At 40.1% G+C, this 72,089-nt stretch overlaps 2 protein-coding genes and 1 pseudogene across 2 annotated transcripts; 2 read left to right on the top strand and 1 right to left on the bottom strand.

Moving 5' to 3' along the window:
- Nucleotides 1-12,459: 12,459 nt before the first annotated feature.
- On the top strand, nt 12,460-16,957 carry LOC122645039 (annotated as a pseudogene).
- Nucleotides 16,958-18,721: 1,764 nt separating this feature from the next.
- LOC122644678 (probable calcium-binding protein CML18) lies at nt 18,722-20,270 on the bottom strand. The gene is made up of 2 exons (XM_043838070.1): nt 19,710-20,270; nt 18,722-19,675 (listed from the first exon to the last, which is right to left on the bottom strand). Exon 2 carries the CDS (start codon nt 19,571-19,573, stop codon nt 19,082-19,084), a length of 492 nt encoding a protein of 163 aa, XP_043694005.1. The 5' UTR covers nt 19,574-19,675; nt 19,710-20,270; the 3' UTR covers nt 18,722-19,081.
- A 12,975-nt stretch (nt 20,271-33,245) lies between these two features.
- On the top strand, nt 33,246-71,404 carry LOC122646674. Its single transcript, XM_043840265.1, has 7 exons — nt 33,246-33,398; nt 33,913-34,022; nt 40,122-40,271; nt 40,381-40,619; nt 57,830-57,940; nt 58,021-58,065; nt 71,241-71,404. Exons 1-7 carry the CDS (start codon nt 33,296-33,298, stop codon nt 71,398-71,400), a joined length of 918 nt encoding a protein of 305 aa, XP_043696200.1. The 5' UTR covers nt 33,246-33,295; the 3' UTR covers nt 71,401-71,404.
- The last annotated feature ends 685 nt before the right edge of the window (nt 71,405-72,089 follow it).

Genomic DNA, 72,089 nt, shown 5'->3' with positions numbered 1-72,089 from the left:
GGATCCGCAGGCAAGGCGGCAGCTGGTGGCGAAGGAAGAGCAGCATCAATAGGTGGAGGTGGCAGTGGCAGCGGCTACGGTTGAGCACGACGCGTGTAGACCTTTATTGTGGTGGAACCAGGATGTGCAACTAACGGGACAAGAGGAGGGACAGGTTCAGCAATAATACCATCAACACCAACATTATCAATACTCAGATCAACATCAATGGAAGAACCAGCAAAATAAGGAGAGTTTTCAAAGAATATAACATCAGCGAAAACAAATTGCTGACGAGAGACGGGGTCAAAACACCTATAACCCTTCTGGGTATGAGAATAGCCAAGAAATAAACACTTGACAGCCCTAGGAGAGAGTTTATCAAGGCCAGGGCGAAGCACATGAACAAAACATTAACAACCAAAGACACGAGGAGGACGAGAGAAAACAGGCCGATCAGGAAAAACAATACTAAAGGGGATTTGATTATTAAGAACAATGGAAGGCATACGGTTAATTAAGCAACAAGCGGTTAATACAGCATCAGCCCAATAAACCTTAGGGACATTCATATAAAATATCAATGACCTAGTAATATCTAACAAATGGCGATTTTTGCGGTCTACCACACCATTTTGCTGTGGTGTGTAAGAGCAACTAGTTTGGTGAAGGATGCCATTGTCAGAACAAAAAGAAGAAACCTCACGTTGTATCATCTCTAGGGCATTGTCAGTACGCATAATTTTTAAAGGAATACCAAATTGAACACGAATTTCATTATAAAATTACTTGAAAATATAAACAAATTCAGATCGATCTTTCAAGAGGTACAACTATGCCATACGAGAATGATCATCAATAAAACTAACAAAATAAGCAAAACCTAACCGACTCTTGACCCGACAAGGGCCCCAAATATCAGAATGAACTAACTGAAACAAAGAAGTACTCCTAGACTTTGGACTCAAAGAAAAAATAGTACAATGATGTTTGCCAAGCTCACAAGCTTCACACTTAATGCGGGAGACAGATTTGCAGCTAGGAACAAGATGGCGCAGCTTGGATAAGGAAGGATGTCCAAAACGATAGTGCCAATGTAATGGGGACATGCCAGTAGAGGTAGCAACTGCTGTCATAGTAGTAGATGCCAAATCAAAATAGTAGAGGCCACCCTTCTCATGCCCGCCACCAACTGTTGTCTTTATTGCAAGATCCTGTATGACACAATGAGAAGGATGAAAGGTTATAGAATAATTCAAACTCTTAGTTAATTGACTAACAGAAAGAAGATTTAAAGGAAGCTTAGGTACATGCATGAAGGACATTAGCCAAAGAAAAATCAGAAGTTAAGGGGATGTCCCCATGACCAATAATGGGTATAGAAGAGCCATCGGCAATAGAAATCCGAGATGGAACAGCGGACTGCGTAAAGGATGTAAATAAATTGGGCTTACCAGTCATGTGAGAAGAGGCACCGGAGTCAATGACCCACGAAGAAGATGAGGAGGTGAAACATGCAGTAGATGTACCTAAGTGGGCAAGGACAGCTATAGACGAAGAGGATGATGCCTCAAGTTGCTGAACTCGTTATAATAACTGAGAAACCAGGTCATTAGAGGAACTACCACCATCAGTACAAGAACTATGAGTAGTGTCAGGAGGATGTACAGGATCAGCCACCCCATAAAAAATTGCAGCGTTTGCAAATTACTCTAGTGCCCATTGTGGTTTGCCATGTTTCAGCCAACATTTGTCAATAGTATGGTTAGGACGACCACAATGAGAACAGCACCGAGAGGCACCATCACCAAAAGATGAACCAACAGGGTTGGAAACAGCCCCACGACTACGGCTAGATCTAGAACCACGACCTCGAGAAGAGGTACCACCACGACGACCACATCCTCCAGTAGAAACAAAGAGAGCACAATTATCCTTGGAGACAGGCGTTGGATCAGATTTCACCACTGAAGGAGAAACAACTCTCTGGATTCAACAATATGCTTCATTCATAGATGGGATCTTCTCACCAGCCAATAATTGGCCTTTGATGGATTGAAGATCAGGATCCAATCCAGAGAGGAACTTCACAACCAAAAATTCTGAACGTTGGGATTTGATCACAGAGGCATCAGTAGATATAGGCTGGTATACATTGAGTTCTTCCCACATCCCCTTTAGAGCACTGTAATATTCGCCAAGAGACTTTCCGTCTTGCTTGAATGAGAAAAACCTCTCATACAGATCATAAATTCAAGATAAATTGGTGTTTTGAGAATAGCTCTCCTTGAGTTCTTCCCAAACTCCCTTGGCAGTTTTATGACATATAACATTAGAGGTTATGGAAGGTTCCATGCTATTCCAAAGCCAACAAAGAAGAGTTGCATTTTCTGCTTTCCAATCATCATATTTGTCATCTGTAGAGTCTGGTGGTGTCATGGTGAGATAAGTCATCTTCCGGCGAGCAGTAACGTAAACTTCAAAAGCTTGAGACCAAAGGAGGTAGTTGGAGGCACCATTCAGTTTGATGGTGGTAATCTATATATTGAAGTTATCCGTAGAGGGCTTAAAATCAGCCATAAGATCAAATAAAAAAAATTGCCAAAGAACCCCTTGGATATAGATAGAGTAGAGGCAGCCAAAACCAGCAGAGCAGGCAGAGATCGATTTCAGCCCAAAACCCTGACAAGGGCAAAATCGATGAACTTAAGATGAAGGAGGCTGGGTAGTCCAATCAATAAAAATTGAGGAATAAAAAAAACCCCAAACTAGCAGTCAATGTTGAGAAGAAATCCCCAGAGAAAAGGGAAAAATCGATTTCACAGGGTATTGGAAAATCGATTTTTTAGATGCAAGCAAGCCTCACTTCGATTAGCAAAAAGCTTTGGAGCAGCATCAGGTATAGGCACACATAAAAAATATCTTCAGCATATCAGGGAATCTTAGTCTTTCATTAGGATATGACTAAGATTTAGAACAAGAAGTACTGCATCTAGTTACTGTGAACCACGATAAAGGAGCAAGGGGAAGGAGAGACTTTCAAAACAGCAATCAAGGGACAAACAATCGATCAGAATTAATGCTCTGATACCATGTCACAAATTGGAGCCCTAAGTCTGATCAGCAGCAAAAGAATAACAGAGAGAGAAGAAGAAGAAGAAGAAGTAAAGAAGAGAGGAGAAGAGAAGAAAAAGAGAGATCAATTGAGAGAGTCAAATCTCTCACGATTTGGTTGAGAGAAAATCGTGAGAGAGCAATCTTATTTATAAACACAACACTTAAGTGATTTACAAGTGAACTCCCCAAAATACCCTCACAATAGAATAAACCCAGAAAGAATAAATCAGAAATATAAATAAGACAAAAATACCCACAGCAACTAGTAAATATAAAAAGACTATTCTTAACAACAACCATATAGGATAGGATATCCAATCTTGTCCCTAGTGGTGAATAATTTTATACAATCAAACCTCTGAAAAAACTGAGCTCAATAATGCCCATCTCCCATAAACAATCAAGTTTGTACATTAAAACCAATCTCCCATAAACCTAATACCCATGTTCTTCAAATGTTTCTCAAAAACAATAGGTGACAAACCCTTTGTCAAGAGATCTGAAATATAATCTACAAAGTCAACCTTACCTATAGCTACATCACCATGCTTTATGATTATTGGAGATCATGCAAATCACATTTCTCACATGTGATAATACAGCTACACAGATTGATTGCCTAGATGGATTACCTCCTGATTTCATTCTTTCATTCTTTACTCTTTCCTTATTTCATTTTATACTCTTTCCTTATATATTCAATTGATTTACCATTCTTTTTCCTTGTATAAATGCAACCTCATATCAATGAAATATTCAAGCAATTCTCACAATTTGATTGCAATCTTAACATGGTATCAGCCTAAATCGATCCTATCAAGTTTTTCTTCCCTCCATCTTCTTCTCCTACTCCCAATCGTTCTCATGGATCCCACTGAAGCTGCTGCCCAGGCTGCCGCCCAAGCCGCTGCCGCCAATACTGTTCATCCGACTGCTGCCCCTTTGACAGTTTCTAATTTGGAAGGGTCTTCCCCATTCTTCATTCACCACTCTGACAACCTCGGTGCTGTGCTGGTCACCCAGCCCCTCAAGGGCGATAATTACCCCCACTTGGAGCCGCGCCATGCGCATGGCTCTCGAAGCCAAGCATAAACTGGGTTTCATTGATGGCTCCATTCCATAACCCGAGGCCACCTCTCCTAAGTTTCTCAACTGGAAGCGTTGCAACAGCATGGTCCTTTCCTGGATCACCAACTCTCTTGACACCGACATTGCCTACAGTGTGCTCTATGCTTCCTCCGCTCATGAGGTTTGGGTTGATCTTCACGATCGCTTCTCCCAAAAGAATGCTCCGCACATCTTTGAGATACATCGTGCGATTTCCAACCATCGCCAGGGCACGTCTTCCTTGGCTACTTACTACACCCTTCTCAAGGGTTTTTGGGATGAACTTATGTCCTACGATTCCTACCCGGCATGCACTTGCGGTGTTCTTCAACACCATTCTGAACTACTTCAACGAGATAGTCTACTTGAATTTTTGATGGGCCTTAACGACTCATACTCTTCCATCCGCAGCCAACTACTATTGATGGACCATTTGCCTTCCATCAAACGTGCCTATTCAGTGCTTCTACAGGAAGAACGTCAGCGCTCCATCCTTTTGGCACCTGAGCCCTCTCTCACCCAATCGGCCCTTGCTGCATATGGCCGCCCAAACTCCAAATCTAGAGGCCCTAAACCGCATTACCATTGTGACTTTTGTGGCCTTGATGGTCACTCTGAATCCCGCTGCTTCAAGAAACACGGGTATCCTCCAAAGACCCCTTCCAAGGCTACCGTTCCTACTGCATCATCAACACCAGTTCGATCTTTGGCCACCTCAGTGGTGGACGCCCCTGCTGCTCCTATGCATACCTTTACCACCGAGCAATACAATCAGCTCCTTTCTCTTCTCCATTCGGGTAATATGACTCCCTTGGTCAATGCCGCAAGTAACATACCCAACCCCACTGTTTGGATCATTGATTCTAGCGCCACCCATAATATGGCATCTGACATCTCTCTTTTTCAGTCTCACACCCTTAAACCATATTCCTCTCCCATTATTTTACCTACTGGGCATCGTGCTTCGGTAACCCATATTGGGACCTGCGTCCCGGTCCCCACCTTGCCATTACATGATGTTTTTTTTGTTCCCTCTTTCAATTTCAATCTTATTTCTGTTAAACAACTTGTTCATTCACTTAATTGTTCTGCCATATTTACTCCTACCCATTGTTTTTTTCAGGACCTACAAACGAAGGAGACGATTGGACTGGGTAAGGCTCATGGAGGTCTATACATATTGGATGACGGAAAATCCCCACCCCCTGTGGCTTTTACCACTTCCCCAACCCCTAGCCTATGGCACTACCGCCTTGGGCACCCCTCCCATAATGTTTTTTTACCTTTAAATAAAATTGAGCCTACTATTTCTTTATCCAATAAACATAATCGTCCCATTTGCCCTTTAGCTAAACAAACCCGTTTACCTTTTCCATCTAGTGTGATCTCAACGACTCATTGTTTTGCCTTAATACACTACAACATTTGGGGACCTTACTTTGTCCCTGCCCATTATGGTGCGCATTTTTTCTTCACTATTGTTGATGATTTCTCTAGGTGCACTTGGGTTTATTTACTAAATCACAAGTCCGATGCTTGGTCCCAATTGCAGAATTTTTTTTCTATGATACAAACCCAATTTGGATGCCAAATCAAGCAAATCCGTTCCGACAATGGGCGTGATCATGCCTCCAAAGACTTTTTTAACACCCATAGAGTTATCCATCAACATAGTTGCGCTGACACCCCTCAACAAAATGGGGTTGTCGAAAGAAAACACCGCCATCTGCCAAATTTCGCTAGAGCCCTCTCTTTTCAAGCTCACCTCCCACCAAAATTTTGGGGTGACTGCATTCTTATAGCCACCCATCTCATTAACCGGTTACCCACTAAAGTCTTGCACAACCGCTCACCCATTCAGGTTCTCACCAACAAACCCCCCCTTTACCATCACCTCCGCACCTTTGGTTGCCTTTGTTATCGCCATAATCACAATTCCATCCAACATAAATTTGATCCCCGTGCCTCCCCAGGCATTTTTGTTGGTTATCCCTATGCTCAGAAGGGCTACAAGGTCTATGACCTAGCCACCCGCAAAATTTTTGTCAGTCGTGAGGTCACATTTCATGAAACCATTTTCCCATTCCACAAATTACCCTCTCTTTCTGACCCTCGAAGCCTTCCCCTCCCTGTTATGGATTTCACCACTGATGACCCACCACCCTCACCACCACCGGCCCAACCTGACCCCAATGCACCCGATCCCCAACCCAACCAACCGAACCCACTCGACCCCTATGAACCTGAACCACATGAACCCGCCCCTAATGCAACCGTACCCACCCTACCCCCCATTGTGCCCCTCAGACTTTCCCTAAGAACCCCCCAACAGCCCTTGCGTCTCAAGGACTCGGTCACTACCCACCCTTCGCTTCCTTCCGCTACAGGTACTCTCTCTCCAAAGGTCTCTCCTATTTCTTATCATATGCTCTCACCATCTCATTTTCAGTTTATCAGGTCCCTCTCTGCCATCAAGGAGCCCACTAGTTTTTCAAAGGCTTCTCTATATCCAAATTGGAAGGAGGCTATGCAGGCTGAGATCTAGGCTCTTGAACTTAATAATACATGGACTCTGGTCCCCTTACCCCCCCATGCCAAACCTATCGGTTGCAAATGGGTCTACAAAATCAAGAGAAAGGTTGACGGTACCATCAAGCGTTACAAAGCCGGCTTGGTCGCCAAGGGTTACACACAAACTGAGGGCATCAATTACCATGAAACTTTCACCCCAGTTACGAAATTAGTCACTGTTCGCACATTACTAGCTATTGTAGCTGTCCAACAATGGCCCCTCTCCCATCTCGATGTGCAAAATGCCTTTTTACATGGCTACCTTGACGAGGAGGTTTATATGCATCTTCCACCGGGTTACCAAGGACAGGGGGAGAATATTGTTTGCCGTCTAAATCGCTCCTTATATGGCCTCAAACAGGCTTCCCGCCAGTGGTTCGCCAAACTCTCCATAGCCCTTCGCCTTCTTGGTTTCACCCAATCCAAGGTTGATTATTCATTACTTTTCAAGGGTCATGATGCATCTGCTATTTATATTTTGATGTATGTCGATGACATCCTTATTACAGGTCCGAACCCCACTGCTATTGCTGCTCTAAAAATGACCCTGCATCAACAATTCTGCCTCAAGGATCTCGGCCTGGTTAAGTACTTTCTTGGTCTTGAAGTGGCCCAGTCCCGTCACGGAATCTTTCTAAATCAGCGGCAATATACTGTGGATATTCTTTCGGATATGAATTTTTCAGGGGCACACAATATAGTTTTTCCTATGGAACAACACCTTAAATTATCCCCCTCCGAGGGTGAGTTACTGGATGACGCTGGTCCCTATTGACGCCTGATTGGTAGGCTCATATATCTCCCCATTACTCGGCCCAACATTGTACATATTGTTACCCTCCTCAACCAATTCATGCACCAGCCACGACAGCCTCACATGGATGCAACAACGTGCCTTCCTCGGTATTTACACAGCACCACCGAACAGGGCATCTTGCTCTCCTCTTCAAGTGCTCCCACCTTACGCGCTTATTGTGATTTAGACTGGGCCAGCTGTCCTGTTACCAGGCACTCCACTAGTGGCTATTTCATTTTTCTTGGTTCCAGTCCAATCTCTTGGAAATCCAAGAAACAACATACTGTATCCCGCTCCTCGGCCGAAGCCTAGTATCGTTTCATGGTTGTCACTACTTGCAAGCTTATTTGGTTGACTACACTCCTCCAGGACTTGGGAATCACAAGGACCCAACCCATTCCTCTATACTGTGATAACCAGGCCGCACTTCACACTACAGCCAATCCTATGTTTCATGAGAGCACCAAACACATTGAGATTGACTGCCACATTGTTCGTGACTACATCACCAACGGCCTTCTTCGTCCAACATATGTGGCTAGTTCTAATCAAATTGTCGATATATTCACTAAAGCCCTGGGTGCTACATTATTTACCAGTTTGAAGGCCAAGATGGGTGTTCTCAACAGTCACAGCCCAACTTGAGGGGGAGTACTGGAGATCATGCAAATCACATTTCTCACATGTGATAATACAGCTACACAGATTGATTGCCTAGATGGATTACCTCCTGATTTCATTCTTTCATTTTTTATTCTTTCCTTATTTCATTTTATACTCTTTGCTTGTATATTCAATTGAGTTACCATTCTTTTTCCTTGTATAAATGTAACCTCATATCAATGAAATATTCAAGCAATTCTCACAATTTGATTGCAATCTTAACAATGATCTCACAAATCAAGTGATATATTCGCACCACATGCTTATTCCTCTGATGAGCTCTAGGTTCATTTTCTTGTGTTATAGCTCCCCTGTTGTCAAAATACAATGTAATGGAATGCTCGACCAGCTCAAGGACCACCCCTAGGTCGGTCAAGAATTTCTTGAGCTAGAACCCCTTCTTTGGTTGTCTCACTAGTTCTCAGGTTTTCAACTTCAATTGTGGAGTCGGTTGTTGACTTCTGTTTGGCCCTCTTCCAAATTATGCCTCTGCCAGTCATTATAAAAATCATTCAAGATGTGGATTTTCTATCATTTTTGTCAGTCTAGAAATATGAATTTGTATAACCCATAATTACCAGCTCTGATCACAACCATAAACTAGGAAGTAATCCTTGCAGCATATTTGTGAGGATGAAACAATTTTTTTATCATCTGTGTTAACGATTTATTTGATTGGGTATGTGGTTTTCCATTCCACTTGAACTTTTTGCATCGAAGAGGTGAATGCTATATTTTATTCTTTTTGGGGATTTGAGCTTGTGCAACCCAAACCGGCCTATGTATTAAGGCAACAACATTCCCAAGCCCAACCCAGTTATAATTACTGGGATATGCATAAAAATTAACATGGCCGGACATTGTAGGAACCCATTGGCACATGCATGTTCATAATAGCTAGTTTAACCACATATACAAGATAATTTGGTTCTAGCCGTTGGATAGATGGGGAAACTCTTTATATGGGTCATACATCAAAGTTAATGGCTCATCCTAACCAAATGAATCACCATGTATAGGACTTTCTTTTCGATTTTCAACAATCTTTGTTAAAATGTTCAAAAAATAATTAACCTTTTTTATTCTAGCTTTAAACAAACCAATCTTTTGAAAGCATTAGAGTGACACATGTATGAGTCATAATAACCTTGAATTTAAAATATGTTTGCATAATAATATGACAAACATGTCCATAAAATTTGAAAGCCCACATAATTGTCATATGACAATTATAAGATCTATAAAAACCATATCCACTTAAAATCTAAAATAGATAATAGATTAGTGGAAAGTGGTTCTTTGTCCAGGAGCATGGCCTATGTCAGTGCAAGGATCAAGAACTCGAGTTTCGACCAAGTTTCAACCTGACTAAAATCGAAATTTGGTCGAAACCAACCGAAACCAAGTCGAAACCTGGTACTTTTTGCCAGCCAACTCAAAACCTTGGTTTCGATGCCCAAAAATTGTTTTTCAACTCTGATTTTTTTGCATATAGCCTATTTTTTACATTTTAAACATAATGCATTAATTATTTTTACAAAAAAACCATCAAATTGGTACTTCTGGTTATTGACCCAAGTTTACTAATGTACGCTGATTTAGACACTAAACTGGTATTATAAATACTTAATTCACATAAATTTAAAGTACAAGAACCCTGAATTTAAAGTACAAGAACCCAAAAATTGTTTTTCAACTTTGCTTTTTTGCATGTAATCTTTTTGACATTTTAAACACAATGCATAAATTATTTTCACAAAAAAACCACTCAAATTGGTACTTGTGGATATTGACCCAAGTTTACTAATGTACGTTGATTCAGATACTAAACTGGTATTATAAATACTTAGTTCATATAAATTTAAAGTACAAGAACCCTGAATAATACATATTATCCAAATAAGGTTGCTCCTTCTTTCTCAATTCTATGAGGAGTTTCTTGGTGGGTCTAATCCACGAGCTACATACCATTGAAGATTGCGAAGCCGTTCCTCTGAATGCACCACATATGTATCCCATGCCTCGTTGTGGGACCAATTATTCTCATAGTCCATAACTGCCTATGCATAAGCTTCATCATCAACTTGGTTGAGATATCCCAATCTAAGGAAGGGCTCACCAAGAGTGTAAGAAGGTGGAGCTGGCACACATGGCTGCAAAGAATCAAGCTCCACATGCCAAAAATGTCAAAATCTCCCAAGTTTTTCACCTATTCTATCGAAACTTGCGAAATATCACAAGCTTTGACCAAGATAAGAGATTTTATGTATTGGTTTAGGTCGGTTCAACTGATTTCGACCAGTTTCGACCGAAACCAATCGAAACGATTCGAAACCTAGTACTTTTTTAATTACACCTTGGTTTCATCTCGATTTTCCACAAAATCAAGATATCTTGGATATCTCGGTTGGTTTCGATCGAGGTGTTTTTCCATGTGTCAGTGATCCGTCTTTCTCCCTCCTCCTTCAAACAAGGGACAAAGATGTCTTTTTACATGGGATTACATGGGAGTAGAGATATTGACACATGGGATTACTTGCATAGGCCATGCTCCCGGATAAGGTTCTTTTTCCCTAGATTTAATTTATGGACTTTGATTTCCTACATAGCCCCGACAAAAAGAGCAATTTATATAGCCTAGATACCTCCCATTCGGTAAATAAAAAGAGGAGCCCAATTTTTTTAGTTGAAATACGACTTTTGGTCACTTACTTTTTAGTTTTAGGACTAAAGGAATCTACCACATGGGGTAATAAAAATTTTGACAATATTAAATTCAAATTTCAATTTGGACTCAAACTCATTGGACATGATATTCATGTTAATTGTAGACATTGTCATGGCTAAATTTTTAGACAAATTTAATTTATCCATGTGTTGATATAAAATTTTGAAATTATTTAAAAATAAATGAAAAAATTACTAATAAATCTATACACAATCACAAAAGGATCTCTCCCTCATCTCAAAATTGTCTAGACAAAAATATCCAAAAATCGAATAGACTATATCACACAAAAAAAGGCATCCAGTTTTTTTTAAAAAAAAGTTGATCGTACACACTACTTTTATGAATTTTATTTTTTAGGGTTAAATGTAAAATTCATTGAGAAGGAAAAAAAAGAAATACAAGCCCTCGTAAGGGCAACATAATAAAACACAAACACCCAACCCAAAATGAGCACAATATAACCAAATAGACGAGCAAAAGACTAAATAAACTAAGGATGGGGCCAAACAAGATAGGATGATCCCAAGAAGAAGCAATATGCTTGTTCCAAGTAGTATCAGGGCACAATTGCATAAAGTGAAGGATCTTGTGCTTGACCTCAAACTTAAATAGACCTCCAAATTCGTTGAATGATATGAGAAGATTCTAACCATTTCTGTCCTACCATATGTGATAAATTAAATCACTAAATGAAGCTTACCAACTACAACATTTTTTTATTTAAGACCTTTCTTTAGGAAATGGCTGAATACTCCTATTATGACTAGGCCAACACTTAAGGAGAATACCCTTCTGCAAACCAGCTAAGAGAAGAAGGAAAAGATTAAATGCCCAATGTCTTCAAAGAAGTTCTAACAAAAGCAACAATTTGGAAACCTAATATTCCTTTGAAGGAGAAAGCTTTGAGTAGGCAAAGCATAAGCTCTCCAAGAAATGAAACTATAAAAAGAGAGATAATTTTTTAACCAAGCAACCTACTACCAAGAAACCTTGGGTCTCTTTGATCTAATCAAGTTTCAAGTCGACACAGAGAAGAATCTCTTAGATGGAAAAGCCTATTGTTGCACCAGGTCACCACTACTTGAAGTCTCCTAGGGATAGAATCCAACTCGTTCCAAACATCAATGAAATCATAAGAAGAACCTGGGCCAAGATGCCATACCCCTTCCCTCCAAATGCAAGAGAACTTAGCCGACTTGATGGAACCCGCACCATAATGAATTCTATCACCAAAGGAGGGTAGCATATTTGCATGCCCACGTATTCATGTCCTGTACATTCCATTCTTGTATTATTCTCCATCCTTCTCCATATTCTCTATGTATTCTCTTTTCTTCTTTGTATTATTCCACATCTTGTATATTCCATAATAGCTCTAGGATTGTATTTATATTGATATCCAATAATGCAATCAAGGTAAGCTGATGCAATTAGCATTTTACCGATATCAGTGTTAACATGGTATCAGAGCCATGTTCGATCCTTGGCATCCATAATGGTGAACTCTTCTTCATCGTCTTCTGTTTTCTCCATGGAGGCCCTTTCTTCCACGATGATTTCTGTATCTTCTCCTTACTACCTTCATTCAAGTGATCAACCTAGAACTTCTCTTGTGACGCCTCTCCTTGATGGAGACAAATACTTGTCATGGCATCGCGCCATCCTCATGGCTCTTGAGGTGAAAAACAAACTTGTCTTTGTCGACGGTACCTTGCCCAAACCAGACCTGTCTTCGATGAATTTTTCTTCAAGGGTGTGTTGCAACAGTATGGTGCAATCATGACTGGTGCACTCTACTATTGCCTCCATCTCTCATAGTATCCTTTGGCTGGATTCTGCTCGTAACATATGGGAAGACTTGCGTGATCAATTTTCTCCCAAAAACGCACCACATATTTTTTAGATCCGTCGTGCCCTCTCCACTCATCGATGCAAGTCTGAATGACCCCACTAGCCAAGGGTCTGAGCTTGAGGATCTTTCACCAAGACCAAGAAGCATTTGTTGGAAAGGAGACAATCCAAATGGAATCCTTCTGAAGGTATCTAAAGTAAATCCAATCCACTCAAAGACTCCTTTTTTTTTCACCCACTTTCTAGGTAAGTTGGATTATGCTCTCCTGGTTGATTTCCTTGACTCAATGAGTACTCAAGCCCCCTTTCTCCTTAGTAGATGTATAAATACCCTTGGGGTCCTCCTCTTTGCTGTAAAGATTGGTGAGGGATCATTTGGGAGTTGCCATCTAGATGAGGGTCTAGAAAGAACTCCAATGAAAAGGGTTTGGTCTATGTAGACGCTGGGTAACCGTCATGTTACAAACACGAGAAGGGTTTAAACACCCAGTTAATCCAGCCGAAACAGATCTTCCTAGACCACATGCTTCTAAAAAAATTTGATGGGGATATGTATAACTTACTAGAGGTCCAAAAATATTGAGACTACCTCAAGTTGTGGTCTATTGTGAAAGATTCCATTTGGATGGCCCTTGTTGGCCGAAGAGAAACCATTGGGGAAATAGAGGAATAGGGATCAAAACTACATATTTGCAACAAATGGAGTCCAATGCCACTGATTAGATGTCAATTGGACTCTTATATGAAAAGATTCTATTTCGAGGACTAAGATTGGCAAACGAAGTACACTAGGGATAGGGGCGCCAAAAATCAAAAACACTTATTCATAGTGAGTGGAATCCAATGACACTAATTGGGTGTCAATCGAACACCCGCATGAAAAGATTCTGTTTCAAGGGCCGAGATTGGCCAACGGAATCTGTTGAGAAAAATGAGGGAGTAGGGGTCATAAATACATATTCCTAGTAAATGGAGTCCAATGGCACTAAGTGAGTGTCAATCGGACTCCCATGGGAAAAGATTCTGTTTCAAGGACCGGGGTTGGCCGACAGAAGTTGCACTCATTTTATGTCATTTAAATAGGTGATGAAACCGATTTTATTTCATATCAAAAAATTTATTGGGAGTATCGAAAACATGTGAGGTGGATTTGATAGTGAAGTATGGGTTTAATGTTCTTTGCCCGGAATCGCACAAGGGTGCAGGCTGCGCCTAGACACATGGGGCAGGACACGGTAGTCATTGCAGCCATTCAAGGGCGGGGTGGTCATTTTATAAAAATGCAACATCCGTTGAGTCTTCCCCCTTTCATGTCGTATCTTTTTGCACATGGAGTGAGAACCATGGAGATCCTTGGAAGAGCAAGGACATGCTTACCCTCCCTCCATTAAGGTAGGCAACATATTAGATAGGATTACATTCTCATCTTAACAATTTCTATTATGGAATGGATATAATTTGAATCCAGACAATATTATAAAATCAAATCAAATCCATGAGAAAATGGAAGGTCTTGGCCATGTGGGACACCCAAACAGATGGAAATCCCTACAATAGACTCTCACATAAGTACCATCTTGTTTCATTCAAATACTACTAAATAATCTCTTACATTGTACCTGAAGGATCTATAACAAGCTCCCCTCTCCCATATACACCAGAGGAAGCAAGAGAAACTTATAAGCTGTTTGAAGTCAGGACAAAAATCTAAAGCTGTGTTTGGTACGCATTACTAGAATGCATTCTAGGTCAATTTTGCATTCTTGGATGATAAAAATAGTTGTTTTTATCATCCGAGAACACGACTCGACCTGGAATGCGTTCCAAGAATGCATACCAAACACAGCATAAAGTAAAACACATCTGCTATCAATGTACAATTGTAAGTGCTACTTCAAGGCGCCTCCCTATACCTATGCAAAACTCCTCTTGAACCTCCAACAAAGGGCCCGGACAATAAGAGGAGTTAAACATGACATCAAGAAAATTTTATTCTGTCTCTGTATCACAGGTCCTCGAGGATCCAATATCTTATTCTTTACCCTCTCATAGTCCTCAGAGAAGACTCTGGACAATACTTTACATCTCAAGGACCTTCCAGTCATCTTGATTGCATCACTATCTACCTTCTTAGAGCTTGGTTCCAATATTTGTTTCCCATTAATCTTTTTCATGCACTTAATCACATTATCATCATTGGTTGTGAATTTTGCAATCTATCTGAATGATCGGTCTCAACTCGGGAGGAAGAACTGGTAATAGGCACAAAACCATCCATTCTGGTTCTACATTTGTTCGAATAAAATGCTTAGCTAATTCCATGCGTCTAACCAAAACTTCAAGATCATCTTGAATTCTGAAAATTTATTTGTGGAAGATAATTTATAAACTGGTCAGGTTAGAAAGTAAGGCTTATCAATTTAATCAAGTAATATTTGATCTAAACAAATGCAAAGAACTATCCCACTCATACTAACTCTCATAAACATAGCAGAGATTCTAATGCTAAAAAGAACAAAGTAACCTAGGAATCAGCTAGAGAGATTGCATTGATATCAAACGCAGCAAAGCAGCAGTAAAGGACAGACCTTATTGTTCTAGAATTAACCATAAACCATGGCACATCATTTTCTTCTGGTATAAAAGAAAGGTAGAGCTTCCATAAATTTATTGAATAAATTCCTGCATGTATCATTTTGGTTTATCTTCTACTGTGATGGTTTTTGCTGTACCTGATCACTTTATTGATGTTATGGATAAAAAGGGAGGAAAACTTCTTGAAAAATGATTTTTCTGGGGCTCATGCAATGTCAGTTTAGACTTCTCAAGTTCTACAGAGTAAGTTTTTTTTTTAGGGTAGAAGGGAGGTGTAGGCCGGTGTTGCCTCAAACCACAATGGGGTATCATGTTTGAACTTTGAAGAATGTAATTCCATTATAGGATGCTTAACCGGAGTTGTCTTGAGAGTGGAGACTTACAGCTTACTTTGTGATTGTTGAAACCTAAGGTCACTCAAGTTTCAGTTGCAGGTCCTTTGTTCTAATGCATTTTGGTTTTGGTTGATTTTGCAGAGTCAGCTTTCGGATTAAATGATGAGTTTAATTTCTCAAAATGTGCTCCCAAAAATCAAGTTGATAAGGTTAAAAGGAAGGAGGCCAAGGAGCCTTAATTTTTGGAAGGAAATGATAAAACTGGAGTTACAAAAGATCCCAAATCTGCTAGTTTTTCAAGAGTAAAAAGAGAAAGAAAGAGAACAATGAAGAGGGGATGCAGTTAGAGATTGAGTAGGAAAAAGAAATGGGTAGATGAACAAGAGGAAAAAACAACCTTCGATATCAGGAAAGTCAACAGATTGAGGAAAGTGAGGAAGAAAGATGACGAGTGTTTGATTCCTGGTTCAGATTATGTGTCAAGATTGAGGACTCAGCATGCCAAGCTGAACCCAGGGACAGAATAGGCTCAACTTGGTCCACGATCACATAATTATGGTCCTTTTGATGATGAATCAGATGAAGAAAGTGGCGTTATGATAGCCCGGGGTTACAAGGATATTGAAACTGATGATGATATCCTTCAGTCAAACGAAAACCTTGTTGTAAGGCGTGGTGCAAAGTTGTTACCTGGACTACTGGAGTGGACGAGACTGGTAGATGAAAATGCCGTGGAACCCCCGCCCCGCCAATGGCCCCATAAATTCAGTTCAATTCCACAGAAATGCTCAGTTGCTACTTGGGGGAAGGCATAAGTTCTTTTACAGTGTTGATTTGGTGAAAGCGAGTGTTGATAAGATAGTGCCTTAATAGGCAGGGAGTAGAAAACCTTGGAAGTTTTTGAGGTATCCCCTTATTCTAGTACTATTGCTTTTGTGGGTAATGAGGGTTAATATTCTCTTGGTTTTGACAGATACAAAAGAGCTGATTGGCACAGTGAAGATGAATGGGACTGCTCAGACATTGACTTTGGCTGATCATGGAAGGCAACTGTTGAGTTTTGGAGGGGATGGGCATGTCTACCACTAGGACTTGAGAGCAAGGTCATGCTTTCATAAAGGTGTCGACGAAGGTTGTGTTTATGGTTCAGCTCTTTGTACCTCTCCAAATGGAAATCTGTTTGCCGCAGGTTCAGAAAGTGGGATTGTCTAGTCTTTGAGCTAATGAAATCTGTAATGCTACTCAGACTTGAAAGAAAAGATAGTTTACAGGCACTTTCAATTAACTGTAGTTTCAACCGATTTTGCATAAAAAACCCTTATTCTAATTCCTGTAGATGCCGTTGGTGTAACTTTAGATGTTTGAAAAATGTACAGATGACATAGCTATGTGGTTCTGTATCTTTGTCTTGGTTCTGTAGGTTGATTTGTTTAAGCTCTGAGAAGTTTGATCTGTGAAGCCTTTTCAGCCCCTAATCAAAGAACATAATAATGTAACATAGCACTTTCTCAATCTTTTATGTGAAAATGTAGGTGACCCTAAAGGTTATTGACTTCTTGACTAGCAACCATTGGACCAACTTTATGTCAACACATTCTATAAGTTTTAGCTTGTCAAGCTGAATAAATATAGTTGGTTGTCAAATCTGTTAACCGCAGTGGTTTTGCTCTTACTGCCTAGAAGGGTACTCCATATTCCTCAGCTCTTGTTCCTAATAGGTAATGCACATGTTTAAAATAATTCTCTCTGAGTGCCCTTGCTGAGCTGATAATGGATTTCCATGATGATTTATTTATTTCGACTCTAGTGGATAGTATCCTGTACAAGTTTTAGTTTCACCCATGGACTTGGCAGAACCTTTAATTGTACAGGCACAGATTGCTTATGCATCAATTCCTCATTTGAGGATTTTAATAGATCTCTATGAAGGGGATCTCAAAAAGATGGAGCTTATAAAATTCCTGGTACATGATGAACACAAATCAACCTCTGAAACCCCCAAAAAAGGTTTCTAACAGTGAAAAAGACTCGAATCTGTGCAAGCCTGGTAAAAATTTTACTGCTGAACAGTAGCTGTGCTGCATCTAGCATTTTTTAAGAACAAAAGGCTTTGCCCAAGTTTTACACCCATAATAAGCTGTTCAAATACAGAATGCATCCTACTTCAGCTTGCAATGTTTTCGAACGGAAGTTTTTCAGTCTTGATTACTATGGTTATTTCTCATGGAAGTGGCATGTTGAACACAAAAAAAAAATGTGCCTCAGCTGAAACTGTGGATGTATTTCAGTTAATTGTTTCATTTATCGTTTTCCAAATCCGGTGAAGCAAAATTTTCTCCTGAATTCTATTAAACTCTTCTATAACTTGTGCTTATCTGAGCAGCTCTTGCTTCTTTTGGTGAGTTGCTGGTTAATTTTGTTAAAAACAAATATTGAGAAATTCTCCTGCAAGTAGTAGTATCTAAGTTGCAAAAAAAAAATACCTGGAAAAAAAGGAGTCAAAGGAATGAGAGTCCCTTAATTTTCTGTCCCTCCAAAGTGTGTTTGTGTGAAAGAAAGAGGTCGAATGCTACAGCAGTCCTACAGTAATACGCAACACACTTGGCACCTGCAGAAATGAGACCTTCAGAACCCAAGATCCTATCGACAGTCCTTTTTAGTTCTCATTTCATCCTGACATGGAATTGCCATCAATGGTGATAAAGGAGCAAACATAGGATCGTTTCATAATACTCATCTTATTGGAGTATTTTTTCATCAGAAAACTTTGCACTTCTAGACAACCAAACTACATTATGGGAAATTGATCGTGGGAATTGGGAACACACAAGTCCGATCTGGTATTCTATGATTAAATTTTACTTTTTTCTGGATAAGCAAACACAGCCCAAAACAAGAAATCAAGTTAATCAACTTCTCTGTAAGTTTCAGTTTCGGAGGAGAATAAAAATGCGCAAATGCAACAAGGCATCAACTTTCCCATCAAAAACATATGGATCAGCTTGAATTTGTAAATTTTGAACGTTCAGATTCATATTCAAGCCAAGATCTTCCTCTACATATATACAGGAAACCTCAAAAATTGACATTAACAAGCTCAAACATCCACACCCATCATTGAGCACATACATTCAACCCCTTGCAATCTCTTCTCAACAAACAACCGATCGACCATTGGCCGATTCCAGGCAATTTTGAAGAGTACCCAAATATATTTGTAAACTACAATGAATCAATTATAGAGAAAGGGAGAAATTTTGGTGTGACAAAGAAAAACCGAACAATAGAGAAGAAGACCCACCAGTGTGACCGTACAAACCGAAGATCATTCATCAATCAAGCCCATGAGTTATCAAATGCAGCTGAGGTGATAGCTTGTGCGAACTCCTCAAAACTGATACGACCATCCCCATCTGTGTCTGCCTCTTTGATCATCCCTGTGAGCTCCTTTGCAGTAAGAGCATGCCCAAGCTTAGCCATGGAGTGAGCCAATTCTGCTGCTGTGATGTAACCGTTGCCATCACGATCGAATATCCCGAATAGCCTTCGGAGTTGATCCTCTGTGTAGGGTGATTTCGCCGGGAGGAGATCGGGTGCTACGAGGGCTACGAATTCGGAGAATTCGACGAGGCCATTGCTGTTCTTATCGGCCTTCTGGATTAGAGCTTCAAGCTGCTCTTGACTCGGTTTGAGACCAAGCGATCTCAGGAGTGATCCAAGTTCCAACTGCGTTAAGCTGCCGTCATTGTTCCGATCAAAAGAGCGGAATATCTCCCGTAACTCCGCAATCTGCTCATCATCGAGCTTCACCGGCGCATGCCCGCTCATTTCCGCAAGTAATTGTTCCTTCTCTAGATCTATCTCTGATAACTTCAATCAACCTGTATCCTTTTATGAAAACTCGAAGATTCAGATACTAGCCATTCGAATCTCCAATCCTCTTCCAAATTCTTTCACAAATCACTTCTCAATGCACCTCTTGTTTGCCAATCGAGCTAAATTCACCGATTCTTTTTTCTTTTTGAGCTTCTCGTTCTCCGCCAACTCGATCTAGATCTCTTTCCTCTTCTATCTCTCTCGTTTGACAAAAGACGAAACTGATGAGCAAATCATGTAACTGTATTTTTCGAATTCTGTCTTCCTTCTCTGTATATCAGATCAGACCCAGATCTGGTCTCTTGTTTCTTCGTATCCTTCTTTCGAGATCCAAATCAATCTCCTTAGATATCGTTCTACGCGGACCTAACTTCCAATTTCGCTGAATCTCCCGAATTCCAAGCGATCCACGACGAAATCGCGGACAATCCAAGACGAAAACACAGAAGTGAAAAGAGGGTTTATGCATAAAGAAGAAGAAGAACGATTCCTCTTCGATATCCGCCTTAGAAGAAGAATAATGGTTGGAAATAATTGTTTTTTAATAACCTCGATTTCACCATCGAAGCAGATGATCGGTTTCTGGCTTCCTCGTGAAACGAAACAAGATAGATTCAACGATTGTGATGATTTTGAAAACCCTAAATTCCTACCTACCCCTAACCCTCCGTGGTAACAGTTGCGCCGAAAGAGCCGAGAAATCCGTGATCAGAGAGAGAGAAAGGGAGAGCAGAGCACGTCTATCTTGCTGGAGACAGTGGAGACTCCGTCAACTGCTTTTTGAAAAATTTCAGTGCTAATGTACGCCAATCTCCCGCTTCAGTAACTGTATCATGTCAACTGTAACTTTCATGGTTTTTTTATACGCTTCATCTTTTGCCCGATTGGAATCTTTCATCTAGGTTTTAAGATAGAAATTATGTAACGTTAGTATTAATCGTTTGATTGGAATCGTATTTATTAGTTGAAAATTTGCAAAGTAAACTTGAGTCGAGGTTCAGCGGGAAACACATGTGCCGCTAAATATGAGCGCTTGTAGAAGCATTTATAGAAATAAAAGTAGCTCATTTACGTTAGGTGATGGTGTCTATCATTTTTTCACTTTTATGAATGGAAAATCTTTTTGTAATTATAGACACTGAAAAAACGATTTTAATCCTCTTTAATTCCCTACACTATGCAGTGCAGATGTGTGCATCGAGATGTGTGCGGCATAGTTCAGCTGTTGGATGTCCCCTGGCAACACCCTGGGCACTAGGTTCCCTGGAGACGATCCTGATCCGGAGGAGGGTAGGTACCAGTCAGGAGACTCGAACTCGAGACCTCCTGACGACCATGGGCATACTACAGCCCACCAATTGCACTAGGTAGTTGTTGATTTGCATATAATACATGTATTATACGTGTGCATATAAATAAATAAAAGAACACATATTAAATCGATAGTTGGAAAATCGGGTTTTGACTAGGTCAAGTCGCCTGAGTCGAGTCAAAATTTTAGAAAACCTGATCAAGAATTATGTAGACTAAGTCAAGTTAAAAAAATGACAACACCCAGTCATAAATCGTCCGAGTCAAATAAGACATGGTATTTTTACCCGAGTCATGACAGACTTAGCGAGTTTAGTCATTTTTTAGAAAATCATAAAACCGATTCACTTGGAAACTAAGTTGAATAAAGTAGTACATCCGTATTCTAAAGCAGTAAGAAACTTTCAACTCCTCGTCACCCATATCTTTTTGTCTCAAACGGGAAGATCAGTCTTGGTTAAGTTTGTTCTAATTTCTATCTCTATGTTTTGAATGTCGTTTTCTTTTCCCATCAATTCTTTGTAATAAGCTAGATTCCATTAATGCCAGGTTTTGGAAGGGGGTGCTGGAGGACCGTAAAAGCTAGAGTTTAGTCTGTTGGGAGGCTCTGTGTTTACCAAAAAATTTACGTGGTATAGGGTTTTAGAAGTTGTATTTCTCATGATAAGCCCTTCTAGTTAAATTAGCTTGGAGATTGTTCTCTCATTCTAAGGATATATGAGCTATAATTATTAAGGCTATGCATTACCCTAACAAGTGGGCGATTCTTGGCGCAAAGAAAAGTTGTGCTATTGCAATCCGTTGGTTGCGTGTACAAAAAAGAAAAATTTTTAAAAAAATAACCTATTGGTTGCAATTTCAGAACTTGAAAACAATATCTCGTGCGAAGTATAGGTAAGACTACGTAAATTTACCCCTCCCAAACCCTATAGTAGTGGAAGCCTTGTGCACTAGATAGCTCTTTTTTATTACCCAACACTTGTTTTTTTTTTTATCATGACACCAATCATAAAAAAGGGATCCATTGTTTGGAATGGTTTGGTTCGAGTCATACCAATTCTTTAATAGCTGGTTTGCCAATGTGTGTCTAGGCTATCTTCCTTCTCTATTTGGAATGAACTTTGGGTCCTTCTTTTTAAGGGTTTCTCAATACCTAGCTTGTAATTCTAATGAGATTCAATTCTGTCTATGAAGGAGTTGATTGCTAATGGCCATTGGCATTTTGGTCTGTTGAATAGGTTTCTCCCTCTCCCTCCCCCCCCCACCCCACACCATTGCTAGGGCAATTTATAAAATTTCTATTATGGACTCTACTTCTGTTAATAATGAATGCTACTGCCACACTTTTCTATAAATGGCATCTTAACCAATCGTATAGTTATTAATTTTCTTAGTGAAAATTAGGTCGTTTTTTGGATGAACAAAAGAAAATATATTAAGAGGAAATATTCACAGAGAGGTCATGCCTATTCTACTGGGCATTGTTAGTAGGGGTATAAATGAATAGTCAAAATCCGTTTCCGTATCCATGTTTGTATCCGTTTAGCACTATCCGAATCCATCCGAAAGCTAAACGGATGAGGATACGGATAGACAATAGCTATCTGAAAAGCTATATTTATATGTAAACGAATCGTATCCATGTCCATTCGTGCATCAAATCCATCCGCTAATCGAATCGGATGTGGATATACCTATCCAGCGAATCCTATCCGTTTACATCCCTAATTGTTAGCAAGATAAGTCGCTAACCAAGAGAGGATTGAATCCTTAGTATGTACAAACAAAACATCAGTACAAATATCAGTAATTTTTAAAAGAAGGGGCACCAGAGGTTGGTGGTCGGTCTTTTCAAGGTCCTAGGAGTATTTAGAAATCTATGTGGAAGCTTAAAATTAATCCATGTCTTCAGCTCTTTTGTGGAAGTTTTAATTGGAGGAGTGGCAGCCAAAGATAAACCTATTTTTGTTGATGATGTTAATCTCATGTACCCCCTTTACAAAGTGGATAATGAATCGTAATGGCATTAATTTTTATCTTGTAATTTTTCAAAACATATCTAGACGGTTGGGCCTCTGCACACAGAGTACCTTTGGGCTTCATCTCTTGTTAATCTGTTTTGAATCCATAGTTTGGTCCCCATCTCTGTCTCATGTGATAAGTCACATGTCTTTTATATCTCTGCCATCACCATTTATTTCATCTAAATTTCTCGAAATAAGTGTGTTCCAAAATGCTACCCCTTTCACTTTTAACTGTTATTCATATTTTCAATAAATGGGTGACCGATCTATCATGCTATATTGGTCCCTTTTTTTTTGGTAGAAGCTATATTGATCCTCAGTTAGATTCAAATGATCATTTTTTTTTTGGAGAAAGGGAACTTTTATATTAGATAAAACTGAAATAGGGGATTACAATCTGAAATATTTCTTCCCAGCAGTATCGTCCTTAATTAAGGGGGACAGTGCTATTGGGAGGCTATCAAGACAAAAATCGATCTCCTGGGGGGAACTAAGAAACCTTGCCAGGAAATCCGCACAACTATTAATCTCCTGTACGTGGTGTGCAAAAACACAGCTTCGAAAAGAGTCTTGTAGTCCATGGATGTCCCCCACAATGTCAAGTACGTTCCATGGAACCTTGAACACGCCTGTGATCATCTGAATGGCCAATAGGGAGTCCAACCTCACCTGAACTTGAAATAAACCCAATATCCTAGCTCTCATTAGGCTGCACTTAATGGTTTGAAGTTCCATTCTCACAATGCAATCACTCGCAATATAGCCAGCCAAGGCAAAGACTACACACCCGTTTTGGTCCCGACCAATGGAACCATATCCCCCAAAAATATCTCGGATTGACCAGTCATAGTTAACTGCAAACCATCTAGCTGGCGGAGGGGGCCAGACATGAGTAGAAATCTTGTTGTGAACAAAGAAAGCACAAATGCCCCATCGTGTGAAAAATTCTCTGTTCCAACTATTGTCTGGTGTGGGGGAACTCAAGTCTGCAAAACAACCCCTCGTATCTGCAATAATACGCTGAATCACCATCCGAGTGTTACTCCTCTCACTTCGAAACACCCTTGTATTCCTTTCCTGCCACAACCTGTAAATAGTAATTGTCAAGCTGAACCTCCGCACACTGTAGAGAATGAAGTCACCCTTGAAGTGGTTGTTCAGCCAGCACACCTCTTCCGTCCATGAACTCGTGGGTTCCCTAATAAACCCATTAATGTATAAAATTTGTTGCCAAACTGTCTTAGAGTAGGAGTAGATAAAGGATAAATGATCAATGGTCTCAGATCCATGACTGCAAGGTGAGCATGTTGTATTTGCTATCATTCCCCAACTAGCCATCTTGCTCTTTGTTATTAGTTTCCCCATCATAGCTAACCAAGCAACAAAGGAAAAGTGTGATTGGGAAAATGAGAACCAGATCAATTTAGACCACTGAATCTTATCACCATGAGTGTGAACCGCCTCCCACGCCGATTTAAGTGTGAAATTAATCGTAGAGGTAGCCATCCATACCACTGTATCAACCAAGAGCCTGCAGTATAATCTCGTGTCCAAGATCTCAAACCACCTATCCCGAATCATCAGATCATTCATCTCTTCGTCAGTTCAATCGTCAAATGATCATTGTTATATGTATGTCGGATTATCTAGCTTTGCCATTCGTGGATCACCCAATCTTGGATGGATGCTATGATTTGATTACAGCTGCTACTGTGGGTTGGGTAGTTGTCTGTTTATTCCAATCACATTTTGTTTCTATCTCTATTAGTTATGGTTGTGTAGGAGACCTGTTGACACCAAAGGGCAAAAGTATCTTGCAGGGTTTGCAGCAAGTGTTTCCAAAAGGGCACCAAAGAATAGATATATGGGTAGACAATGCCAGATCTTGTCAAGTGGATTATGAAAGATAATCAAGCTGGTAGGCCTTGGAGTTTATTCCAAATTCTGTTATCTATTTCTGAATTTTCTTTAAAGATGGATGTATCTGTAATCATAAAGGACTCACACTTTGTTTTGGTGGCAAGTAGGACAATTTTCAAGGCTAGGACAGATAAGATGGCAAGTACTATGGATGAGGATGTAACTAACTTTTTATCTCTGTAGGTTTTTTTTTGCCTTTTCAAAAATTAAAAAAATAAAAGATAAATAAAAATCAAATTGCCATATTATCAACAAAAGATTGTGATTTCTATATATTATATTTCTTTGCTTTGTTTCAATGAAAAATATACACGACTATTCAGTGCAATCTCAACTTTACATGGTATCAGTTTTTCCTCGCTTCTGCTCACAGCTTCCACCCAACTCTTCATCATGTCGGACGAGGTTTCTGAGGTCATTGGCATTTCTGCCGACACTGGCCAGATTGACTCGTCCTATCCTTATTATCTTCATTCTTCAGACAGTCTTAGAACTATTCTCGTGTCAACCCCTCTGACTGGGGATAACTACCAGACATGGCGGCGTGCTATGCACATGTCTCTCTATGCTAAAAATAAATTCATGTTTGTGGATGGTTCTCTTCCCAAGCCGGCGTCTCCTCCTTCCACAATCCAAGCTTGGGACCATTGCAATTTTATGGTTCTCCCTTGGATCCTCCATGTCCTCTCTCCTACGCTCGCTGCTAGCGTCATCTATGTTGATACGGCGTCCTCTATCTGGAAGGATCTTGAAGAATGCTTCTCACGCAGCAACACACCACACTTCTTCCATCTCAAGTGATCCCTCTCCACTATCCAACAGGGTACTAATTCCCTTGCCATCTACGTCACCTGGCTGAAGGTTATCTAGGATGAACTCGCTACCTATGCCCCTGTCCCTATTTGTTGTTGCGGTGCTCAGGCTACTCTTCACTTCGTGGTTCAATCCGAGCACGTCTATCAGTTTTTGATGGGGTTATCCGATAGTTACGCCGCCATTCGCACCCAAATCCTAGCTATCGAGCCCCTCCCTGATGTGAATCGAGCCTATCATCTTCTCCTCCAGGAGGATCAACAACGTGCCATCACTCTCTCTTCGGTTCCTGACACTGCCACCATGCTAGTCACTCCCACTCGGTGCCCTTCGCTTGCCTTCAGGGCTTCTTCCAATATGATTTTTGGTACTCCTACGAGCACTCCTCGTCGTCGTCCATGGTGCAACCATTACAAAGTTCATGGCCATGTTCGCGCAACCTGTTGGCAGCTCTATGGATACCCTCCAGGACATCAACCGCGTCCTCGTCGCTCTACCCAGGCCAATTCCCGTGGCCTCGACTCATCTACCCCACAAGTGAATGTGGTAACTCCTGCCCCTGCGCCTGGTCTCACCCCTACACAGGTTCAGCAATTGCTCAGTCTTTTGGGGATTGATTCCTCTCTTCCCAGTGCTAATCTCGCAGGTACCGCAACCATTCTCTCCGTTTCAGGTATGCACTCGTCCCTATGGATACTCGATAGTGGGGCATCAGACCATATGATCTCTAATCTTTCCGGCTTAGATCATGTTTCCCCCCCATCCCATGGCTTCTCCTGTCTGCCTTCCTAATGGCCAGACTTTACCCATCACTCACCTTGGCACCAAACGCCTTAGCCCATCTCTCCTTTTATCTAATGTTCTCTATGTCCCTTCTTTTCAATTTAATTTGATTTCCATTAGTAAGCTGACCACCTCCCTTAACTGTGCTATCCTTTTCTTTCCTACTTTCTGTGTTTTTCAGGACCTGTCTATGAAGAAGCTAATTGGGGAGGGAACGATGCGTGATGGCCTCTACTACTTCTCTCTGCCATCCTCCACACCACTGATGGCTTTTCTTACTACTCGTGTGCCTTCCGACAACTTATGGCACCTTCGCCTTGGGCACCTGTCTTCGGATGGTCTTTTCCGTTTGTCATCTTTAATTTCTCCACAATAAATCCCTTGTTTTCCCATCCTCATGTGATGTTTGTCCTTTGTCTCGCCAAACATGTCTTTATTTTCCTTGAAGTACTCGTCGTTACACTGAACCCTTTGCTTTAGTTCATTGTGATATTTGGGGTGGTTATCTCACCCCCTCTTTGACAGGTGCATATTATTTTTTGATATTGGTGGATGATTATTCTCGTAGTGTTTGGATCTACCTCATGAGATATAAATCTAAGGTTTTTTCAATATTTACTACTTTTTCTCATATGGCCAATTCTCAATTTAATTTTCGAATAAAATCTCTTCGCATGGATAATGGTTTAAAAATTTTTTCCCAACCAATGCGCACCTTTTTATCCACTCACGGGATTCTCCATCAACACTCTTGAGTTGGCACCCCCCAACAAACTGGGGTTGCCGAACACAAGCATCGTGACTTACTTGAAGTTGCCCGTGCCCTTTGTTTACAAGCTCACCTTCCTCTCCATTTCTAGTGGGATTGCGTCTTGACTGTCGCGTATCTGATCAATCACCTACCCACCTTTAACCTCAATGGGAAAACTCCCCATGAGCTTCCTTTCAACCAAGTCCCATCCTATACCCACCTTCGTGTTTTCGGTTCTCTGTGTTATGCCCTCAACCATGACCCTGGTCGCCATAAAATCGATCCCCGTGCAGTTCGTTGCATTTTTCTTAGTTATCCCTTTGGTTAGAAAGGGTACCGCTTATATGACCTTTAGACCCATCAAGTTTTTGTCTCCCGTGACGTTGTCTTTCACGAGTCCGTTTTTCCTATTGCCACTCTCTTCGCCAATCCTCCAGCAACGGTACTGCCCCTTCCTATTCCCAACGTTACCCTTGTCTCTGTTCTCCCTCCCTCACCCTTACCGCCACCCTCTTCACCCTCTTCCTCTTCTCCATCCTCCCCTTCTTGATCCCAATCTTCCCCTTCCCCCACCACTTCCTTCCCCGTCCCCTCTTCCCACGCTCAATCTACCCCATCACTTCCTTCCTCGCCACCACCACGCTGCTCTAGTCGTCCTCACATTCCCTCTACTCGCCTCCAAGACTATGGTTATTCTACGGCCTCCATGTTAAGTTCCCCTTGGTCAAGCAGACTCTACCAGATAGTACTCCCTACCCCCTTCATCATTCTATTTCTTATGCAAATTTATCCCCTTCCCATTTTGCTTTTATCACTGCCTTGTCTACTGGTCTTGAGCCTAGTACTTTTATAGAAGAAAACAAACACCCCCACTAGCGTGCTGCCATGGATGTCAAGCTCCATGCCTTGGAACAAAATCAGACTTGGTCACTCCAACCTCTCCCTGCAGGGAAGAAACCCATCGGGTGCAAGTGGGTGTATAAGATTAAGCGGCACGCTGATGGCAGTATTAAATGTTACAAGGCTCGTCTAGTTGCCAAAGGTTACACCCAACAGGAGGGCCTAGATTATACCGATACATTTGCCCCGGTTGCTAAATTGGTCACTGTTCGCAACCTTCTTGATGTTGCTACGGTGCGTGGTTGGCATCTCCATCAGTTGGATGTCAACAACTCTTTCCTTCATGGCGATCTCCATGAAGAAGTTTACATGTGTCTTCCCCCCCCGAATATGCCAAGCAGGGGGAGACTCGGTTCTGCAAGCTACAGAAATCTTTGTATGGTCTCAAGTAGGCTTTTCAAAATTGGTTTGCGACCTTGACTCGTTCTCTCCTTGATGCGGGGTACAGACAGTCTAAGGCTGATTACTCTTTATTTGTTCGGTCCTCTGGCTCTTCATACACTGTCGTCCTTGTATATGCAAATTATATCATTGTCGTTGGGTCCGACACTCAGGCCATTCAGGTTCTTATCATCTTCTTACATGAAATTTCACTTGAAGGACCTTGGCCCCCTCAAGTATTTTCTTGGCATCGAGGTTGCACATAGCCCTACAGGCATCTTTCTCAGCCAGCGGTATACACATTGGACATCTTATCTGACTCAGGTATGCTTGGCGCAAAGCCTGTTAGTTTTCCCATGGAATAGAACATCCGGTTGGTTGTTGACTCCGATGATGTTTTGGTCGATCCTTCTCCTTATTTACGTCTTATTGGCCACCTCATTTATTTGACTATCACCTGCCCGGATATTTCTTATGCGGTTAATACCCTAAGTTAGTACATGCATGCACCACGACAGCCTCACCTCGATGCCGCGCTTCACATACTTCGGTATCTAAAATCTTCCCCTGGCATTGGTATTTTACTTCCCAGCTTGAGTCCTCTTGAACCGGTTGCTTATTATGACTCTGATTGGGAGGCATGCCCTACGACTTGTCGCTCTGTGACCGATTATATCACTTTTTTGGGGAACAGTCCTCTCTCATGGAAGTCCAAGAAGCAATCCATTGTTTTGTGTTCCTCTACCAAGGCCGAATACTGGTCCATAGCTGCTGCGACTTGTGAGTTGGTTTGGTTACATGCTCTGTTACTTGATCTTGGTGTTTCTCACAGCTCTCCCATGCGTCTCTTTTGTGATAGTCAGGCGGCCTTACACATCGCCGCTAATCTGGTCTTTCACAAGCACACCAAGCATATTGATATCGACTGCCATGTCGTTCACAAACGGCTCCAGTCTGGTTGCATCGCCACAGTTCATGTCCCAACTCGCATACAACTCGTTGATGTTCTTATCAAACCTCTTGGCCGTGACACTTTCCATTTTCTTGTTTCCAAGTTGGGCATGCATGACATTCACGCTCCAACTTGAGGTGGAGTATTACGGGTTCAATGGGAGGATCCCAATCAGTGCACGTCTCCCATATATTGCACAATATTTCTTTCTCTTTTTATCTTCTTAGTTTCCCAATTCATGTAAATCTCTTTTTCTTGTGATCCCTTCATTCGTGGGATTCACCGATTGTACTTTGTATATATTTCTTTGTTTTCATTGAATGAAAAATATACACGACTATTCAGTCCGATCTCAACTTTACACTAACTAAAACCTCAATTTCAGATCCTTTTCCAACTATTGTCGTGCTTGTATGCTTCTCTATTGCAAAGCCGGACATTCAAAGAGAGAGAGAGAGAGAAGAAGAAGAAGAAGAAGAAGAAGAATGGTTTCTTCGATCACCAACGTCTATAATTGTTCGCTTCACTAAGTGACACAACTTTCTTATCCGGTAAAGATAAACAAATGGCGGAAACTTATCCTTATAATTTCTCCAATGAACTACATACCCCTGATATCATATTGTATTTTTATCTATTGTATATTTGCAACAAGACAAAAGGTTATATATAAGCATTAGATGGAGATAATAGGGATAAGATTGACCAATCCCCACCCCCTCCAAAAAAAAAAAAAAAAACTCCGTATAATATGGAGAACTACACTGAGATATGTGAGAGTTTAAGGAAAGGAATTCCCAATTACGATTGAGTTGTATCAGGGATCAGTCTTAAGCCCTTATCTATTTGCGCTTATCATGGACGACCTAACCAAGAACATTCAAGATGAGGTCTTGTGGTGTATACTTTTCACCAATGATATCATTTTGGTGGATGAGACAAAAGCAAGGATTAATAGATTAACCTTGGCTACAAGAGGCTTTAAGATTAGTAGAACGAAGAGAGTATACAATGTGTAATTTTAGTCATACTATGATGGCTATTGACATGGTGCGAATTGAGAAAAGAGAAATACTACAAAGTGATTATTTTAGATATCTGAGGTCAATCATAAACAAAGAAGGGGGCATAGAGGATGATGTTTCACAAAGAATTAAAGTGGGATGGATGAAGTGGAGAGGTGCATCCAGAGTGTTGTGTGACCAATGTATTACTTTAAAGCTTAAATGGCCTCTTTGTTTGGCGGGCAAAAAGGGGTGAGAAATGAAAATGGGTGGGTCCCATTTGCCATGGGGTTTAAAGACATAAAAAAGGAAAGGAATTATTAATTTTGGTAGAAAAAGGAAAGGAATTAGAAGGATGGGAAAGATGAAATTGTGGGCCCCATATTAAATAAAATAATCAATTCTAAGCTCTTTTCCTTCCTTTTGCTTCCTCCTCAAAGAGACGACCAGCTAAACAGGGTAGTCACCCTTCTTCCTTGCAACACCACCCGACGAAAGAGGGCTGACTCATCTTCTTTGCAATACCACTCGTAAGCCCCCGCGGCTGCAACAGGGCCTTCCATTCGATTATGACTTTTATTAGAGAAGAGAAGATTGCCACTTCAACAACCTTCCACCATCTTTTTTGCCCTTTTTGAACAAAAAAATTAGATCTAAGATTTTAAATTTTCAAAAACTCATTCTTTTATTTTATTTATTTTTGATAAATTCAAAAAGCTCATTCTACAATTATGTACATTCATTCATATAACATGAAAGGAAAAAAAACGATACCAATGTTAATCATTTTGTTTGGTAAACCACCATTGATTTCCAACCCAATTCAGAAACGTAGAAACAAGAAAAATTAAAACCTACGACCCTCTGTTAGCATTGTCGTCTCTCTTTTTCATGATATGAGGTAAAGCTTCAAGCGAACAAAGCGACTACAAATGAATACAAGTTAAACAATTATTTACTTCTAGTGCAAATGAATCAATGCTGAAGATCGCCGCTGCAAATAGTCACTGGATTCGAACAAAGAAGTCGTTGTTGGATCTAGTGTGAGAAGTCATTGCGAACTCCTCTGTTCTGAACGACACTCGCATCTGGTTCTTCTGGCTAGCCATGATCACTCGCAGCTCCACCCTCCAGGTTCTATCTCTTTCGCACAAGAAAGGTTTTACTCCAAAGTTGAAGGGATGGTGCCATCGTGCCGGTTACAGCTTCATTAACGTTTAAGTGCCACTTTCCCCTCCCTTCTCAAAGTCCTACCGAAAATGGTAGGATTTTGAGGAAGAGTGGGGTGGGAGAATTCACATGCTACAGTAGCCGACAACTACATTAATTATTGCATAAGCTGTTTGGTAATTTACAATCCCATGGCAACCAAGCAACCATCATTTTTGGGGTTTTATGGTAAACATACAAATTATCTTCCCCTTTTTATCTACCCCATTTAACAGCCTTTAAAGGAAAGTTCTATAGGACTGTTGTACAATTGGCTATGATGTATGGGACAGAATGTTGGGTAGTTAAAAAGTGTCATATTGAGAAGCTAGGTGTAGCAGAGATGTAGATGTTAAGATGGATTTATGGAAAAACTAGGAATGATAAAGTAAGAAATGAATGTTTTGGAGCTGACTTGGGAGTTGCTTCCATCAATGATAAGCTCTGAGAGAATCATTTGAGGTGGTATGGTCATGTTCAACAGAGGCCTAGGGAAGCCCCAGCATGGAGGAGTGATACGTTCTCGATTGAAGGAGCTAAAAGAGCTAGGGGCATGCCTAAAATGATCACATGAGAAGTTGTGAGAAAGGACATGCATAGTCTAGGTCTTGTACCAAGTATGACCTCAGATAGAGCCTATTGGAAGGCAAGGATCCATATAGCAGACCCCATTTAGCTAAGATTCTCCTAACTTGCTAGGCTCTACCTCTTTCCTCTTACTTTCATCTTTCATCTTTCATTTGTCAATTGCCATTTTTCATTTCTCATTACATTTTCCACCCCTCTTTTCCCTATATCTTCATCCCCCTTTTTTTATTGTAAACCTTAGTTTTCCTTGCGTTGTTTTAATTAGATCCATGTAACTGGAAAAGACTGAGTTTGTTGTTATTGCTGATATGGCGAACTACACACCTATGATATCATATTGTATACTTTCTAGTGCAAGGTATGTTTATATGGATCATTATGCACAATGGGCCCCACATGGCACACATGGCACCTGCAATGTTGTTGTACTCATCGTGCGGCGCTGCAGGTGCCATGTATGCATAGCAGGCCCCACATGGCATACATGGCACCTGCAGCACCGCATGATGAGTGCAGTAGCGGATAAAAATTCATGTTTATATTGTATCTCAAACAAGCACATGTGCTTTATTTGGTAGAACACATGTGCTTTATTTGGATGGCATAGATTTATTAGGGCGTGTTTGGTAACGATTCCGTTCTGAGAACGATGTTCTTCGATAAAATGATCTTTTTCTAAGTTACCCTAAAATTGATCTTGGGAGTGACCAACTTTGGTATCCGGTTCGTTCTTGGGAGTGAAAATCAGAATCAATTTTGCCAAACATTAGATTCCATTTTTCTGGTCCCAAGACACTCCCGGGCTTGAAAAACAGCTCCCGAGATCGTTACCAAACGCGCCCTTAATGTTTCTAGTTTCTAATCTGACGGACTCGAAAATGTGGCTGACATTCGTCATGGGTGAAGGAAACTCTGTCCTAAATTGCGTAACAAAATATCAAAGCAAGACCTGCAATTTGAGTAGAGAGACAGTTCAAAGCTCGAGAGAGAGAGAGAGAGAGAGAGAGAGAGACATTGCCCAAACCTTTTATTTTCCGGATGGAGGTTTCAGAATTAGACGACGCATTGAAGGTAGTGCATTCTTCCGTTTCTCAAATCAAATGGAAACTGAAACCAGCAGCTAAGCGTCGACTCGACATAGGTAATTAGTCTTGTGCAATTTTCCCTTTTGTAAAAGATTTATGTGCTGCTTCCTTTCTATACTTTTCTCCATGCTCTTTTATGATCCTCTCTAGTTGAATGATCTCTTGTTTTTTTTTTTTTTTTTTTTTTTTTTGTTTTTTTGTTTTTTTTTGGGGGGGGGGGGAGAGGGTGGTATAGGGACTTCCAAATATTCATTTCTGAAGAGATTTTGTATTGTATTTTAGGGTTTAAGCTTAATTCTAGGGTCTCCCGGCATCCTTTTTCTCTAGCTTAAATCTTCTTTCCCCCTCCAGCATCAGTAATTTGTCATGACCACTATAAAATTCTCATGTTATCAGCTGCTAAAATTAGAATTCTATTTATTCCACGGTTATATGCTCTGTAATATATCTATATATAGGCGGATTGTGTAATTCATTAGTATTAAATTTTGTTGATCTCTCTCTCTCTCTCTCTCTCTCTCTCTCTCTCAGTATACTGTAACGTGTAATTTGTGGTTATTTGTTGGACAGATATCTTAGCCTTGTGCACAGGATTAAGGCCGGTAGTGATGATTGACTATGGTGGAAAAATGCCTGAACTTCAGGAACGACTCTGCACTGTCTTTCAACTTAGTCAAAAGGTTCTACTTTAACAGAGCTCAGGTCATCGTTTCCTGGAAACTGTGTTAATACATCAATACTGAGCAGCAATTTCATTGATCTTGATGTCGAGAATGTCTACTAAATCTCACTATTGTAGTTTGCCAGTGTTGCTATTTGTCCCTGCTGTGAAATCCAATGACTTCTGCTCTATTTCTGTTTTTTGCTTAGAAATCTGTGTACTTGGGCACCTGCTGAGAAGTCCAATAACTTCTGTCCTATTTCTGTTTTTTTTTTTTGGCTAAAAATCTATTTACTTGGCACATGAATACATATGTCTGGCATCTTGAGATGTTCATAAGAAAGTGACTGAGAAGGGAGATTTTTGTGGGCAGTGGCTAATGAAGAGGAACAAGCAAGAGGGTTTCTTAAAGAATACTGAATACTAGAAAGACAATGTTTGTATGTTACCCACCCACCACTTCTTTTATGATTTTGAAAGAGAAGTTCTAAATCAATTTTCCTAACTTCAAACAAACCTTTATTCCTTCGATACTCAGATTTTCCCCCTCATTTCTCAACTTAATGGGGCAACAGCTCAAAAACATCTCTAATTAAATGGTTTAGAGTTAGTTGTGTGTAGGGTCTAAAGTAGACACCTTTTGGTAAATATGATGGCATGATAGTGTTTGTGGTGGCAATTGTAACATGAATGGTTACAGTCTTCTGGAAGAACTATTAATTACTTGCGCTAAAAGCACTAACCTTTCATGGTGGGTTGTTAGTCTCTAGATGCAAGTTCTTCGATGCATTGTTATTTTCTCTTTGAACATGCAGTCCCTTGATTTGGATGAATGGCAGTTCCATAAATGTATTTTCGAGATAAATTGGAACAAAATATGAAGATGCATTCAGTTAGAAGAATGAAGCTACATTGCACATAATTTGTTTAATGAACAGATAAGGTAGAAATATGGTTTCTAAGGAAAAACTGATATTCCGAATCCCCCCTCCAAAAAAAAAAAAAAAAAAAAATAAAAAAATTGATATTGCAATAACTATTTATTCTGCAAAATGCATCAAATTTGGTCACAGACATTCGAACTAGAATTCATGATAGTTTCATTTATATCCATTCAAATAATGGATATACCAATCAATTTTGTATATCCCCCCGTTAATCTATCCATCAATTCTGTTTGTTAAAAAAATAGCTTCTTCACCTGGAAAAGTTGTCAGGGGTTCGTGCCACATACCTGCATCTGACTCCGATCATCACCTTCTAGCAAATAGCCAGAGATCACTTGCCTATCTGAAATCAACTTTACATTCTCAGCCTACAGTCATCATTGATACATGGTAGAAATTCTGGTAATGAGATTGAAGCATCTGGTTCTGAGGCTGGAAATTGTATTTTAATTGCACAAACACTTTCCTGAGGAAGCAGAATAGAAGCAAAGAGCAGTACACTTATTCAAATAATTATTCTTGATGCTAGCTTTGAGGATATTAATGCATCTGGTCAATTCTCTTACCATTAATCAAATAATATATTCTTGGGATTGGATTGAAAAGGATTTAGTTCAAGTGTGATATTGGAAGCATAGTTGTCAAGGCTGCTAGGCAACCCAAGGCTGTTGAGAGAGAGGGGGGGGGGGGGGAACCAAGGCGACACTAACAAGGTGCCTAGGTGACGCCTTGACAACTATGATTTCAAGCCATGAATGAGGATAGGGGTTTTCGTTGGTACACTGATGGTTAAATTGGTTAACTTGAATTTTCTTTTAGGAGCTTTGAGCACGGATCAGCTTTGGAAGTGCCGAAGTGGCACTAGATACAAAATTGATTAGTTAATGTTATGAGGCAAAGGAGGAATTGAAAGCAAGGAATGAAGCTTCTTTTCTGTTAAAGATTGCTGAAAATATTTGTATAAAGGAACACTGTTTATCCTTGGTAGTGAAGTTTGGCATCTATAGTGGATGGGGGAAGATAGTCCATGTCATAACCATAGTTGTCAATTTTGCAAAATATTTGCTTAATTGATCGGCCGAACTGAATTACACAAATAATTTGCCCGAATCCCACAATATTCGCAGATAATTGATATAAACAGCAACAACAACTCAGCCTTATCCCTACTAAATGGGGTTGGCTACATGGATCATAGCAAAGATAAAATATTAAAAATAAAAGTAAAAAAGAAAAGAGCACAACGGCATCGTCAACAACTCAGCGAAATCCCACCTAAATGGAGTCAACTACACAGATCCTTGCTCTCCAATCAGCTCTATTTGAGGTCATACTTGAGGCCAGGCCTAAACTATGCATCTCTTTCCTCATTACTTCTCCTAGGGTCATTTAGGCTTGCCACTAGCTCTTTTAGATCCTTCAATATGGATCAAATCACACCTCCGAACTGATGCATTTCAAGGCCTCTGTTGGACATGGTCATGCCACCTCAAATGACTTTCACGGAGCTTATCTTGTATATGGGCAACTCTCAAATCAGCTCTAATAATGTCATGCCCTACTTTATCCTTCCTAGTTTTCCACACATCCATCTCAACATCCTCATTTCTGCTACATTTAGTTTATCTATATGACACTTCTTAACTGCCCAACATTCTGCCCCATACATCATAGCTGGACGTTCGACAGTCCTATAGGATTTTCCTTTAATCTTTAAAGTAATATGTCAATCCCACAACACTCCGGAGTACCTCTCCTAATGTAGGACTAATTTGTAACAATCAAACAATCCCCAAATAACAGGATCTTATTTCAAAGAAAATTCCAGATTCAAGGTAATCTAGGACTGAGACTAAAACAAAGGTTCAACAGGGTACTCAACTGAGGTGGAGTACAGAAATAGGGAGGAGTAATGGTTATTACTATTCTGAACCTGTAATAGAGTTCAAAACAATAACAGGAGATGGATGAATATCAGTTGGACAGAATAACAATTAATACAGGGAATAGTATAGGCTAACAGAATTCAGAAATTGAGAACATATTGAAAATAAGTCTGAAACAGAATATACATCAGTACCACAGATCAATATTTAATCAACAGCCTATAATCTTTCTACCAATTTCAGGTCTGAAACTGGGTTAATATCGATATGGGGCAGAATGCGGAGAAAAACACATAACAGAAGATCAGACAGTCAGTTTGGTCTCAAACTCTGATCGAGTTCCTCTCCTGGGGGGACTAAAATTCAATCAAAATATTGGTCAGTTCTGATGAATGGATTGGAGTGGGGATGATAGACTTGGGGAATAAGAAATTAGAAGGTTAAGGGGACAAAATTAGAAACTAACAGAAATTAATGGCTGAACTTACTGGACAGTGGATTGATTGATGATAGGGAACTTCAAGTAACTTCAGAACAGTGGTCGTATGAGAAACCCGAACAAATATCATCCACCCAGGCTTCACAGCGCAAGGTGTTGACTGGATCGAACACCAGTCCCTTCCTCCTTTGATCAAACACCAAGGAAACTCCATTAAAGAAGCATGCATGCAACAGCAGCAGTGGTTATTCATAAAATCATGGGCTAAGTCTGTGTCCATGGGTTGCTTTTATAGATGTAAAAACAGAGAACAGAAGCTAGTTACCAAATTATAAGCTTCCAAAATTAGAAGACCCCAATCGGCTTAGCTTGGAGTACAAGACACTACCAGTTCTAATCTGATGTGAAGTTAACTAACTAAACAATTACTAAAAGTTCAAGTAAAAGTAATTACTTAAATTGACCCAAACTAGACCATGACTTAAACTGGACCAATGGTTGGACCAGCTGAACCGTACAAGACATAAAACATAAAATAAAACAACAACCCTGTGAAGCAAAATCGTGGCTGACTAGGCAGCCTTCTTCCTCCTTAAATAAGTCTTTATTTCTACATCATATCCACTTCATCCATCCCAATTTAATTCACTGTGCAACATCATCCTCTTTGTCACCTTCTTTATTTATGGTTGACCCCAGATTTCTAAAATAATCACTTTATGGTATCTCTCTCTCCTCTATTTTCACTATTTTGTTATCCATCTTAGTGTAACTAAAGTTACACACCATATACTCCGTCTTCATTCTACTTATCTTAAAACCTTTTGATTCTAAGGTTGATCTCCATAACTCCAACTTAGCGTTAATCCCTACTTTAGTCTCATTTACCTAAACAATATCATCAGCAAAAAGCATACACCAGGGAACTTCATTTTGAATGTTTCTGGTTAAATCATTCATGCATGATAAGTGCAAATAAATCAGGGCTTAAAGCTGATCCTTGATGTAATTCACTACCTTGCCTTCCCACAGTTCTCGCACTAGTCATCACGCCATCATACATATCTTTAATTATATCCACATTAAACAGATAATTTGTGAAAAATTCGTTCTAGCAAATTATTCAGTCATAATAATTGGGATAAGTAAATTTAAAGATATTCTTTTGATAAACTTGAGCTCTTTCTTCCATCTTCTCCCTCTGTATCTCCGGCACTTTTCCTCTCATATCCATCACTGATCTCAACCCTCGTGTTATACTTCTCTCCGTTGGCCCCATTCTGTTTAGACCGATTGTGTGCCCTGCTTTCTGCCCAAAATCGTCAAGTATATTGAAGCTAATAACATACTCGTGTTGAGTATTTTCTATGGTTTCCAACTGATTGTGCAGAAGCTTGGTGGAGAAGTCAGAATTGGAGAGAAGCAGGAGTATGGGAGGATGGAGAGATGACTGTGAGAGGACTTGCGATTGTTTGGTTCTAAAGCCATTGGTGAGAAGCAAAGTGTTTGGATGAGCCATGGCAACAAGGTTGCCAAGTTTCCTTATGAGTTTTCAGTTGTAGTCAGGAGTCGGCAACGCTCTGTTGCGGCAATCGAGAATGTGTTGAAAAGTATTATGGGCTTCAGTTTCACTCGAAGGTAAATGGGCCTGTTTCTATTCTTGTCATTTTACTCTCCACCCAGCTTCCCCCATTCCCTCCCTTGTCTTTTGTTCTCAAATTTTATTGTTTGTTGTTCTCCTTCATCTATTGAAGTATTGACAAATACAAATTAGAAAACTTCATTTTCTAATATACACGGCATTGGTAGTCGGGTTTCCCCCCCGCAATTTTAAGTTATCCATTTCAATGTGGCATTCATTCCTGTTCTTTTTTGAGATTAACAATGCCTACAAGTAGATGGGTAGATGTTCTTGCTGATGATTCTGAGCTCAAATTACGTCTATGCTCTCAATGAGAGTGATTTGTCAGTCTTGATTTGTCTGTACATCTTCTAGATCAATAGCAGATTCACAATTGGTTTTTGCTCTTCTTTAATCTCAAATATAATATTTGTTTGAATGATTAAAGAATTAAAATTATTAAAAAAAAATGCAATTAACAGATTTAACTTGAATTGTCCATACAGTTCACTAAAACTACTTGCAACTACCTCAGTTTCAAGTGAACTACAAAAAAGGGCTTACCCAGTGCTTGAGGCTCCCGCCACTGCAGGGTCTGGGGAGGGTCATAATGTATGCAGCCTTACCCCCGCTTCGCAGATAGGCTGTTTCCCGAATCGAACCCATGACCACTAGGTCGCAATGATAGTTTCAAGTGAACTACCATGAGTATTAATTCATATTTAAATTTATATATCATTTTTATGTTATCGGAATATGATAGATGATTGTTAAAAAATAGGTGAAATAATTATTAAAAATGAACATCCAAATTTTTTACAGGTAAACAAATAATTCCTTTATTAATCCAAATTATTTTATAGTCCAGTTTTTTACTTGGACCAAATTCTTAAATTGGTAAAACGAATTATTCCAAATTATTTCTGAATTCGAATTTGTCAACTATGGTCATAACTGGCCGGATTCTAATAGAACCGACACAGTTGACCTCTTGTTGGTTGGCGTGCAGACTACAGAGACAATGAAGCAACTTGCTGGTATTGGTTTTAGATTCTCTCTTATTGACAGTGACCCTTTAATGATTTTGTTGTTTCTAAACTTATCAATTCTGTAGGGGGAGAGTTTCCTGTTATTTCAGGTTGTATTAATTATTTGTGTCAACCATTCACTTTAACAGAGTGTTAATTTGTTGGTCGCTTGCTTAAGTATAATATTTGGCTTTCAGGAATCATTGGTTTTGCAGCCTTTGAGAGTAATGGTTATAGAAGATATGATTTATTTGATACATGTTGGAGGACTTGCTGAGTTTGTAGAGTCAAGCCTAAACTCAGAGATAAAAATTCACTTTGTAGATCTTCAACAGGATCCTCCAAAGGTTGTTTCTTGTTAAAGGTTTTCATCTTTTTATGGATCTTGATGTTGATTTATTCACATGGCATCACCTTCTTCTGTAAGGTAAGAATTTCTTTCCATCTTTAGTGCAGATGGTGATACAGACAGAGCAAAATTTGGTAGCAACAGAACTTAAAGAAATCCAGAAGTTCTTCTTGTCAGTATTTTCTGTTGATGGAACAAACAAAGACCTCTTGCCATGTGCCAGGGAAGTTCATCCGGTGGACGGTAAATCACCAGTTGGTGGTGTCATTGCTTCTCAATGTTCTGAGTTCATCGATCTCAGTGACTGCATGCAAGACACACACGTCACTGTGCCAACCCTAAATGGGTAATTTCTCTCTTTACCATGTCACTCATAACATTTATGACTAGTGATACAAAATTGACCTAACCACCCATACACATACATATGTTGATTGTGGGGATATAATACACGATTGTGTATCTTGCCTGGATTGGCCAAGAAAACTAGGAAGATTATTTTCTCAGGGTAAGTTAAGTTGGTTGCTAATTTATCTCCTTCTATTGAAATCATGGGAACTTCTTTTCTGATCCAGTATGACTGCATATGCCTGTCTAATTTATACCAAGTACTAATTTTTATGTACCATGTCCATTGTCAATGTGGAAATTGTAAAAACCATCTTCCCATGTGTAAAGTGTTTATGGTGTCGGGCCATCAGCAGGGGTGTTTTTGTCCGTGAGTTTATATTTTGTCCATCATTGCAATTTGTACAATCTATTATTATAAAAGGTTCCCTCACCCACGATTAGAGAGTATTCCAGTTCTCTCTAATCGTGGAGTGTTGTTCTCTCTATTCTCTCTTCTTCTACTTTTCCTCTTCCTTTCTTGCATGTGTAGGTACTGATCTCAAGTTCTAATACTGTCACATGGTATTAGAGAATTGATTTCAATACCTCTTGTTCTTTTTTCATATTTGTTTTGAGTGCTTGTTAGGGGTTTCTCTATCTTCTGGTGTGCAGCCACCTATGCTGTTTTTTCTTTGGTTGAACCCTAGTTTTTTGAACATGCACAACTAGGATTTCATCAAGTACAACTACTGTGATTACTGGAGGATTATGGTTTACATTCTATTAAAATAAATACATCCTTTTCCTAGAGTTAAGATACCTCATTTGGTCCATTGGGAGGCAACATGTCGTACCCTGAGGTATCTTAAGCGTGTGCTAAGAAAAAATTTATTTATCGTTGTCATGGTCACACCAATATCATTGGTTATTCTGATGCAGACCCGATGGTAATCGATGATCTACTACAGGAAGTCAGGAACTGTACGTTTGTTGGAGGTAATCTTGTCATAATTAAAAAAATTGTCGAGATCTCAACCTGGTCGAGACAAAATCTCACATGAGTTCTTAGTTTGACATAGTTTCGGTCGAGTTTAACGAAATTTCGGCGAGATTTCGGTACTCTTTGTACCGTCTCGCTGAGATGCTAGAAATCCCATTATAAATAGGCAGGGTCTCGACCCTTAGTTCGGAATTTCGAACATTTCTCCCCAATTTGGTGGGTTTGGACCTATAGAAGTGGGAACAAGCTTGGATCTTGATTTTCTTTGCCACATCACCACTCAATACTACTGGGATACACTACTGGGGGTTGCCACATCACTACGAAGAGATTGATTGCTGCTTACTATGGAAGATTTGGGTACATTCAACTATTTCAGGTAAAGTTACTATTCGCAAAAAATATTTTTTTTGAAAAAATAATGACAAATACTTGTTGTATGGGAGTAGATTTTCTTATTTGTTAGATACCGGAGGTCAATCTATGGCCTCGATTTTTTTTTTTGGTAAAAAAAGTTGATTTTCCTACAACATATATGTGAAAAAATAGAGTTAATATAAACTGGATGGGGCTCATTTATATATATGTTAATCATCGTTGGCCAATTTACAGCCTCACGGTGTCAGAAATTATTTTCAGTAGGTAAATAATTATTTTTAATTTCCAAAATTATGAAACATATTTAAAAACCTCAAAAAAATAGGGAAAAATAAGGAAAATATTCTGTTTTGTTTAGAAATCATAAAGTAAATTTATGGTACAGAAATTGAAGTGCATATGAGGCTTCAAATGCTGTACCATATTTGGTTTTCTTGTATTAGGCCATATTTTATTGAAAGAAAATTCTGAAAATTATTTTTAATTATGAAAAAAATATGAGGATTAGAGGAAAAATAATGAGTGCCTACATAGTTGTTTTAGTGGTCTCAATTTGATGTTTCTTAGTTAATAATGGCTTCTTTTTTTTCTTTATGCAACAATAAGGAGGTAAGATAATGGCTGACAGGGATGACGACGGGGGAGGCGATAGGGGAAGAGGCAGGAGAGGAGGTAGGGGAGGTGATAGGACAGCTGTTGCATGGCTGCATGGTACTCCTTTTGGTGACAAATGATAAACACGATGCAACTATTGTCACAAGACGATTATGTCAGGTGGGGCCACAAGACTGAGACAACATTTGGCTGGGAATGCCACAGATGTGATGGCATGCACCATGGTATTTGTGGAGATTGCTAGGGCCATAGCTGAAAGCATGAGGGTACGGCAGAGGAGGAAAATAGAAAGGGAGAAGGCAAGGATAACATTTGAGGAGGCAGTTCATGCGACTTGCCCAGACCTAGTACAAGGGGATTATGATAGTGATGATGACAGTGATGACCCTGTGTATGGGCCTGATGATGTGGAGTGTAAACAGCTTTGATATGAATGCTTGAGTGATTAGAATCGATCACCCAAGCCCCTTTATTTATAATAACTTGAAGTAAATCTGATCAAAGTACAAATAGGAATAATAACACCTCAGTCCTAGTCCTACTAGGAATTCCTAATACAACTAGGAATGCCAGAATAGGACTCGGCTGAGGGTAAAACAATATAAATAAAATAAAAGAAAAGAATCTAATCTGACTAGTACTACTCCTAACATGACTAGGACAAATCCTAATCAGCTAGGACTAGTAGGACTAATCCTAATCAGCTAGGACTAGTAGGACTAATCCTAATCAAACTAGGACTGCTTACCCCAATCGTGTAAGCAGCCTATTTCAACGCTCCCCCTCAAGTTGGAGCAAAGATGTCGATCATGCCCAACTTGACTAGGTTGGGATGAAACAATTTTCCAGGCAATCCCTTGGTGAAGATAACAGCAAGTTGATCCGCAGATGTCACAAAGGGAATACAAATCAGCCCAGCTTCTAACTTCTCTTTGATGAAATGCCTATCCACCTCAACATGCTTGGTACGATCATGCTGTACCGGGTTGTGTGCTATGCTGATGGCAGCCTTGTTGTCGCAGTACAGCATCATAGGAAGACGAATAGGAACACCAAGATCTTGTAGCAAACCTTTAAGCCATAGTAACTCACAAATACCTTGTGCCATAGCTCGAAACTGCTCGGCACTAGAACGAGCAACCACATTTTGCTTCTGCTCGCCATGTGACAAGATTTCCACCTACAAAGGAGCAATACTCGAAATAGACTTCCGATCTGTAGAACCAGCCCAATCGGCATCGGTGTATGCTTCTATCCGTAGATGACCATGAGTAGACAAAAGAATTCCTTTTCCAGGAGCTGACTTCAAATAGTGCAAGATACGAAGAACAACCTCCATATGAGAAGAGTAGGGATCATGCATAAACTGGCTCACAGTACTCACGGCGACAGCAATGTCAGGATGCGTGTGTGAAAGATAAATCAGCCTCCCTACAAGTCTTTGGTACAGGCCTTTATCAACAGGTTCACCCTCTTTCTCCTTGAGTCGAACAGTAGGGTCCATAGGAGTATCTGAAGGATGATAGCCTTGCAACCCGGTCTCAGCTAATAAGTCTAGGACATACTTCCTTTGGGAGAGAAAAATGCCTTTAGAAGATCTGGATAATTCAATCCCAAGAAAGTATCATAGTTTCCCTAGATCTTTAATCTCAAATTCTTGTCCAAGGAAGGTCTTCATCCGTCTGATCTCATCACCATCATTGCCAGTAACCACTATATCATCAACGTAGACTATAAGAACAGTGAGTTTTTCACCAACCCTCTTTATAAAGAGTGTGTGATCAGCATTACTTTGCTTATAGCCCACAGAAATCATGGCCTTGTGGAACCGGCCAAACCATGCTCGAGGTGACTGCTTCAGACCATAAAGTGCATGCTTCAGTCTGCATACTTTTCCTTGGTTTCTGTCATAAGAGAACCCTGGTGGAATGTCCATATACACCTCCTCATCTAGTGTTCCATTTAGGAAGGCATTTTTTTACATCTAACTGCTGCAAATCCCATCCAAGGTTGATTACACAAGATAATAACACACGAACAGTATTTAACTTTGCAACAGGTGCAAAAGTTTCTTGGTAATCAATGCCGTATGTCTGAGTGAACCCCTTGGCCACGAGTCGTGCCTTATGCCTATCCACAATGCCATCCACCTTCTGTTTCACCACAAACACCCATTTACATCCAACGGGTTTCTTCCCAGGTGGAAGAACCACAAGCTCCCATGTGTAATTTTTCTTCAAGGCATCCATTTCTTCCATCATAGCTGCCTTTCACTTTCCGTCTGATAAAGCTTCCTGCCAATTGTTAGGAATACGAACAGAAGAAAGAGAGGAAACAATGGCACGAAAGGATGGGGAAAGGGAATCATTAGAAACAATATGAGATATGGGATGCTGAGTGCAAGTTTTGACACCTTTGCGAAGAGAAATAGGTAAGTCAGGATCATTACCAGTTGGAGAGGCAGGTTCTGGATCTGGGTTCGGCAATTGGATGGGTATTAGAGCAACAGTTGATTGAACCTGCTTATGTTTCCTTGCATAGGTCTTCACATTATTGGCATCAATCCTCCTCTGAAATTTACTAATAGTCCTCTGGATAGGAGTCTGGACCGGGGTAGATTGCTCCCCCTGAATAGAAATGGTCTCCCCCTGTATAGGAACCTCTCCCCCTTACTCAGGGGGAGTACTAGGGGCAGGCCGAACTGGTTCAGACTCATGGTAAATAGACTGAAGTGGAGGTGGAGAGTCAATAGTCAACACATCTTCACTAACACTCTCCCCCTGAAGAGGTGGGGACACATAATATGGAACATTTTCATGAAAGACAACATCCATGCTGGCAAGTCCTGTGGGATGGAGGGTAGTAACATTTGTACCCCTTTTGGGTAGCAGAGTAACCCAAGAAAATGCAGCGGAGGCTATGTGGGTTAAGTTTACTAGGGGACCTTGTATCCCTAGCATAACAAACGCAGCCAAACACCTTAGGTGGGACTATAAAGGAAAAAGAGCCAAGTAATAGCTCAATAGGGGCTTTTGAAAGAAGAACCCGACTGGGCAGCCTATTAATTAAATAGGCTGCAGTAAGGATAGCATCCCCCCAATAAAGGGAAGGGACATTGCGAGCAAACATAAGGGCCCTAGCCACCTCCAGGAGGTGGTGGTTTTTTTTCTCAGCCACACCATTTTGGGCTGGAGTGTCGACACAACTGGTCTGATGGAGGATTCCATGTGTAGCAAGGTATTTTTGGAACTGACTGTCCATATACTCTTTCCCATTGTCACTCCTCAAAATTTGAAGAGTGGCACTAAACTGGGTCTTAATCAGTTGATGAAAGTGTTGAAAACATAAAAAAACTTCACTCTTTGTGTGCATAAGGTATACCCAAGTGAACCTAGAATAGCAGTCAATGAAAGTGACATACCACCGATGGCCAGTCAGGGAAGCTTTCCTACTAGGCCCCCACACATCAGTATGAACAATATGAAATAAGGAAGAGGATATTTTATTAGAAATAGGATAAGTTGAACGCGTCTATTTAGCCATGACACAAGGCTCACAAAAAAATTCTTCCTTATTACAGTCTTTAACTAATGCTGGAAATAAATTTGATAAAGTACCTAAGGGGGGATGGCCTAGTCTAGACTGCCATTTATGTAAATCAGAAGAGAAAGATGCCAAAGGTAAAGCCTGAGTAGGATCGCCATCAAGCAGGTACAATCCGCCATGCACTTTACCCGATCTAATCGTCTTCCCCGAGTCTAGTTCCTGAAAAACGCAGTGAGTGGGAAGAAAGGTCACTTTACAATTCAGGGATTTAGTGATACTGCTAATGGAAAGAAGGTTAGTTGTAAATTTGGGAATATGCAACACAGATGACAGTGTAAGGGAAGGAGAACAACCAATGGATCCTTTCCCTGAGATGGAGGAGAGGGACCCATCAGCAATTTTGACTTTATCCTTACCAGAGGCAGGAGAATATGCACTAAAAAGGCTAGAAGAACCTGTCATGTGATCAGTAGCACCGGAGTCTATGATCCATGGAGTGGATACTACTGAAGCACAATGACTAGCAAAAGAAATACCTGTACGGGCAAAGAAGGAACCTGAATTGGCAACAGACGTAGTAGAGGTAGTTGATGTGTTCAACATACGACGCAAAGCCTGGAGTTCTTCCTGGGAGAAACCAATGTCAGCAGTGGGAGTTGGAGCTACACTTTCAGTATGATTGGCTTTGCTTTTAGACTTAGCACGACCACGTTTGGCCTCAAAATCAGCTGGCTTCCCATGTAATTTCCAACCTTGAGCCTTAGTGTGATATGGTTTGTGCCAATGCTCACACTTAACAAGCTCTTTGGTAGTAGTAGTGGAAGCAGCAACACTATCAGAAGAAGCAACAGGATTGGGACCAGTAGTGTGTAAGGCTGATCTCTCAACTTTAGGAGTCATCATCATGGCAGCCCTTCGTGTCTCTTCACTGTGAACATAAGAAAAAGTCTCCTCTAAAGTGGGGAAAGGAACCCGTCTAAGGACTTGCACCCGAATAGGGTCATAGTCATCATTGAGGCCAGCCAAAAAATCATAGACACGGAATTGGTCTACATAGGTGTGGTAGGCAGTAATATCAGCAGTAGTAGTAGGCCGGAATCGAGCATAATGATCCAATTGCTGCCATAAACACTTGAGGGCAGCATAGAATTCAGTAACAGTCTAACAGACATCTCCTTCTGAGTAGTGGTTTGGAGTGTCTTCTTGATTTCATAAACCTGAGCACCACTTCCTGATTGACCATAAGTTCCCTTGACAGCAGTCCATATCTGAGTAGCAGTGTCAAGGAGGAGATATTGATTGGATAGATCAGTGGTCATAGAATTTAAAACAAATGACATCACCATAGCATCGTTCGCAGCCCATTTAGTACGGGCAGCACCTTCTTCAGCTGGTTGTTTGGTGGTGCCAGTAAGATGGCCAGTGAATCCCCTACCAGCCACAGTCAAGGATAGTGATATGGCCCAGATTAAATAATTCGTACCATCAAGCTTGATGGCAGCAGCATAGGGAAGGAAGTCATTCCTAGTCTGACCATCCCCTCTAGAAGTAGCAGTAGTTGTCTCTGAATCTCCCATAGTTCAGGTAGAAACCGATACACAAATTTGAAAAAAAACAAATCTTCAAAAAACTGAATCAGATCTGAAGTATGGATTTTGAAGTGGCAGCAATTGCAGCCGTCAGAATAGGCTGAAACATGGATCGAATGCCCTGCAAGTGGTGGAGAATAAGCCTGCAAAAAATCAGAAAATTTTGATGATGCAATAAGAAACCCCAATAGGGCTGGTTACAGTATTGAGTGAAACCCTGGGTTTTGAAACTGTCTGAGTTTCAGCCGTCAGAACAGGCTGAAACAAGGATCGAGTATCTCCCTTGTCGTGGAGAAGATTCCCTCCAAAAATTGGCCCCTTTGGATGAGCCAATAAAAAGCCCTAAATTTAAAAAAAAATTTAGGTATATCTGAATGTAGGTAATTGCAGGTTCGAATCAGATGTGGATTGGATTCAGATCTGCAGTCTGAAATATATAAGGTGTAGATCAGCAAGTGCAGGGATCAATCTCCAAAAATAGAAATCCAGCTTGAATAATGTAGTAGCTTGATCTCGAAGGGTTGGAGGAAATTTGCGGCGGTTTCAAATCACACCAGTGTTTGTATAATCTTCAGTGAGGTGTCATTGAGGGCAGCAGCTAATTCTTCATTGAATCACCTCAAAGATGCTGCCCTGAATGAAATAGAGAGTTGGAGAAGAAGGAAACCAGTAGCCGAGAGAGTTGGAGAAGAAAACCAGAAAAAATGGAGGGGAGGCTGCTCTTCGATCGAGAGATGGCTCGATACCATGTAAACAGCTTTGATATGAATGCTTGAGTGATTAGAATCGATCACCCAAGCCCCTTTATTTATAATAACTTGAAGTAAATCTGATCAAAGTACAAATAGGAATAATAACACCTCAGTCCTAGTCCTACTATGAATTCCTAATACAACTAGGAATGCCAGAATAGGACTCGGCTGAGGGTAAAACAATAAAAATAAAATAAAAGAAAAGAATCTAATCTGACTAGTACTACTCCTAACATGACTAGGACAAATCCTAATCAGCTAGGACTAGTAGGACTAATCCTAATCAAACTAGGACTGCTTACCCCAATGGTGTAAGCAACCTATTTCAACATGGAGACAAAGGCAGAGGCTAGAGATTTTAGGCGGGCACAGGCAATGAGCAAAGCCACCTTCCATGAGGAGCAGGGTAGACACAGAAGAGGAGCTGGTCCGTCTGGTAGGCAGCCTTTATTTCCCCTCAGGAGATTTTAGAGTAGTAGGGCAGTTCCACCTCCACCTCCACCTCTTGTTCCAGTGGTCCCACCACGAGTGTACCCTGTACTACATCAGGATCCCGACATCTACTAGAAAAAGGCAACAACTAGCATAGAATTAAGGAGATGTGAGGTAATATGAAGGGAATGGTTGGGGAGGCTATGTCTAAGTGGTTGCTATTCCACAGCATTCCCAACAAACGTCATTACGGGGCCCTATTACCAGACGGTGCTAGATGCGGTTGCTGAGGTTGGGTCAGGGGTCAAGGGGCCCACTGCATATGAGGTGATGAATGTATATTTGCCTTAGCAGAAAAAGAGCTCCAAGACTATATAAATGAGCTGAGGGTGATGTGGGAACACTACGGGGTCATGATTGTGTGATGGTTGGATTGGGCCCACAAGAAAGTCCATCAACTTTATGGTTATTTGTGATAAGAGGACAGTATTCGTCAAATCTGTGGATGCATCCAAGGAGAGAAAGGATGCAATATATATTCATAAGTTGTTAAAGGAAACGCTTGGGGATGTGGAAGTGGAGAATGTTGTCCAGATTGTGACGGACAACGGAAGCAACTTCAAGAAGATTGGTCAGATGTTGATGGATAACAGTAAGCACCGGCTCTTTTGGACCCCTTGTGTAGTCCATTGCATTGACTTGATGTTGACAGACATGGGGAAGGTAAAAATTGGTGCAGAGTGTTGTTGAGAGAGCTAGACAAGTGAGCACCTTCGTTTATACCATGGGTTTGCATTGAACATTCTCAGGGAGAAGTGTGGTGGGGACTTGGTTAGGCCCGGAATCACCATATTCGCCATAAACTATATTGCATTAAAGAGCTTGAGACAAAGAAGGCTGGACTTAGATCTATGTTTACATCTGAAGAATGGTTTGGGTGGAGGGAGTCGAGTTCCCTTGGTGGTGGGCTTGCACAAGCAACCAATGTGTCTGAGGAGTTTTGGATCCAGTTGGGTAAGGTGGTAAAAGTGTTAGGCCCAGTTGTCTTGGTTCTAAGGATGGTGGACTCTTCTTTCAAGCTCACCATGCCACAATTGTATTCTGATGTAGACATGATGAAAGATGGAGTCTACAATGTGCTGCCACGTGGCAGTAGGAACTTCTTGAAGATTATTAAGGACCGTTGGGAGCTTCAACTTATGCATCTACTATATAAGGTTGGTGAGTATTTAATTTATGTGTTTAATTCACATTACATTTTATTATTCATAGAATATGTAAAACATTGACAATATCTATATTTCAATTTTCAGCATACTACCTAAACCCCAAGTATCAATATAGCCATAGACTTGGGATGAATTCAGACCTTATAGAAGCAATGAAGACATTGGTTGTAAAGTTGGAGTTAAATAAAACCTAATAGGCTGTTTGCAACAATGAGGTGAGTTGTGTAGTTCTTTATGAGTTATAAGTAATTACTCAGAGTGGATTCCTAACATGTACAATTTTTCAAGTGGGTATAGATCAAAAGTTTCAGGGATCGAATGGGGAGTTTTGGAACCCCCACCTCAGAGGTTGGCTGAAATTGTGGTGATGCTGGTAAGCAATTGAGTAGTATATTCTCTTACTTACGTATTTAAAGTTATGAAATGCAAATAAAATGTGTTCTTATTGTAATGTAGTTGAATGGTGGGTGTTGTATGGGGAGTTTAGCAGAAATATGAGGAGGATAGCAATCAAGGTCCTATCCCAGACATGTTCCACCTCCGGATCTGAGTGAAACTAGAGTATGTTTTCGCTCATCCACTCAAAGCGGTGCAACCGATTAGGTTCCCAACGTTTGGCTGACTTGGTGTATGTGCACTATAATGAGGTTGAAGATGCAACAAATAAGCTTGGGTATGGAGAATGACACTTCCCAGATCGAGCTCATCGACATTTTCTAGATCGAGTCAGATGATGAGGATCCCTTGGTGGAGTGGGTGAGGGATAGAGGTGAGTCGGTGATGGATCAGGCTGGGGATAGGCCTGATCTCCATATAACCAGTGATATGGGTGTTGATGTGGACGAGTACATGGCTATAGAGGGTTGGATACGCTCATAGACACCCCAATCGTTCGAAGCCACACCTGGCATGGATGATGAGGAGGACCTTGACTGGTCCACTTCCTCAGGTGGTCAGACTCAGATTTGCATACCGTCACCGTCTACTCATGGAGGTGATGGAGACAATGGCAATGATAGTGGCGGCAACAACGATGATGGTGGTGATGATGATAAATATGGAGGACTTTGAGAGGAGTATGACCAGGCAGAGGAAATGTAGGAGCCACAGCATGAGCCGGTTCGATTCACTTGGGAGACCTACTTTGATCATACCACATAGGATACAGACCACAGAGCATGTCTAGCCACTTGTGCAAGCTACACGAGAGGGAATCGTCATCAGTTCGGAGCAAATGAGTAGGCTGATTATATGGACATTTGATAGTTTGTCTAGCACTTTGGGAGGGATGTATAGGGGACAACAGAGGAAGTGGGCATTGGCTTGCCTAGAGAACCCCATCTCAGAGTACAGTCCATATAGGCATTTCATTGGCGTTGGGGAGCATTCATCTTCTTAATCCGTTCCAGTTTTGAGTATGACTCTTACTCACAGTCACAAGGACATACTGGATCTTCCTTTGTCGACAATTTCTTCTCCTACCCAACCCACCAGCCATACATGCATCCATACCCATCTTATGAAATTGGTTCAATGGCTGGTTCTTCACATTTCGGTGATCTATACCCTAGGATAGGTTACATCCAGTATGTAGATGAGACCATTTACAGGGCAGCTGTGGAGGACTACTCTCGTTTCTTCTCGAACACTATAATGTGGCATTCATATGTCCTGCAAACGGAGGACAATGTACATCGGGTCCATCGGACCATGAGTGGACTCGATCCAGCACATCATAGTTCATATCAGTAGGCAGTCATAGACTTATAGTATTGTATTGTTGGGACTTGGAAGGCTAGGGTGTCTATGAGTTATGTATTGTTCACTATACTTGGGTTGAGTGCCTATGTAATATGCATTGTTCATTGTACTTTGTAGTAGAAACTTTAAATCTTTAACTATTTCTTAAATAATTATTCAATATTATGTGTCTTCATCTATTCTTGCATAATTTACCTAGTTTACTTACCGATTATGTCTTGTAGCACTCAAACAATGTGTAGAATAGCCATTCTTACATAAGGGTTTGACGTTTACTGCCAACCATGGGTGCAAATCCAATTCACCAAATTGGGTTTTTTTTTTTTTTAATAATTTGAAGATTTAAATATGTTTATTAAGCCTAAAACAAGCTTCCCTTAAAGTTTCGGAGCCAAATATGGGTATTTGCCCACCAAAACATCAAACCGAAAAAAAATATACAGTCTTGCCGAGATCTCGGCGAGGTCTCGAGATCTTGGTTGTCTCAACCTGGTTGGGACACCGTGTTGAGACAAGTTTTTTAACCTTGAATCTTGTTACATGGAGGAGTAAAAGCAAATTACAATAGCTCAATCTAATGCTGAGGCTGAGTATAGAGCTATGACTCATATTGCTACTAAATTAATGTGGCTAAAATCCTTTGTTCAGAGCTTGGTTTCCCAGTTAGTGGGCCTCTATGGAAATGTTATGTGATAATCAGACAACCATTATTATTGCTAGTAATTTTGTCTTCCATGAGAGAAACAAACATATTGAAATGGACTATCATTTTGTCCGGAATGCAGTGATGAAGTTGATTTCTTCTCTGTTTGTGAAATTTGGTGATAAACTTGGAGATTGATGATTGAGAGGAATGATTAGACTGACGAAATGACAGCCCTATTCTATTTATGATAAGTGACATATAATTACAAGTACAATAATGCCCCTATGGACAGATTTACCCTTATACCCATATTACACCCAATATTACAACACTCCCTTAAGCTGGTGTATAGATGTCACACATGCCCAACTTGCATACAATAGGATGAAACAACTTACTACTTAACCCCTTTGTGAAAAATCTGCTACCTGATCTCCTGATTTTACAAAGGCAATACAAATCAGCCCTTGATCTAACTTTTCTTTGATGAAATGATGATCTATCTCCACATGCTTGGTGCGATCGTGCTGGATTGGATTGTGAGCAATACTAATCGCAGACTTGCTGTCCCAATAAAGCATCATAGGAAGGGAAACATGAAGGTCCAGGCCTTTTAAGCGATCTTGAAGCCACATCAACTCATAGATGCCATGAGACATGGCACAAAATTCAGCTTCAGCATTGGACCGAGCAACAATTGCTTGCTTCTTACTCCTCCAAGTAACTGGGTTGCCTCCCACAAAAGTTCCATAACCGATGGTAGATCGCCGATCATCTAGAGAGCTGGCCCAATCAGCATTGATAAAGCCCTTAACTCGTAAATGGCCATTAAAAGAGAGGAGGACTCCCTTTCCTGGTGCAGACTTCAAGTAGTGCAAGATCCGAAATGCAACTTCTAAGTGCGGGGAGTAGGGATCAAGAATATACTAGCTTACCAGACTAACAACAAAGGCAATGTTAGGACAAGTGTGAGATAGGTAAATCAGCTTTCCAACCAATCTTTGATATTGTCCCTTATCCACTGGATCACCAGTCTTACTAGTGAGATGAACATTCGCTTCAAGAGGAGTATCTGAAGGTCTACAACCCAACATCCCAGTCTCAGATAGAATGTCAAGGGTATATTTTTGTTGAGATAGAAAGATACCCTTGGTAGAGTGGACAACCTCAATACCAAGAAAGTATCGCAACTTACCTAGGTCCTTGATCTCAAACTCTTGACCAAGGTAAGTCTTTAGGCGAGAAATTTCCTCCGTGTCACTCCCAGTGACAACGACAACAATGTCATCAACGTACATAGCAATCTTGGAACTAGTAGAGGCAGAGAACTCATAACAATCGAAGGAGAGATGAGGCCGTGAAGGGATCGATGATCATCACAAATGATGTAGAGGAGATATCAGATGAGTATTTGATTTGTTTGGACCAGAAAAAGTCCACCAGGAGTGGTCGGTGGTACTAAGCAAGATGGGTTGAATCATATATCAAATCCAAGATCTCGAGAAGCTCTTCAGGAGACAGGTGCTGATGTATGCATTTTTGGCCATCCGGGCACGTTTCAAAGGCGAAATAGCCCGCCAAAGTTTTGAAATTTGAATTTTGGCGCAATATTGAATTTTGATTTGTATTTGACCTATTATATAATGTCTCTTTAGGGTTTGTAAGGATCATTTTAAAATCTATTGAAAAATTAAAGTTTTCATCCTTTTCTCCTACCTTGTGGATTTTAGGTCGTTTGTGCTAGAACGATATCTAGCTCACCCAACTTCTACTGCGTCAACAAAAGACCAACAAAAGGTTGATAGAGGGTTCAAAACCCTGAAAAAAAAATGATCCAAGCCCCAAAACCCTGAAAAAATCGATCTAAACTCAAACCCTGAAAAAGTCAATCTCATTGAAAATCCTGAAAAAATCAATTGGAACAAAGGTGGGTTCTCAGATCATTTATTCGAGAGAGATTTGAGAACCCAAAGGGGGAGAGGATGACCCTCGGTGGCCTAGGATTGACCCTCCGAAGGTGAGAAGATGAGAGGTGTTGAGAAGAGAAGAAGGAGGCGGAAGGTGGAAGCTGAGGAAAAAAAGGACGAGAGTAGCGGCTGCTAGGGCTGGGATCCCGAGATGGATCTCAGCTCTGATACCATGATGATTAGACTGCCAGAGTGACAGCCCTATTCTATTTATAATAAGTGACATACATGTACAAGTACAATAATGCCCCTATGGACAGATTTACCCTTATACCCATATTACGCCCAATATTACAACAAAGACTTGTTTACCAAGGCCTTGTTTCGAACAATGTTCTAGGTTTAACCGATTAGTGAAATATTTCGGTTTCGCAAGATGTCAAAACAAAATTGTATGCGATATGGAAGAAATATCAATATTCCATTTGTAGAGATTTCTTGATCACGAAAGAGGATACGATCCTTTGAACCATTTAAGGATTCATCAAGTGAGAGATTTTGGCAATTCATCAATATTCCATTTGTGAGGACATTTTCAGACTCATAATCTCAAAGGCATCTGACCCTCCCCAGACCGGATCTGGATCTTTTACTGCCTAGCTGCCCGGCAGGACCGTGCTACCCAGACATGGCGCTGCATGCAAAGACCGCCTTACCCCCACTCGGGCAAAGCGTTTGGGCAGGGGTAAGGCGGACATTACGCACAACACCATGTCTGAGCAGCACGGTCCTGCCGGGCAGCTCGGCAATAGAGGATCCAAATCCCCCCAGACCCTGCTAAACGCGGGAGCCTTGTGCACTGGGTACGACCTTTTTTTTTATTTATCTCAAAGGCATTAGGCAATTCATCAAATATATCTAATAATTTAAAAAATTTATATTTATCTCTTATCTTGGATTTATGTCTGATGCTAATCATCTTGTGTGACTGCTTTCTGAGGTTCACATAGCTTTTTTGAGGTTATCATTTCTTTTCAGACGATTAAGTCCTGTTGAAGAGAACCTACTCTGATACCAAGGGGGGATGAATTGGGTATTGATGTACTAGCTCATTTTTTTATGCTTATCAAGGACTTAGACGGGAAAAGGAAGCAACCAACAAGCAAACAGGAAGACACACTATTGTATAGTGGTTCGGTCCTTTTGACCTAAGTCCACTACCAAGTGTAGCTCCTGCACTTTGGCTTTTCAGTATACGGATTGGCTTCCCAAGGTGCCAATAAAGCCTTACATAATTTTTTCTTGGGTTTACAACTAAACCCTTATGAAGTGTTTTTCTGGGCTCACAACTAAACCCAATTCTTTCTTGGAGAATCAATCCCCCACTCACTTTCAAGCGGTGGTTATTGAGTCTTTCAACTAACATACGAAACACCTTTTAACAGGTCAATAAGAAAATCATAGCGCAAACAAAACTCTCTTGATAGAGTAGATATACAATGAAAACGTACTTGATTCCCCACTAGAACGGCCTTCTAATTCTCGGTTTAGGTGAAGAACAATGGCCTTCAACCACTAAGGTTTTCTCTAAAAAAATACTCGAGATTAATCCTTAATCAAGTTCTAATCAAGTCTCATTCAATTAAGAGAGATTTATCCTATTTATAGACCAATTTCCAACGGCTAGTTTTTTAGCCGTTACACCAACCCTTGGTCGACTGGCTCAAGAGCCTTTGCATTTATATTTTTCACAGATTTGATCTCGCGGTCGACCTTGGTGATTTGGTGGTCGACCTTGGTGATCTGGTGATCAACCTCGACCATTTTGCGCTTGACCCCAGCCCTTTGTGGTCCATACCCTAGGTCTCTGGAATACATCTTCCGTGCCCTGCGGTCGACCTTGGCGGTTGACTTCGCCCTTCTGGCGGTTGACCTCAGGTTGTTCCCTTGAGTGTGTATGCTTAGTATGGTACCAGGTTTGGGCATATCTTCTGGCTGGTGATTTGGCCAACTTGCATCGTCTTAATCATTTAATGTACTTGGTCAAGTCTTGATCAAGTCCACTTAAGAAGGGTGAAGGTTCCAACCATTAGTCCAGTCAGGTAGGGTTTCAGCAATTAGTGTAGTTTAGGCCAACTAGTGGAGGAATTCATTACAACTTGGGATTACTAAATAAAGCAATATAAATGTGAACCCTAAGTTCCAGAAACCTAAGAGTCCATTCTTCAAATAATGATACCGTTGAGCTTGGTGAAGAAGTTGATACTTGGCTTCCTTGTCACTTGAGCTCATATAGTGATTTCTATAAGATGTGATCTTCCAATTTATTGCTTTTGGAGATTGCTGATGACACTCGTGGCTCAGTGACCATTTGGCTTGCTTGGCTACGTAAGGTCTTGATACTTGAGAGGAATTGACCAGAATGACCCTTGTCAGTTTGATCATTTAAAGGACATCCGGCGAATTGAACACATTTAGGGCCTAGCTTTTTCATTACTCAATGAATGTTTTAAAATCACCAAAACAATGTAAGCAGTATGCAATATTCCAACAACTTTCTGAGGATTGCCTTTTTGGTACAGTATTTGGAGTATGCTCCAAATAAATATGTTTTTGGAATGGTAAGTTGGCAGCTTGTAGATGCAGAAATCAGTAGTCACTGTGTCGCTTGAGAACTCACTAAGTGACTCAGACATCTGTTGATCTACTCAGGTTCAACTAGCTTTCTGGTTGGATTGCTTCTTAGACTTGGCCCCATTTATCTTGATTTTCGCTCATTAACTCTACGGAATCAGTATGAATTAATCCTGGTTAATTAGAGGTTGTAGTGATTTCGTTTCTGTTGGGAAATTAGATTTACTATATTTATTGTATGGAATTTCCTTTTGGAAAATTAGTTATTATAACAGATAGATATACCTTGGGAGAGGATTTAGTTTTTATTTTCCATTTGCTCCTCCCTTTTACCTGAAAGTGCCATACATAAGGGTAACCATATATCATTGGAACAGTGGGTGCATAAAGGTGCCTTTCATCAACTAAAGCCTTATCCCTAAATGTAACATGGTACATCTAAATATTACTGATTATTATAATAATAATAATCAAATGTCGATTATATTTTGTTTAATTTTTTCCTCTTTTATATATTTAATTATTTTTAGCTGGTTCTCAAGTTGACTTAAGTAATTGACCAATCTTCTCTATATCAGCAGTACTTTGAGTGAATCGAGTTTCCAAGTTGTAAGTGACTGTGTCGGTGACGCTTTATTTTTAAAAAAGTTGATCACATTTTTTTCATTTTGATTTTTTTTTTGGTCTGGATATCTTTTTGTCTGTAACATTAAAACTCAGTATTCTATTTGTTTCAGATGGCTTCTGGGTTATCCAGTAGTATACTTGTTTGATAGGGATCACATTGCAGATGCTATATATAATCTGTCCACCAAGTCTCTTCGTCTCTTCAAGGTTTCAGTCTGCAGGTTTGTTTGCATAATCTTATTCATGGAGCAGCATATATTATACAATGACCATTTGATTGAGAATTTTCGAACTCCTGCAGAAATGGTATCTCCGGTAAAGGATCTCATCAAGAAGAACTAATGAGGTAATTTTCTCATAAAGTTATAACTCTCTCTCTTTGTTCTTTTTTACTTTTTTCATACTATGAGTGTTAAAGTGGTGCATAAAGAAATGGTTAGTAGGAATGCTTGAGGGGGTGGGGTGGAAGATGCTGTTCTTGCACAAGTCCATTACAACCATAGTTTAAGATCTCGCGATATATCGGTATCTCGGGCTTGTCGAGATGGCCGGAATATACTGAAATATCCGAAATATCTGAAATATCGCCGAAATATGGTATTTTTTCTGCCATATTTCAGCAGTCCATCTCGGTGGATTTTTGGCCATATTAAGGCCTGATACTTCATGTACACCCTTATTTAAGCCAAATAAACACATTTAAACCTTTATATTGCAAAAAAATGAACTCAAAGTGGTGTTTTGGGTATGCACTCTTGATTGATAGAATACGATCGCCGACCTTGATGTATAAATAGTTAAAAACACATTGTTTAAGTACTAAAAGACATAATAAGAAATTTAAACAAAGTAATGAAACAAAAATAAAGTCAAATGTAGCCTTTAATTTAAACTTTAAAGTTTAAACTCGTAAAGTCAGAAGTGCATAAGTTCATAAAATTTACCGAAATATACCGAAAGATGGTACTCAATACACAGCATTTCTATGAAATTTACCGAAATATACCGAAATTTACCGAAATTTCTACGAAATTTGAACTTTTTTCATTTCGGAAGCCCATCTCGTCTCGGTAGTGTCGAAATTACTGAAATTTACCGAAATTTCGGCGATATATCGCGAAATTTTGAACCATGATTACAACACAAATTCTTGTTGCTGGGATTACCATAGCTGGTTTCTGCACATGGTATATAGTAGGCAGGACTTTACCTATCTGTGACCTTAAGGACCATCCCGACTGCATTTGGTCAATCAGAATTAGATGGAAGGGCGAAGAACAAAATCTACAACTATGACAGATTGACGGCTGCAACATCGAAGAATAAATTTCTCACTGGGTATTGGGTAATTATTAATGCTGCATTTCGTTGCTTTCTCAACTCAACTCAAATTCAGCCTTGTCTCAACTAAATGGGGTCGGCTACATAGATCTTTTTTCTCCATTCAGCTCTATTCAAGCCATGCTCATTAGTAGTCCTAAGCTATGCATGTCTTTCTTCTATACTTCTCTTAGAGTCATTTTAGGACTACCCTTGGCTCTTTTAGCTCCTTCAATCTGAATCAAATTACCCCTCCATAATGCAGTTTTCAAAGGCATCCGTTGCCATGTCCATGCCACCTCAGACGACTTTCTCACAACTTATCTTGTGTTGGAGCTACTCCTAAATTAGTTCTAATTTGTTCATTCCTTATTTTATCTTTTCCAGTTTTACCACTCATCCATCTTAACATTTTCATTTCAGCCACAATAAGTTTGTTTATATATTGTTTCTTCATTGCCCAACGCTCAACTCTATACAACATTGTTGTTTGTATAACTGTCCTGTAAAATTTTCCTGTTTTAAAGAAATACGTCAATCACACTACACTCCGGATGCACCTGTCTACTCCATCCACCCTATTCTAATTCTTTGTGCAACATCATCTTCTATGTCTCCTTTTTTATTTATGATTGAACTTAGGTACCTAAATTTTTCACTTTGCGGTATCTCGCTATCATAAATTTTCACTGCTTCACTTTCCGTTCTATTGCTACTAAAGTTACGTACAATATAATATGTTTTTGTTTTACTTATTTTAAAATATTTTGATTCCAAGGTTGACCTCTATAATTGCAACTTTGTATTTATCCATGCTTCTGTTTCATCTACCAAAACAATATCATCAGGAAAAAGCATACAACAAGAGATCTCTTGAATTTCGTCTATGATAAGTACAAACAAATATGGGCTTAAAGCTGGTCCTTGATGTAATCCAATCGTAATTGGGAGTTCACTACCCTACCTCAAACAATTCACGCTAGTCACTACACCATAATACATCTCTTTAACTATGTCCACATATTTACTTGAAACACTTGCCAAATTTCCTCTTTAGGTACTCCATCATATGCTTTTATATGTCAATAAAGGTCATCTTGAGATCCTTCTTACATTCTCTAAATATTTCCATTAGTTACCTAAGCAAATAGCTTCTGTGGTTGATGTTCCTGGCATAAAACCCAATTGGTTATCCAAAATATTAGTTCTTGTCTCAGGTGGGTTTCAATTACTTTCTCCCATAATTTCATATGACGACTCATAAGTTTTATTCCTCTATAGTTATTACAACTTTGAATATCACCTTTATTTTCATAAATCGGAATCATAATGCTTCTTCGGCATTCTTCTTATGCTTGCATTATAAGTGAAGATGATAAACCATTAATAACAAGTAAAGTGGATATTAAAGAGACATAGAAAAACTATTTGTGCAACTTACTAAATGATAAAAAAATAAAAAATACAAGTAATAATGTTTTAAAAGTTTGTAATAACCATCAAGAAACCACAGGTCTTAGATATAAACGAAAAATTAAGATTTCTGAAGTGAAGGAAGCTTTAAAGAAGATGAAAATAGGTCTGGATTGTTTCTCAGTAGAGATGTGGAAGAGCTTAGGAATTAGTGGAATAACTTGGCTAACTAAATTGTTTAGAACCTAACAATCTTGTCTCTGAAAGAAGATCAATAACATACTTCCGCTGTGAAAGTGAAATTCCTTCCCTTGACTAAGCAACTTCTACACTCAAAAAGTATTTCAACCTTCCCAAATCTTTAGTCTGAAATTTCTGCTGTAAATGCATCTTCAACTTCTCAATTCTTGAAGAATCATTTCCTGTAATAACAATATCATCAACATATACAATAAGAAATATTTGTCTTGCATCAGAATGCGGAAAAATACAGAATGATCACTACCACAACATGTCAGTCCAAACTCCAAGACAACTTCAGTGAACCGACCAAACCAAGTCTGAGGCGTCTGTTTCTGTCACACCCCCATCCCTGAACCACGGAGAATGCAACTGGAGCGTACCAATACGCTCTCTAACCACCGAATCACCGATGCGATGACCTAAGACTAACTCATTCACAACGACAAATAATAGGTAAAAACAAAGGATTAATATTAATAACATCGAGTTAGCGAGGCTAGGTGATAGCATATAAAATATTGTCTATTCAAATTTACCCCTTCATATCAATGGGTTCTAATCAGGGATCTATGTATTATCACCGTATAATAAATACACTTATCAAGAGAGGAATAAAAGAATACACCTTTGAATCGAGAAAATAGTTTATCAAAGTGTAACAAAAGATGGCCACACCAAGAATCACTGTTCCCTCGTGGAACACATCTCACAGAGCACTCCGGTCCATGATCCTCATACTCCAAGTCCACCACTCTTCACGACCTTCATCGAGTCTTGAACTCCGTGCCATCATGTTTGAATGTTCCCGCATCAACTAAAAAAAGTATGTTTTCTCGAGGAGTGAGCTCCAATCGAGCCCAATGAGTGGCTAAGCCACACAAGCATACACAATAATAATAATGAATGGGGTTGATCGCAAACCATACATGATGGACGGATACCAAGGTGTCCCATACCACCAGGTAGTGATCGTACATCACATACAATTTACAATCATGCTACATGAATGAATGATGATGTATAGTTTTATTGTTATCCACCTAACACACAACTAAGTCGGTATAGTACTATAGCAACACCTTAGGTAGCATCCCGACATCGGTACCATAAACGGATGGTATACGGCGATGACAAACCCGAGTCGCGCTAGAAGCCTCTGCAGGTCTCCACCAAGAGATATACGCAAACCCCGAGTCAAATCCCGTCCGGCGTTCGCCCAAAATACGGTTGGCACCCGAACTTCCGGGTGGGTATACCCGAATAACGGTCGGAACCCACTTGATTGACCGACACCTAACCCCTGTCGGTAAGGGTCATAAGATCTGGGTAAACATTTATCCTAGCCAAGATTCACCTATCAGATGAGTGAGGTACGCATGCATAGCCGAGGCCGAGTCCATAGATACCGAATACGGTCGGCCGGCTATCCTCTCGCCCCTCTGCCTACGTGCGTATCAAAGTACGAGATGTGAATACCGGCGGTCGGTCGGTCACCATCCCGTTTCCACCTAATGCACGATGGACAACTCTAATGCAATTTCAAGTACGGCAATCTCAAGCCCAAGACCCACCGGCACTTGGATCCCGCTCCGAAGCCCTAGATCTACATGCCGTGAGTGAGTCCATATTATGGAATCCTCGGTCCAAGACCAACCGGCACCGAGTCCCATAACTAAATCCAACACCATTCGCACCATAGTGCGATAAAATAAATAATATCGCAAGACAAGAATGTAAAGTCCTATCAACATCTAAACATTTATATCGTCCTATATCTTACTAATAATTATATATTATAGCACACATGCATGAATGACATTCGCAAGACACGACACACAAACATTCCATAAATTAAGACGTTTGCTTAACTCACTCACTTTGATTCTCGTCAATCGTCGATCGGAGCTCTTCAAATCGGCGTTCGATGCCAAGTACACTTGTCCCACGTACTAATACGCCCCGAGCGAGTCGATCCAACCTAAAGAGAGTGTACAACGTGGGGAGAGATTAGTGCCTTAGGACTAGAAGAGTTGGGCCCCATAAGTTATCAAACAAGGCTAAAATAGGGGACCGGCACATACAAAGAAGGCTATATCATGTGCTGTCCATGCGCCTGTCCCTCTCGGGCTTTCCCACCAGCAGATCTAGGTTCTCGGGGATGGCATGCATGTGCCTGTCCATGTGCTGTCCCTCTCGGACCTCCCACCGCGAGATCTTTCTCGGGGCGCACTTGCATGTCTGTCCATGTGCTGTCCCTCTCGGACTTCCCACCGGCAGATCTAGTTTCTCGGGACGAGCACTTGCATGTGCCTGTCCATGCGCGATCTTCTTTGTTCATGCCATTCCGAGAATGGTTTTGCAGCCCCAAAGTCTTGGGCTAAAATGGGGTATTCTTAGGGGTTTTGGGGTCTCTTTGGCCGTGAGAACAACTCCAACCAAGGTGCCATAGCACACACCCAACATGGGTTTGTAAACCCCATGATCGATTAGGTTTTCCTCCATTAAAATACATATGGAAAGGAAACCCATGGGTTTGGGTATTGGGATTTTGAAAGGGTCTTTAATCAATGTTATTTAACAACCCACAAACCACACCTCTATGGTCTTCCATGAGGGTTGGTGAAACCCATAAATGGAGGTAAATCCCCAACTTAGGGTTCATAAATGGAGAAGGGTGAATGGGTTTAAGGTAGGGTTAGGTGCTTCATAGTTAAGCATCAAGGATTTGCCATTAATGGCTCTTCTAATTGAGTAGATGGAGCACTCAAGGTGTGCTCAACCCATTCAAACCCTAGGTAATAGAATTAGGGAAAGAGAGATGGAGAGAGAGAGAAAGAGACTCACCAAGGGTTGATGATGATAGCTTGTGCTCCACCATACTTCTCCCGTCTCCTTCCTTCTTTCTCTTCTTTCTTCTTCTTCTTTCTTCTTCTCCTCTTCTTTCTTTTTCTCCTCTCCTCTCCACGATTTAGGTTTTCTATTGTGAGGTGAATAGTGGATTGACCCCTATTTACCTCACTTTAGTCTTAAGTCATGTTTGGTTGTCTTAGGTCTTTAGGTCCATTTTAAGTTATTGGGCCCATTATACTACTAGGCCCATAATATGATTAGAAGGAACATCGGTCCTAAGCCCATTCTAGTATTTATACTCATGAGTTATTAGGATATTAACTTACTCCCAATCATCTATAAGTGGGAACGGGTACAGGGCAGGGCCGGCGGATCCTCGAAATAAGGAAATGCTAGGAATGCACCTCGAAGACAAACTTTCCCCTATCTCTGTCGATGTACCTATCCTCGACGACTTCTCTAGAGTCACGGTCAACAATCTTGTGGGATGGCTTGAGTATCATGGTCCACGATTCACGAGCGTACTCCGCTCCCGGTTCTACATAAAGGTTCAAACCAGACCGGTGGTCAGACCGAGTTTTAAACCAGGTTTTGGGCACGGATTTAACAGTTTCAGCCCATACAAAGACTTCTTGAACTTACACACCATTCCATACTCCCCTTGAGCAACAAACCCAGGAGATTGCTCCATATAAATTTCCTCATGGAGATCCCCGTGCAAGAAAACATTCTTAACATCTAACTGAAATAAGGGTTAATGATGAGTAGCAGCAAGAGAAATCAATATGCGAACGGAAGTAAGCTTTGCCACAAGGGAAAATGTGTCTAAGTAATCAACATCATACACCTGGGCATAGCCCTTAGCCACAAGGCTGGCCTTCAAACGTGCCAAAGAACCATCAGGATTCACCTTCACCACAAAAACCCATCAACAACCAATATCTGATTTACCAGAGGGTAATGGAAGAAGATCTCATGTCTGATTTTCCTCCAACGCGAACAGTTCCTCAATCGTAGCAGCCCTCCATCAAAGAATAGATAGTGCCTCTGCAACAAACTTAGGAATAGGATGACTCGCAATAGTATTCAAGTAGGAATGGAATGTAGTGGATAAACTAGAGTAGGACACAAAGTTAGAAAGAGGATGTTGGGTACAACTCCGAACACCCTTACGAAGAGCAATAGGTACATCAAGATTTTTGAAGAAACATCAAGGTAGATGAAGGGGGTGGGGCTCAAACTTTTCGAAGATGTCGTTGGTACATAACAGGAGGTTGTGGCGGTGGTGGAGAAACCTATGAAACCGGAGTAGCAGGAGACTGAACAATATATAAAGGAAGATCATCATTCAACTCAGAAACAACAAAAGAAGAATCAGCATATGGGTGGACTCAAAGAAGGAAACATCGGCTGTGACAAAATATTTTTGTAACTCAAATGAATAACAACGATAACCCTTTTGGGTACGAAAATAGCCAACAAAGATGTATTTAAGAGCTTTGGGATCCAATTTGGAAACACTCGGACGATGATCACGGATAAAACAAACACTACCAAAGACATGTGGTGGTAAAGCAAATAAAGGGTCAAAAGGAAATAACAAAGAATGAGGTATACCACCACGTAAAATAGAGGAAAGCATGCTGTTAATAAGGTAACATGTAGTCAAAACAAGATCAACCCAAAAGGGTTTGGTCACCTTCATCTTAAATAAAAGAGACCGTGTGACCTCCATTAAAGGTCGATTCTTTGTTTCTGCCACACCATTCTGTTGTGGGGTGTCGGCACAAGAGGAATGATGAATAATGCCATGTTGAACCATAAAAGTAGTAAAGGAATCAGAAAACTATTCTTTAACATTATCGCTACGAAGAATACGCAAAGGAGTATTAAACTGAGTTTAATCTCATGCACAAAAGCATAAAAAATAGAGAACAACTCTAAACGATTTTTCATTAAATAAAGCTAGGTAACTCTGAAATAATCATCAATAAAAGTAACAAAATAACGAAAGCCCAACTTAAAAACAACTGGACAAAGACCTCAGACATTTGAATGAACTTAAGAAAAAGGTTGGTCAGACTATTGATTGACTCTAGGGGGATAGCTTACACGGTGAAGCTTCCCAAACTGACATGACTCACAATTTAAACTAGAAACAGACCGAAAACGAGAATCTAAAAGCTTTAAACTATCCAATGATGGATGACCCAAACGAAAATGGACTTGATGCGGTGATGCCACACTCGAACACGCCACAGATGAAGTGTCCTCGAGTAGATACAGCCTCCCCCCCCACCCCCACCCCCACCCCCGACCCCGATTTACGACCTCTACCAATCATCTTCTTCATCGTAAGATCCTGAAAGATATAGGAATAAAAGAAAAAGGTTACAAAACAATTATAAGTTTGATTAAACTTATTAACAAACAAAAGATTAAAAGGAAACTCAGGTAAATAAAGAACAAAAGATAAGGATAAAGGAGTGGCATGGACAGTGCCTGTACTAGTAACTTTAGCTAAAAAACCATCAGCTAAAGTAACACTAGAGGACAGTGTATGAAAGGAAGAAAACATACCTGAGACCCCAGTCATACGATCTGATGCACCTGAATCAATGATCCAGGGGCGGGAAGCAGTCAAAAGATATGCAAGTAGCAGTAGGACGCTGGGATGATTGAGAAATCTAAAACGGGGTAAAGCGTGAATAATCCTCATCAGACATCTTCATTGTCTTACCCTCAAACTGTGGAGATGATGTAGCAGTGGAATCAGCAAACTGTTGTTGTGGTGGTTTGCCATGGATTTTCCAACAAAAGCGTTGGATATGTCCTGGGCGACCACAATGGTGACAAGTCTTCACCAAACCTGAAGTATCTGAACCAGCCTGAGTACCAGAAATAGGAGCTTTGCCATAACAGCCCCATGACCACGACTACCACCAGTACCTGTCCCACTACTGGGCCCACGGTTAGGTGTAAAAGAAGCCAAAGCTGAATTATCCATAAAGGTGGATTCATGAGAATTCTCACAAGATACTCGTAGAATTCGTGAAAAAATATCTGAAAGTGTGGCTACCTTATCACCACCGAGTATCTGAGAATGAACGGAATCAAAATCCTTCCCAAGACCACCCAAAAATCCCTTGACAGCGAGCTCCTCTCGCTGATTCTGCATCTGTTGTACATCAAAAGTGATAGGAAGTAGGGAATTTTCAGATCCTCATACATCCTCTTAAAGTTAGCAAAATACTGATCAGCCCTGTAAAACTCCTAAGACAACTCATAGATATGAGACAAGTTGTTCTGTCCAAAGTGTAGAACATTCAGATATTCCCATAACTCCATAACAGTATCAATATGAGTCACCAAATCAACAATCTGATTGTCCATGGAATTCAGCAATTGTCCCATCATATGTGCATCAATGGTGTCCCATGATGCATCAGCAGGCAGGTTTATTCTTCGTCAAATGGTCCTGTTGGTCACGACCAATCAATACCAACTTAACAATTTTCTTCCATTGTCGAAAGTTGGTAATTCCTTCTAACTTCTTTTCAGTAATACGGTTAGAGGACGAAGACACAACCTCGGTAATTACATTCTTTGATGATTCAGACATCTTTCACAAACACTGAAAATAGAGTGAAGTTGCAATACATACCAATGAAGCAGAGAGAAAGCCAAAACCCTGAGAAATTCAATCTCAAAACCCTGAGGGAGAATCGATCTCAAAAACCATGCTGAAAAAGTCGATCTCAAACCCTGCTTCTGGAACTTCGATGCAGTCTTCACTCCATAAACCAATCACCATCAAAAAGAGAGACCTAGTTCTTAATCTTCAAACATGATCAAGTCTCTAAACAGTCCCAAAACACAGCATAAGGTGGGTGTTGCACCCCTTTCAAACAAAAAAACGAAAGAACTCTCTAACTTGAACTGATATGAATCAATCAATAATGAATGAAACCTTGAAAGAGAGGAGACAAGATACTAGGAAAGTTGTAGCAGTCCCTAAAGATCTTGTTCTGATACCATGTAAATAATAATTGAAGAGAAAAAGAGAAGAGAGAGAAGAGGGAGAGAACAATGAGAGACGATAGGTCTGTGTAACCTTGGGAGTCTCAACTTAGAGTTAGAGCTTCCACTCCATTCACTATATATTCACTTAGAGTAACCAAGGGACACAACAGGAAAATAAGAAAAAGAAACAAAGCATAATACCTAAACTACTCCTAATTTATCTCGGTATTAGCGCTAGCTAGCGTTAATACTGTGACTTACATAGTCTAGTAACAGTGTTCTATTGTTAACATGAAATTACTACTTTGCCCATCAAATTACCATGTGCTATTAGAAGAGCAAGAGTGAAATCAAATAAAATAGAAATTCTGAACTCCTCAGCTATTTCAGAATTTCTATTCCACTTGATTTTCATTTCACTGAGAATTAAGGTGCAAAACTCAAACCAAACAATATCTGAAATAGAATTCACCCCCTGAAATTGAAATCGAAATCATACCAAATCAGGCCTAAGTACAGGTTAAGTATGGTATGGTAAATATCAAAATAACGGGTTTTCTACAGAATTGCATTAAACCTGAGATTTATCTATTCTTCAAGTTTCTTCAATCCAGAATCCAGATCCTGGTATAACTTGTGGTTCTAGTAATGCACTAGCACTCTTATGGCTGGACCAAACCAATCTGGAGACCCAGACCAAGGAGAACCAAGTCCAAACCTGGCTTTTGGCTCAGCAGGGATAGGTAGGGAATGTTCCTTTTTTATTTAAGGTTATCGTAGAGCATGGACTTTATGTTAGATTCAAACTCCATCTTTGTTTTGGAGTCGGTGCTTGTAGCTATACACATGCAACCATTGTTCCAATCATGTACAGATTTTCATGAATAAATTTTGATTTGAGTTACTGTTGCCCTTAGTATGTGAAGCCAAGATCTGGTTGTGGGATTTTTTCCTCTCTTTCCTAATCATCGACTCTTTTCAGACCCATACCTTAAAGTTTGGTCTTTTCCCTACTTTATTCCTCTTCTATTGTTTATTCTCATTCTTTCCTCTTCTTTCTCCTTGCTTTTTCTCTGTTTCTTTCCCTTCTCATCGATGTTACTCTGTCTAGTTGTTACCTTTGGTTCATCAAGAGAGAACTCAATCTCTCTCATGTTTTACTCTTCCAGCCTCAAACTCGGGGGTTTAAATCGCTGCTCCAGGGTGACCTTGTCTGCAAAGCCCTAGTTCGAAATCCTCCTAAATTGAGAGTTTTGAACTGAAACTTAGATTCGGTTTTGGAATTTCCGCCAGTGTTTATCCAGGAAATTTTAATTATTTATGGATTGCTGGCTCTACTGATTATTGATTAGGCTTCAGAGAGCTTTGGTTTAGCTGTCTAATCCTAAAACTTCATGTCGATTGGGTTCTTTCAGTGAGAACCAACCCTTGTTTGGTTCTAGCATGGCTGGTTTGTTGTTCTAATTTTGAAGAAACCTATTTCTGTTAATCACAATTAAGACCTTCTTTTCCCTGATTTGCCAAACCGCCCTACTTCTAAAGTTATTCCCGTTTTATACCCAGGCCATCCCCAATACCAAATTCCTTTCCTCTAATTACATTTATGGTTCAGTCCCTACCCAAACGGGGCCTAAGCTTACCAAAATACAAAATTGCCACTCTAAATTTGAGCTTTGTCATTCCTTGTGGGCCCGTAGCATTATCCAGTTGTTGAGAATATCTAGAATCCTTAGCAGCCTTACAATAAGAGATTGTTTCCAAGGTTCTCTAATTCGCCGTTTTTCTTCCTTTGAGATATTTATGCATTTTTAGTACTCTTAACCAAAGTTCTCTAGGTTTCAGTTTCGAGCCTAGTTTCGACCAAGCTCAAAACCGAAATGTTTCGACCGAAACCGAAATTTCTGTCAAAACTTGTATATATATATATATATTTTTTTTTGCAAGTTTTGATGGTTGGTTTTGGTTAAATTATGTCTTGAAATTTTTAAGATACCCTATTTTAGGCCCTCTAAACATTGTGATACCCTTAGATGTTTAAAAATCACACTCAAAATTGTAGTTTTGACTCGGATCCTAGGATGGTAGTATACGCTGTATATACTATCTAATATCGCATATTCCACACAAAGTTTAGTACTAGAACACATATAATTCAAGTAAAACAACTTAAATATGCATTAGGAATGAGCTGGCATCAAATTATAAACCGTATCATAAATCATGGATCATACATGGTTTGTTACGAGTCAAATATAATGGAGTCGACAATATATGAAACAAGTCACCCCCTATGCTCAACAAATTGTCGTTTCCACTGTGTTCATCTACTGCCCAAGTATTTGTTTCAACTTCCAACCTTGTACAATAGTGATTTGGACAAAAAAGCACAAAAATTCACTGCTGAAACTAGACGAAATGAGTGAAATGAAATTTATACCAAAGGCTTTGAACAGTTTTGATCAAAATATTGGCGAAACGAAACAAAAGAATCAAAACATTGCAATCTTTCAATATCGCAGGCTGTTTTGTTTGGACAGCCTGCGAAATTGAAATATTTAGATCGCAAAATTTCAATGAAACCTTGTACCATGCTCTTAACCGCAACAAAGAGGGGGAGCCATTGACTGTAGAATTAAAAAAAAAATGTGCTTATTTCCATGTTGAGAGCACCACTCCCCAAAGGAGTTCATCGGGCTTGGGTTTTGGCCTAGGTAGAGAGGTTTGCAGGAGTTTAATAGTCGAGGGTTCACAACAATGAAAAAAAAAATTGGGGTAAAGTCCATACCCAGATTTCTTTTTCCTCCATCATAGTTGTCAAGGTGTCGCCTATGCGTCCAAGCTCTTTCCTGGGTCCAAGGCGACCACACGCCTTGTTGACACTTCACGATTTTACATTAATCTATGCTTATTGCTTTGTTTTTCGATGAATATGTTTATCTTTATTCTATACGTTGTTTATTATATATTGATTTTCTCATATTAGGTCATTACTAGCATAATTATATCATATTGCATTGATATAACTTCTATGTTGCATATAACTATAATTATATAAAATTATCATTGTTATATTACATATAGTCATAAATTGCACGCCTAGGGCACCTAGGCAATGGTTAAGTGGGGTACTATGTCGCCTAGGCACCCCTCCGATTCCTTGGGTTGCCTTGACAACTATTCCTCCATTTGCTCACATATCGGGTAAGATGAATTTTTGGGTACTTGCTCCAAAACGGATACTTTTTTCCCTATTTTTACTCTACTGATTGCAACCAACACGCTCATCCCAACATTTTCTCTCAGATTTCCTATCCTTTGGTGAGAGGTAAAGCAACCAAACACAGCATAAGGGATCTGTGCATTGAAGAAGTAATGGAGAATAGCTCTCCCTGTCTTCCTCCATAAGGAAACTCATCTTTTAGCATAGCCCAACTACGATCAAATAGGTATTCACATCACAGAATTTGTGCTCACATATTCATAAGTGAATGGTTATTTACATTTTATTTTTCTACCGAAAAAAAGGTGTGCAGAGATAATATATAGGCATTTGTAAAAGCATATAATTAGTATATTTGTGCTTGTAGACACATTATGGTATGGTTAAAACAGATGTATTATTTTGATATAAACTCTAATGCACAACCTGCTGATATTTACATGCCTGAACGGCTTCTCTGTGCCTTATGATCTGAGTATGGGAGGGAAGAATGAATCATGGGCTGATGACTTTCTTGCTCACTTGCTGATGAAGTTTGAAAAATGCAAGCATGCATGGAGGGATTTGCAGATGGACGTTAGCGAATGCTACCCACAAGCAATCGTGCTGTAGTAGTCGAAAAACGATTGATTTGTTCAAGGAACACCATGAGCCACCTCTCCCCAACCCCCACCCCACCCCCCCCCCCCCCAAAAAAAAAAAAAAAAATTGTCGACAAGGGTTTGTACAAGCATTTCATTTGATTTTTTTTTTTTGGATTAGAGCTTTTCATTTGATGTAGAAGCTGAAAAAATATCATGAGCAATTAGTGTATTAGTTAGAGAAAAGTTTTCATACACGACTGTGTAAGCCATGTATGCGAAAGGGTCTCTTACAAAGAGTTGGAAAAGTCAAAATCCCCACCCATTAATTAATGCCTTGAAACTCCCACCCTCTTATATACACGGTTTACATGACCGTGTATGAAAACTTTCCCCTATTAGTTATTAAACTTTATCCTCTAGAGGCAATCCGGGTTCGACAACATTAGCTTGGATTGTTAATTGGTCACCCAAGTGTTAAAAAATTCAAATAATGAGGTCGATGGCAGTTCTACGATTAACCAAAGTTATGAAGGGTTACTATAAGCCTAAGGTAGACGAGGAGGGAAAGGATGGGTTAGAATTTCCAATTAAAGAATAAGTATAGCCTAGGTATTAACAATAAGAGAAAAGGAAGCATGCGCCATCCTTGTACAGATTCTTCTATACCCTTTTTCACATATAAACTATATGGTCTGCACGGATACATTATCTCTTATT

This window comes from Telopea speciosissima, chromosome 11 (assembly GCF_018873765.1).
Source record: "Telopea speciosissima isolate NSW1024214 ecotype Mountain lineage chromosome 11, Tspe_v1, whole genome shotgun sequence".
NCBI lineage: Eukaryota > Viridiplantae > Streptophyta > Magnoliopsida > Proteales > Proteaceae > Telopea > Telopea speciosissima.
The sequence above is the reverse complement of the archived record's forward strand: the minus strand, read 5'-3'. Positions and strand labels throughout refer to the sequence as shown.

Bases quoted from the DNA above. Each gene is read 5' to 3' on its own strand.
- LOC122644678 (XM_043838070.1), bottom strand. From the start codon at position 19,573: ATGAGCGGGCATGCGCCGGTGAAGCTCGATGATGAGCAGATTGCGGAG.
- LOC122646674 (XM_043840265.1), top strand. From the start codon at position 33,296: ATGGAGGTTTCAGAATTAGACGACGCATTGAAGGTAGTGCATTCTTCC. The intron at 40,620-57,829 runs GTAATTTCTCTC...TATTTGTTTCAG, and splicing joins ACTGTGCCAACCCTAAATGG to ATGGCTTCTGGGTTATCCAG. The intron at 57,941-58,020 runs GTTTGTTTGCAT...GAACTCCTGCAG, and splicing joins TTCAAGGTTTCAGTCTGCAG to AAATGGTATCTCCGGTAAAG.